The 72,089-nt window shown below is 43.0% G+C and overlaps 2 protein-coding genes across 2 annotated transcripts in view; both read right to left on the bottom strand.

The window, feature by feature from the left end:
• The window catches only part of LOC108788942 (neuroblast differentiation-associated protein AHNAK-like), a 38,581-nt gene extending 34,292 nt beyond the window's left edge, over positions 1-4,289 (bottom strand). The window contains exon 1 of the mRNA XM_018558846.1: positions 4,185-4,289. Within this exon, the coding sequence (XP_018414348.1) occupies positions 4,185-4,289 (105 nt within the window). The remainder of the gene's footprint in view (positions 1-4,184) is intronic.
• A 14,576-nt stretch (positions 4,290-18,865) lies between these two features.
• On the bottom strand, positions 18,866-67,178 carry SLC30A6 (solute carrier family 30 member 6). Its single transcript, XM_018558845.1, has 14 exons — positions 67,109-67,178; positions 64,510-64,640; positions 62,835-62,919; positions 62,549-62,591; positions 62,066-62,131; positions 59,852-59,932; positions 53,631-53,666; positions 52,167-52,261; positions 41,299-41,347; positions 39,333-39,452; positions 32,366-32,468; positions 20,976-21,023; positions 19,714-19,782; positions 18,866-19,403 (listed from the first exon to the last, which is right to left on the bottom strand). Exons 1-14 carry the CDS (start codon positions 67,176-67,178, stop codon positions 18,897-18,899), a joined length of 1,503 nt encoding a protein of 500 aa, XP_018414347.1. The 3' UTR covers positions 18,866-18,896.
• Positions 67,179-72,089: the final 4,911 nt, after the last annotated feature.

Below are 72,089 nucleotides of genomic sequence, written 5' to 3'. Positions count from 1 at the left end.
TTTACAAAGTCTAGAGCTGCCTCTGAAGAGGTGGTCAGGGACTGCGGAACCTGTTACAGGAGCTAATCAGGGATCACAAGCATGTGATAGGAGTTGTTGGAGACCACATGATTCAGGAAACCAGTACTAGAGGAGGTTATTCACTTAGCTGCCAAAGGCAGCCTAGTGAGGAACCGAACAGAAGTGAACAGACCCGAACGCTGTTCGGCTATTCACTCTAGCTCAGTACGGCTGATTCCATTGTACATCGGATGCCTTCAGGCTGCCTTGGGTCAACCAAACATGCTCTGTTCGGGCTGAGCCAAAGTGCAGAAGGAGTTCGACTCAGCCGAACCAACATCTGGATTGGCTGAAACGAGGCTTCGGCAGCTCACTCGCTGCTGTTCGCTCCTATTCTCATAGGAGCTGAACGGCAGTAAGTGAATAGCCAAATGCTGCCAAGCGGCATTCAGCTCCGCTGTTCTGCTCAGTACCTCTGAGGTAGTGAGCAGGATAGAAAAAATCTAAATGTAAAGAAACCCCAAAAGAAGCTGATGAAGCAGAGATCTCCCGCCGCATAATGAAGCATCTGACAGATGCCGCCAAAATATAAACAATCGGGCGGAGCTAGCTGCGCTAGGGGGGAGGCTGAGGAGTCTCTGGCCTAGAAAAGTGGAAGGCATGCGGGGACCCACTGAACACGGGGTCACGACCCACCATTTGAGAATAAAGGCTCTAGACAAAGCTTCCAAATGGCATAAGTTCCCTATATATAGGGGTTGTTTCGAAAGGAGATGGATATAGTAGCAAGAGAAGTTGCCAAGAAGTCAAATCAGGACAATGTGACACAACTGACTTTGATAGCAGGAAAAGGTATCATTGGTCTGAGAAATGCAGAAAACAAAATATGCCCGACTGAGCCAGATGGCACAAGGACAGTAGAGAAAAGCCCTGTTGGAAGTCAGGTGTTCCTAGGACAGGTGACAAGGGTCCTGGGATCAAGGAAACAGTGGGTCAAACCATCACCTTGTGTGCCATAATGCAAGTGTGCCCAATGAGTGAGTGGGTTTTGATGGCAGGAGGGAAGGGGCAGGTGGCAAACCAGCAAAAGAAAGGGAAGTGACCTCCTTTTCCAGATTTATCCATTGCTTATTAAGGGGTGGGGAGAGCACCACTCTAGCACTGCCTAATCCTCGCCCTACTCTGAGCCAATTTAAAGCGCAGGAAAAGGGATCGAAGATCACTCAAGAACCTCTAAGGTAATGTGATGGCTAAGGCTTGAAGGAGATAAGTAAAAAGTGGCAGTACATTCATTTTGATGATATTGATCCTCCCAAACCAGGAGAATGCACTACCATGCCATTTCTCTAGATCTGTTTTAAAGTGTGTAGCATTGGCTTAAAGTTCAGGTCGAACAACTGGGAGAGATCAGAGGAAATGTTAGTCCCCAAATATCTGATGTGGGAGTCAGGCCACTTGAAAGGGAAAGAGTTTTGAAGATGCTGGGATAAAGCAGAAGGGAGTGAGACTCCCATTGCGGTGGATTTAGAATAGCTAACTTTCCAAATTCCCAGAGAGTTGTCAAAAGGGAAGGTAGAGAAAGGTCCAGCTTGGAGAGAAATAACAGAAGATTGTCTGCATATGCTACCACCTTCTGCGGACCAAGGCGATTGGGAGGGCTGTGAATATCTTAAAAGGGAGTGTTTTAAAGTTCATCAGTAGTGTTTCTCAAAGGGATCATTAGCAATCAGAGCAGGTTTTACTTGATAAACTGTTCCCCCAAATAGCTAAACTGTTAAACTACTACAATGCTGGAATCCCCACACTCAGAGAAGGATAAGAAAAAAAGCAAGGGATATTTAAATTAGTGTGACTTTGCTGTGCAGACTTTGAAATAGGACAATCAGGATCTTCCATTTTTAGAATGGGCACACATTTTCAAGTTTTAATAATAACTATGTGCGCACAGATAATACATTTTATTCTCCTAAAATGTAAACTCTGAAGCTCTGGAGAACACATCTACAATACAAGATTAAATATGTTCCCCAGCATTAAAGGGAGTTGAAATGTCTGTTGGTATTTATAGACATGTCTAACCAGATTGCTGACACAGTGGGTGTTACTACATACTTTCTAGTTTCATAGAAACTATTATGACATAAAATGACAAGGATCTCTATAGACAAAAATTAAAATAAATAATTATGTTTAGAACAGCTAACATTATATAACATAGGTATGATTAGGAAGATGTTTTGGGGTATTAAACAGGGAACAGCTTCTACTGCATAAAAGAACATTATAATGAGTATGATTAGAACTTAAAGGAGAACTATGGGGTCAGTGTTTTTCCCCATAGTTCTCCTTAGGGTAACGGGAGGACACAAACTAGCGTCCTCCCGTTACCCTAAGCTCAGTATACCGCGAGCTACAGCTCGCGGTATACTGAGACGCCGCACCTGGAGCGGATCCCGACGTAGATGACGGGATCCGCCCAGCTGTGTGAGTGACAGCTGGCTCTGCCTATCTAGAAGCAGAGCCAGCTGTACCCGCCCCCTCCCCTGTCCGTTCTGCCAGTCAGCGCTGGCAGATCGGAGAGGGGAATCCAGCCCCTCCCCGTCACGGCAGAGAGCCGTGACAGGATCGAGAGGTGAGGGAACCCGGTATGTGTTTCCTCACCTCCCGATCTACTGAGCCGACCTGTGACAGTCTCATTGTCACAGGTCGGCTTAGAACTGTGAGGTGAGTGGAAATCACTAATCTCATAGTTCTCCTTTAAAGAAGCTTTGTGAAATGTTGGAACTTTATGGCAAATTAAACACTTTAACAACAGCTGCTCTTGAATATTTAATGAATTCTGCTGTTTTGCTGATACTCGCTCCATAGCTCTAAGTGCCAACAATCATCCCACGTTCAAAGGCTGTTAAATCACGTTGTTTACCCATATCTTCAGAAAAAAATCACTTCTACTGTCGTGGTAAACAACCTGCTTCCCTATTTATAATGGTCTGGCCCTCTAGCAAAATTATAGCTAATTTGCCTACAAACATCAGGTGGTCATAATAATCTGGCCACTCAGTGTATATTCCTCATGTCATCTGTGATTTGAAGGCAGAAGAGAAAATATAATATTACTAGTCATTAAATGAAAAAAAACAGTCATAAACAATATGTAATATTTAGGCAATAGCTGTCATGGTGTGGCCATAAAAATATAATATTTTTTGGACTCTTGCCATAAGGCATCCCAAAAAGTAATTTAACTTATTTTACTGAATGCTGTCTAGAAGCTAACACACAATTTGCATAAACTTGTTAGGTAAAATGTGTTAATTTGATCAAATGTGGGTTTGTTTGTGCTTTCCCAGCAGGGAACAATTCAGCAATGTATACCCTTCCTGGAGGTTGCAGACAAAGTGTCTCCAGGTTGGGTTTATCACCAGATTGACAAAAGTGTCACCTCACCTTGTGTGTATTTCAATCTTCAGAGTGCTTAAAAAAGGTCATATTGCATAACTCCTGACCCATACATCATATGATTGTAGAACCTCCAAGGAAGGAACGGTGGCACAAAGGTGAACCGCTTAATACCAAACATGAGGGTTTTATCTTACAGTATGGAGGAGTTCTTTATGGTATATCTGGCTCTGTTAGCCATAGAGTGCTGGAGTTTGGACTCCATGTATAGCAGAACAATAGCTGGAACCAGAACCATCACTTTCTGATCCATAATTCATAACTAGAAACAGTTATGAGGGCTGAATGATTGTGTCTGTGGGTGTGTGTGTGGGAAGAAGTGGGTACACCAAGGTTCTAGCTGAGAGGATCGCTTGGGGAATCTTAGTGGGCCTAAGGAAACCATTTAGGCTGTCACACAACCATTAGAGTACACTAGATCGTATGCGAGATTTGCATCTGCGTGTGTGCAGCCAGCTTGAGTTGGGTGAGTCTCCCTCCAGTGGTAGTGCAAGAGACTGTGAGTGGAGGTACTAACTCTGGAGGTAATTGTGCCTGGTTTAGCTAACCTGTACCTGCTAGTGAGAGCAGTGTATGTGGTCTGCAAAGCCTGTGTGCCAGTCTGCTTGAGCGCAGAGTGTACGGGCTAGGAGTGTCCGGGAGAAGGTTCCCCACAGGTCTGTAAGTTGTGGTGGTGGCAACTTAGATAGTACATTTGTGTGTGTGTTTGTGTGCTACGGCCTTACTGTCACGTCTGCGGGCTGGGAGACGTTCAGGGGGTTCTTGCGATGATCTGCTAGTGTGCTGGAAGATCTCCGAGGATGAGTGAAGGACGGCGATTGCCCATGCATTGTCTGGCCTTGCCCGCGTCCCTGTACACCATCGGCGCCCCTCCCCGGTAGCCGTCCGTGACAATAGCTAAAAAATGGCATAGAATTAGCAGAGATGATTTAGTGGCAGATGGGAGAACACTGGGAAAGTAAGAGCAGGCAAAAATGATGTGCGTTAGGAAGACATGTATTATGTTCAGACTCTCAGAAAAGTCCAGCATGTCAGGTCACTTATTTGATATCTGAATATTCAATTGGTAACCCTGTGCTTCTCTATTCGTCACTATTCCCTGGGTTGATGATACTTAATTAACTGGTCTCTGTCCTTCATAACTGTCTCACAAACTGCCATGCCTTCTCCTCTAACCTCTCTCCCTCCACCAATATACCTGATAAATGAAGCACTTACTGACCACCACCGACCCCATATACACTACCTGTCCAAGAAAATTCACCACCTGGATTTAGCCAAGCAAATAATAGCTTTCCATTGCAAAGGTTTTTCCATCAATGGATTTGTTCTTCTGACAGCACGGCATATTCCAAGATGACAATGCCAGGATTCATCTGGTTCAAATTGTGAAAGAATGATACAGGGAGCATGAGAAATCATTTTTACACATGGGTTGACACCACAGAGTCCCAACCTTAAACCCATTGAAAATCTTTGGCATGTGCTGGAGAAGACTTTATGCAGTGGTCTGACTCTCCCATCATCACTACAAGATCTTGGTGAAAAACTTTGGACTTTGGATGGAAATAAATATTGTGACATTGCATAAGCATATCGAAACGATGCCACAGCGAATATGTGCTGTATAAAAACACTGACCCCATAGTTCTCCTTTAAAGGTGGTCCAATGAAATATTAGAGTGTGTGACTTTTTTTGGACAAGTAGTGTATGTTTTTCACTGCATTCTTGTACTGAGTTAGCTTCTTTTGCACTCTATCCAGATCTCCTTTTTGGTGCGTAGGGCTGTGCATTCATAACCTTGTCCACACAGTTGATGTCACACTATCACATTTTAGCTGAACATTGCAGTTCTCGCTCCAGGGCTTTTGCTCACACCTAATCCTCAGTAGTGCCGTCACGGATGTTAAACAAATGTTTTTAAAAATGATCAACTAAGGTAATGTGTTTTTAAAACCACACTGATGAAAATAATGAAAATATGAAAAAAAAATCACTCTAGATTGGTGTTTACTTAATAATGGTATTGTGCAATCTTTTTAGTATTAAAGATGAACATTTAAGGCCCCTTTCAAACCTGAGCATTTTGTAGCTTGAATGCATCACAACACTTAACTGGAGGAATCCCATTGTTTTCAATGGCCCCTGCTCACATCTGAGCATTCTGTCTCTGGTCGAAAAAACACCTGTAGCTCGAAAACGTGGGAGTGCCTTAAAAACGCACAAAGGCATGTAATGCACATTTTTTTTGCCTAATATCTATCTCTGCATTGGCAAAAAAAAAGTTGAAGCATGAAATGCTTGGAAAAAAAACCCTTTAACCAGTTGCCGTCCGCCCGTAGAAAAAAAAAAACGGACGGACGGCTGACTCGCATCAGCGGGTTGCCGTCTCCAGACGGCATTTTTTTCCTGCTCGTGCGCGCCCCCTAGTGCGTGTGCACGGGCAGGATAGACCTGCTAGTTTTTGCAGCCGTTAAAAGCTGTTTCACATACAACCGATCAGCGGCTCTATAGCCGCCGATCGGTTTTATGGCGTGATTTTTTTCCTTAAAATATTAAAAAATTAAAACCCCAGTGGTGATTAAATACCACCAAAAGAAAGCTCTATCAGTCCCCAAAAAAGGGTATAAAATTAATTTCAGTACAGTGTTGCATGACAGAATAAATGTCAGTCAAAGTACCGCAGCGCTGAATACTGAAAAATGGCCTGGATGGGAAGGGGGTTTAACAATGGTTAATAATGCCTGAAAAAATACCCAAAGATGCTCAGCTCAGGTGTGAATGGGGTTTAAAAGCTCTTCAGTTTGTTTGGGTAAGCTTTGCAAATGACAGAGAAAAGCTGATTGGTTACTATAGACAACTGCCCCAGATTTAGTCTTCTTAAATTTTGATAAATTCCCCTTACTTTAGAAAGGGACAGCTGTGTGCCAACTTATCCCCTTCGTGGCGGGAGACGTACACTGTACGTCCCGTCACAAAGTGCCTATATGACTGTACACTGTACGTGATGAGTTATTTAAGGCTCTGTAATGCCGATAACCGCTGATTCTCAGCGGTTACCAGTCATTAATGAATGCCTTAGTATTGAGGCATTCATTAATTAAAAAGTTAAGCTTTTGTAAAAGCTTCTTTCTTTCATTAATGAAAGAATGAAGCCGTTACATGCAAATACGGGATTGCTAAATTGCAATCCTGTATTTGACAGCTGAAAAAAGCAGAGAGGTAGCAGAGTTCATCACCGCTCTGCTAATCCTTTTGACAGCTCGATAGCCCGATGTTTATGATACAATGCATCTCTTTGCCTGAAATGTATCACTTCTGATCGTCTAGGCACGATCAAAGACCTTTAGTGAGATCTGAATCTGACATGCTGTCAGGATCAGTCTCTAGGGTTATTATTAGCTGTTCCTAAGTTTGGATCAGCCTAATAGCCCAAAATTAAAAAAAGTTAATTTATCAAGCAGTCATAGTGACTGCATGATATAAACTGACAAAAAATAAAACAAACATTTTTTTCACTTTATTTTTTTTTACAGTTTGTAAAAAAAAAAAGTGTAAAACAAAATTAGGTAAATAAAAATGATATATAAATATATTTTTATACTATAATTATTATAAAACATTTCTAAAAAAATTATAATAATCAAAACATGTGAAAAAAGTGTTTCTTCTAGTTTTTTTCCTCATTTTGTTTTTATATTTTATTGAAACTAAGTGAGGCGTTAGGGCTATATAATTATATCAAACATGTGTACCTATCTGTCCTCTAAAAAAAACAATATATAATATGTGTGGGTACATTTAGTAAGAAAGTATATTACTGCTGTGGAAGAATCACACAGCAAAAATTTAAAAAACTAGCTCAGTCATAAAGGGGTTAATTAAAAGTTTATGTTCACATGTTCCACCTTTTCCTAATAGAATCAACAGTACTACCCACCCTTGTATAATTATTCCAATAATCAGGGAGTGTATGTAAATTGATTAATGTAGTATAATAAGCTTTTACTGCACAAGGCTTCTCTGAAACAGGAAGGCTTCATGCTCTTTGGACATGTCAGTACCGACATATGGGTTTCCCAGCTCCACTGCTCATGCCCAACTAACAGGTTATGTTTTTTTTCACCTGCAATTCCAGGTGACAGCGCAGGTGTGCTCACATGTAACTTTAAAAAAAATCAACATATTTTATTTAATTTTTCCAAAAGTTTAGTCTTACAAGCATTGCAAAAAAGGTATGAAAAACCAGGTTACAACATACAAACGGTCCTATTGTCCAGGACCAACTTATAGTAAAGCCTTAACCACTATGTGCTGGTCGCCCCCTAAAAGGACTACAGTGTTCTGCTTATGGTATTCAAAGTCGTATATATGCTTTTAGCTGATCAACGTATTTTCCCAAATCCCCAGGTCATTAGAGAGCTGTGCAGTAAGGTACCATGCGGTATGCTCAAGATGTCTCATTAGTTGAGCAATATCTCGAGCACTGAACATCTTACTAAAAAAGTCCTTCCATCTACGGAAGAAGAATTTTGTCCTCAGGTCAGCCTCGAATCTTTCCCTATGAAATAGAACTTTTAGTTCTCCCACAACCTCCATAACGGTTGGACAATTTGTATTGTTCCACTGTCGCATTATGCATTGTATTGCAGCAATAAGGCAAATATAAACCCATTCCACACCTCTACGCTTACGAGGGCCAGGTCCGCCCTCCAATGAATTGGAAACACTAAACAAGAAGAGAAGAGGGTCCAGTGGAGGTGTCCAAGCTACAATGTCCTGTATTAGTACCGAAATTTGGTGCCAAAAAGTGTGTATGGCTGGACAAGTTCAGTAGCAATGAGCCAATGTAGGGAGCAACAAGCCACATTTCGGGACGTTGAAGTTAGCTGTTGTGGAGACGAATCCTTCGAGAAGAAGTATGGCACATACAGTGAGGAAAATAATTATTTGATCCCCTGCAGATTTTGTAAGAAAGGTCTATCATAGGTGTATTTTAGACAGACAGACGCTGATCTGTCTCTGCATGCAAGTGGCCAGAGCCAACCGTGAGATGACGGCTGGCTCCGCCAAGCTGTCAGTAGCAGGTTGTCGGCCAGCCGTTCCAGCTTCGGCTTTCACCTCGGCTCAGTTGAGCCGAAGCATATGCCTTCGGCTCGACTGAGCCGCTCGGCCAACTTCGGGAGCTGTACGGGCTCAAGTGAATAGCCCGTACAGCAGCCCTTCAGTTCTACTCAACCGAAGGGGTCCTGGGGCCGAAGCTAGCCGAAGGATCAGCCGAAGCTATGGCTAGATCCTTCGGCAGCTTTGTGAATAACCCCCATAGTACTATGTGTCCTCAGTTATGAATGAACAGGCTGTGATTTACATCACAGCCTGTTCATTCATGAATTTCTGAATGGGGAGTAGCACTCCCTATGGAGGCTTCTCCCCATTCATAAACTGCTTGATAGTAAATATTTTACTATCAGCAGTTTCTGAATGGAATGGGAAGCCTCTGTACTGAGTGCTTCCCATTCATTGAGTGCTGAGGCTGCAGAAAAATACATTGAGGATTTGGTGTCCTCAATTTCTTTTTCTATTTCAAAAGGGAAATGTCAGGGGTCTGTTTAGACCCCAGAGATTTCACCGTAGCCCCCCCAACAGTAAAAAAAATAAATACAAAATTATTAAAAAATAAATAAAAAATGTTAAAAAAATTAAAATAAAAAAATGTAAAACAAAATAAAATTATTTAAAAAAAATAAAAAATGTGTAAAAAAAAAAAAATAATAAAAAAAAGCACAACCCCTCCCTCCCCCCACATAACACACACATATTGTGGTGCACACCATGCACATGCGCTGCAGTGCGTTGTTAGAACGCATCGCAGTGCATGATCTTTTTTATTTATTTTTTTTCTTTAAAAAAAAACATTAAATTAACTGTGGCAGCGCATGGCAAAGCTTTGTGACTCATTGCCATGCGTTGTGATACCTTGTGTTGCAATTAAATATACACCTGTATCATTTTATCACAACACAAACACCAAAACAATTTTTTACATAAGTCGATTATTTACAGTTTTGCATACCTTCATTTTTTTACCTTTTCGCAAAAAGGCGCAATTACAAATTTGCTAATATTTGTTATTTATTAACTCAATACAGTTTTATCTTTTAGATTTAGTCAAAAAATATTTTTTTTTGTGCACGGATACTGATTTTGGTGTGTTTTAACAATTGAATTGTGTATTTTTATCGGTTTAATATTAATTTGAGAAACATTTGTGCAATTATCACAGGGCCTACAAATTTAGTATCACCATCTTTTTATTCTACCGGGCCTGCGCTTTCAGAAAATATATGGTTTGGGGGGTCATTTACAAATGCTAGCAACGCAGCAGTTGAAAATCAAATCAATAGGAAAAAAAAATGGCTTGGCCAGCTGATTTGAAAAATGTTCCGGAGGGCTTGGCAGCGAAAGGGTTAAGGGGTTCGAGGATCTGAACTATGAAACAAGGTTGTTAAAATTAAATATGTTCTCTTTGGAGGTTAGGAGATAAAGGGCGGACATGATTTTCATGTATAAACTATTCAATTGCGACAGCAACCTTAGTAACAAACTGTTTATGGTTAGCTCTGTAACAAAGACCAGAGGGCACAACCAAAAATTGGTGGAATTTTTTTTTCAACATACAGGGTACAAGGGGTTCTTCGCAGTTAGAGCGGTTAAGGTCTGGAACTCGCTGCCGCAGGAAGTGATCTCAGCTAAGAGTGTTGAATCATTCAAGAGACTCCTGGACGAGTTCCTTGGAGACCATAATATACAGGGGTACAGGTACTGCTAAGAGAAAAATCACACATGGACTCGTATACACGCACACACCTGCTCATAAATGCATACACGCAATAGGTTGGACTTGATCGACTTATGACTTTATTCAACCTCAAATACTATGTAACTATGGATCAAAACATTATTTTCCTCACTGTATGCCTGATGCACTATTTTGAATTGAGTCTCCCTCCAAGACTCATTGATAATTAGTCTCCTGATTGTGTTGTATCCTTGTATTAAATTAGATCCTCCTCAGAGAAGACTCCTGCCCAAGATTGGAGATTGGAAGCATGTAAAGAAGGCACAAAACACTATTGTATCTTGGGATAAATGGTAGAAATTGAGAATAACTGTTGGCGCTATATAAATCCTGTATAATAATAATAATAATATTTTTTTGTGGTCATCAAAACATCCGCAAAAGGAAGTACTGAAAAATGTTGTCGGGTTAGGAGACATTTGTTTCCATGTTTTTGTAATTTGAAGGAAGTGTAGAAAATGAGCACTGGGTATACAGAAGTTGGAACACACAGCCTTAAATGAGAGAGGAGTCACCATGTCTTCCTCAAACAGAGGTTTCCAAAGCCGCAATCTGTTTCTATGTTATAAAGCAAAAGCTGGGTAGTCCATACTTTGTGTAAACATAGGATGGCCAAGGATGGGACAATATGGGGAGATATGTGGTGATAACTTTAACGTTACTCGGGTTTCCCTCCAAGCCAGGGCCGTGTCCTTAACCCCTTCACAACCAACGATGTACAGTGTACGTTGCTGGCATCGGGGCGTCCCGGCGGGACTCTGTTTAAACTTGTAAAGCCGACTGTCGGCTTTACAGTAGAAGTGATTATTGTGGCTCAGCGGCCCCCAGATTGCTTCTGCGGGCCGGTGAAGGGGTTCCACCCCCATCGTGTTTCCTGGGCTCTGTTGCCACTCCTACGGGCCTGGCTTGTTTGGTGTCAGCGGGAAGCTGGGGAGGAGATGGACGAACCTCTGTTCGTCGATCCCCTCCCCGTTCTGTGGGACCGGGAGCGATGCAGATTGCATCACTTCCGGTCCCATAGCTGTCAGTGCTGGGCTCCTGAAGCCCAGCTATCAGCTATTGAAGTGTGATCTGCACTTTAATAGCTTAGAGTGTAAAGGTGGCACTGGGGGTCTTTTGGGCCCCCAGCATCACCTTAAAGAGTACCTGTCACCATCATCTGCTATCACATGGGGGGCTTGTAGGCGATGTATGTGATAGCAATTAAAGTAAAGTAAAAAAATAACAGTTTTTAAAATTAACATGAAATAAAATAAATGTAAAAATAATGTAATTTTTTTTTCAAAGTTCCACGCGAGTCTTCACGTAAACACGTGTCGGGTGCGCCTACGTATGAAAACGACGAACACGCGACACATGTTGGGCATGCCGGAGTGAAAGCAATAATTCTAGGGCCAGTATTTTTGGGTATCTCTAAACTGATGACCTGTGGGGGCTTTTAAAGTGTCGTCTATGGACTTTTTGGGGTACTGAAGTTTGTTGCCGTTTCACGGACGCACACAATTTTAACCTGGGCATGTTGGGTATCTATTTACACGTTGTAATCTCATCTTTTATATTTTATTTTAAAAATTGTATTTTATTGTGTTTTGGGGCATTTACGTGCATTTTCCACAAACTTTTGGGGTTTAATAAGGGGTTGCGCTAATATCGTGCAATATACAAATTTGCAACTGCCATCATTTTATTCTATAGAGTCTTGGCTTTCAGAAAATATATAATGTTTGGGGAGTTTTAATTAATTTTCAGAGATAAAATGTGGAATATAATATAGGTGCAAAAAAGTAAGAAAAAAGGCCTCAGTCATGAAGGGGTCAATCAACAAATTAAGTCTCAAATGTATCGGAGAAGAAGACAGAAGAGAGTTTGCTATGCAGGACTGCTTTCAGATCCCACGGGTGTACCAAGGTAGTTTCCAGCAAGGTGTTTGAGAATCTGGAGGTGTCCAGTAGCCAATCAAATGCATGGTGAAGTAAGCAAGCAATGTTATATAACCGTACATTAGGAAAGCGAGCCCCAACCTCGCTCTTTGGAAGCCATCATTTCTTGAGAGATCCTGTGGCGTTTAGTGTTCCAAATAAACAGAACCATCGCTCTACTTAAACGTTGAGTATCATTATGCTTCAAGAGATAGGTATTTTTTGTAACGGGTACAACAATTTTGCAAAGGTAATCATTTTTATAAGGTGTATTCTTCCGTAGAGCGACAGCGGTAGGTTTCGCCACAGTTTGAGTTCCCTCACTAATTTATCAAACAATGGAGACATGTTCAAGCTATACAAGGATGAAGGGGATTTACCCACCTTGATTCCGAGGTATGTAATGCTCTGTGGTGCCGCCGCAAATAAGTAGTTGGAGTGCCGTGAATAATTAGGTACGTGAAAGAGCGGCAATATCTCACTTTAATCAAAATTAATTAGTAGACCTGTAAAAGTGTGAAAATTTGAAAAGATTTTCAGATATTGAAGGAATCAATAGATGGTCGTGTAGTGAATAGCAATATGTCATCCACAAACAATGCCACCATAAATTCTTGCCCCCCACCCCCTATTCTGATACCCTGCAACAGTGGTGTTTGTAACAGAAATCTCGCCAATCCAATGCGAGATTAAATAGCAATGGGGATAGGGGGCAACCATGCCTGGTTCCCTTCTGTAACAAAATAGGTGCTGACAAGCTCCTCGAGTCTAAATCCTTTCTATAGGTGACGTGTACATACATTGAAGAAAAGAAAGGGACCCTACCCCGAAACCCAAAAGGTAGACATCACTAAAAACAGCCAATCCAAGTTAACATTATCAAATGCTTTTTCCGCATCCAAAGTAATGATGGCATAGTCAGTGGAAGGGAAGGATTTGGCTGCTTCCAATATATAATATTGGCATATAATGGCATTCGTTACCACTGGTGCCTTACTTATTTGAATGGACACTGGTGCATGGTCGGAGATAGCAATGGTATGGATCTCAAAGTTTTAGATATCCAACTAGCTAGGGCACTAAAGTGAGCCGTCGCAGGGGAGTTTTGCATGTAGATGTTACTAAGTGCAAATTCAGTATTAGAGCAACAGAAGGATACGGTCAACATCTGGCCTTCACCATCCGCATCTGTTTTTAGCACCTGACAATCAAGGGGTCGATTAAGTAGTATAATATCTCCCGCCCTGCGGCCCTGAGAGGGAAATCCTAGCACTTTACCTACCCATAATTTATGTAGGCGAATAAAGTCTGCTTCCTTCAAGTGAGTTTCTTGCAGCAAAGCAACATCAGCGCCAAGTCGTTGTAAATGTCTAAGCACCATGTTGCATTTCTGCGGGGATCGGAGTCCCTTAACTTTCCATGAAACTATTTTCATAGTCAGAGGGCATCAAAGAGTATATAGAAAGATAACAATATAATAAAATAGAGAAATAGATTCGTAAAGCAAAAATTAGAACTCACTAAGTCGCATGTTAATGAAAGTCGACCATTAGCTGTCAACGTAGGCAAAGAGCATGGCATGCGAATGGCACCGCGGAACAGCACCACCAGGGGATCCTGAGCAGAGAAAACAAGAAAGGGGCAACCAGCAATATCTATAAAAAAAAAAAAAACAACCCACATTACTAACAACAATCAAACAAATAAAAACAATATTGTGTGGACTTCACTTTTTTCCTATGTGACCCATCGGGAAAGTGTCTTACCCGCCCGTCCTGGCTGGTATGCAAGACCCAAAAAGCACCAGAAAAGCATGTTATGATATTGGCGTCACCTTCACGTATGCAGGGGCGCAATGGGCCCTGCATACAGGACCCGCCTCAGAAAGGGTTTCTGAGAGCAAGCCATGGTAAAAAATAAAAGAACACACAAAAAAAACCCAGTACTAAACAGGAGCTTTAGCCAAACAGCAGTATCACAAAGCCCAAGGCCGGTTGCAGCCATGTTGGCAACAAAGGATTCTGCTTCCACAGGATCTTGAAAAGAGCACTTGCGACCCGACAGCGTTTCCAAATGCATTGTCACCGGATATGCCAAGGTAAAACGGATCTGTTGCTTAGACAGCGTGGTGCATAACGCAAGGCTTTACGCTTGTGAGCAACTTCCGCAGAGTAGTCAGCAATAAGTAGCAAATTATTACCAGCTATGGTCAAAGACCTCAATGCACGATATCTTTGGAGTATGTAAGATTTCTCTGCATAATTCAGATAGCGGACAATCACAGGTCCCGGTGCGTTTCTGTCAGGCTGCATAGGCCCCAAGCGGTGTGCTCGTTCCACTACACAGGCAGTATAAATTCCCAGGGCAGCCGGTATGTCTGATGAACAAATGTCCCCCAGAGATGGAGGTTTAATAGTCTCGGGTAGACCGATGATTCTTAATTTGTTCCTCCTTGAGCGGTTCTCAAAATTGTCAATTTTGTCCAGTAAGATTTGGGACTTAGACTGGAATGAAGAGAGCTGGGATTGTCTCAATAAGATCGTCTTCCAATATAGAAATGCGAGACTCTGCCTCTATCAAAGTGCGGGCCTGAGCAGATAAGTCAGAACGGATCTGGGAAAGGCCCTGTTGCATAGCCGCTGCCACAGCCTCCGTTATGGTCAGCTTCAATTAGTAGCAACAGCCTCCGCCATCTTCTCAGAAGAGTTGGCCGTGTCCCTACCTTCAATCAAAGGGCTTGGTAGGGGCTCCTCCTTCCCTGTCAGGAGCCAATTCTTCTCCATTAGGGCGTCATGTGCAGAGCGAGTGAGACCGGGGCTTCCGCGTCGCTGCCAAAAATCGATCCATGGCTGCTCCCTGTCGATCCCCGTGGATAAGAGCTATAGGTATGCTTTCTAGCAGGTTTTTATTAGCTGTAGGTGGTCGGTCGGGCAGGAGCACGGTCTCCCGTCTCCCTGCAGCTTCTCACATGGGCACCGGAACCCGGAAGGCCACGCATAAATTTTAAAGGAACCCAGAATGTTTCATAAGATATGTGCACTCCTAATTCCTGACCCTCACAGCAAAAATGTACTAAAAAACATACTTTAGCCATGCAGAAAGTGGAGTAAATGGTAGAGTTTACATTGCCTGGTCTACCTAGGGCTCACACAATGCCTCTCTCCTTTAGCTATCTCAACAGGCTGTGCATTCCCCAGGGCCTGGCCATATTGAATGACTGTCTCCGTCCTTAGCTTTACACATGCAACTTATGAAAAGATTATTCTCTTGGGTCAGTCCAAGCACATGCACAAAATTGTTATATTACAGGTGATGCCTGCCTTAACATGCACATGAACTTTAATGGCATCCCAGTCTTAGTCCGTAGGGTTCAATATTGAGTTGGCCCACCCTTTGCAGCTATAACAGCTTCAACTCTTCTGACAAGGCTGTTCACAAGGTTTAGGGGTGTGTCTATGGGAATGTTTGACCATTCTTCCAGAAGGGCATTTGTGAGGTCAGGTACTGATGTTGGAGGAGAAGGCCTGGCTCACAGTCTCCGCTCTAATTCATCCCAAAGGTGTTCTATCGGGTTGAGGTGCAGGCCAGTCACGTTCCTCCACCCCAAACTCGCTCATCCATGTCTTTATGGACCTTGCTTTGTGCAATGGTGCGCAGTCATGTTGGAACAGGAAGGACCCATCCCCAAACTGTTCCCACAAAGTCGGGAGCATGAAATTGTCCAAAATGTCTTGGTTTGCTGATGCCTTAAGAGTTTCTTTCACTGGAACTAAGGGGCCAAGCCCACTCCCTGAAAAACAACCCCACACCATAATCCTCCCTCCACCAAACTTTACAGTTGGCACAATGCAGTCAGGCAAGTACTGTTCTCCTGGCAACCGCCAAACCCAGACACGTCCATCGGATTGCCAGACCGAGAAGAGTGATCCGTCACTCCAGAGAACACATTTCCACTTCGCTAGAGTCCAGTGGCGGCGTGCTTTACACACCACTGCATCCGACGCTTTGCATTGCACTTGGTGATGTAAGGCTTGGATGCGGCTGCACGGCCATGGAAACCCATTCCATGAAGCTCGCTACGCACTGTTGTTGTGCCAATCTGAAGGCCACATGAAGTTTGGAGGTCTGTAGCTATTGACTCTGCAGACAGTTGGTGACTTCTGCGCACTGTGCGTTTCAGCATACCCTGACCCCGCTGTCATTTCACGTGGTCTACCACTTCGTGGCTGAGTTGCTGTTGTTCCCATTTGCTTTCACTTTGTTATAATACCACTAACACTTGGCCATGGAATATTTAGTAGCAAAGAATTTTCACAGATGGACTTATTGCACAGGTGGCAACCTATCACGGTACCACGCTTGAATTCACTCAGCTCCTGAGAGCGACCCATTCTTTCACAAATGTTTGTAGAAGCAGTCTGCATGCCTAGGTGCTTGATTTTATACACCTGTGGCCATGGAGGTGATTGGAACACCTTAATCCAATGATTTGGAGGGGTGTCCTAATACTTCTGGCAATATAGTATATCTGTAGAATTCAGATGGAGGAGCCATACAGGGCACTGTAAACTTCAACACTACAGGTAAAAACAAAATTTACAATGCAGCATGATATCCTAAACATCACCTCTTGATTAGAATTAGCAAAAAATATTTACTTCGTGTTTTATAGCATCATGATTCTGTTTCAACAGGACTGCGCATGGAATATGCCTCTCCTAGTTTTGAGGTACGAGCTGTGCATGTAGATTATGATCATGTGCAGTGTTCTCACAATGCAACTCCCTAGATGTATTGCACACCCCCACTATTTTTCTGGCTCACTCTTACTTAAGTAGCCTGTGGGTGACGCTGGCATGAATGGATAGCTTTCACATAGCATGTAAGCTTTTATATGCAGCTGCTGGATCCACAGACATGTAGAAATGTTGACTTTATTGTGAATGTGCCGACGAGGTGGCTACATCCCCACATAGGACCATGTAGAACCAGCGTAGCCACCCTCATAAAGAAAGTGTGATTTGAAGAATTTTTATATATTTTTTGTCATACACATTTCCTAATTGCAAATTTAGAGGTAGTTAGATGACCATTTATCAAAGCAAGCAATATTATATTTAATTTTCTGAATTGGGCTTAATGATACTTTAAGCTTTGTCCCTGTTTTAACAGTTTTGCTGTGGAGAGAATCCAGGGTGGGACTGTGAACACACAGTCTTCGTTAGACAATGACACCCACTGACAGCATCACAAACCACTTTAAATAGATGGGGAAAATGACAAAGAAAAACCTGCCACGTCTTTATTAAAAAACAAGATTTTAATGCCATCCACCTCAGCTCTTTGTAACATTTTAAAGCATATGCCCGGGCAAAATAAGGTGAAATAAACATTCAGCACATCCCTGCAATACATCAACACTTTGCAATGGTTTATCCCTTTGTCTGTTGATATGCCAGAAAAGCCAGTGTACGCCTAACTCCCTGATTTGAGCTGCTACCTCTGCTGTACTGAAATCTCAAGCCGTGAATTTTCCTCTGCTGGACTACAGAACACCTTCTCCTTATACTACTGCAATAAGGAGATGGGAAGGTGTTGCAGTGTTCAACAAAGGATAACTGGGCCAGGCTGACCACACTGATTGGTTTTTAGTGCAAAAGCATTGGAACTGTGTTGTCAGATCAAACAGGAAGCAGAACACGTGAAGACAGAAAGCGCCAGGGACAACCACTCCTCTGAAGGGTTAACAAATGTACCTGCTACAGGTTGCTGCCCCACTTCAGCCGGGGAGACTGTGATATCTAAGAAAAGCACAAACATCCCTAGTGCAGATACATTTTATTCATGTAGAGGCAAACAATAGGAATAGTACTCACAAGAGTAGATGAACATGAGCCTTAGACAATAAACCAGGATGAGGCAAGTGGGAGCTGCACAGACATTCCTGTGTGCCAGTGAGAAATGCCTAAGTTGACGCGTTTCCGGGGTCATCAGAGCATCTGTGGGCGGGGAGCACTAAAGACCATTCAGGTCCTCCACTGTCCACACTCCCACTAGGTGATGACGAACTATTGGTGTTCGGTCCGATTGACTGTCTTTCATAATTTTTTCTATGGAGAGGAGGGGGAGGTTAGGTTTTGACGAAGGGGACGTGACCCCTGAAACGCGTCAACGTAGGCATTTCTCGCTGGAACACAGGAACGTCTGTGCAGCTCCACTTGCCGCATCCTGGTTTATTGTCTAAGGCTCATGTTCATCTACTCTTGTGAGTACTATTCCTATTGTTTGCCTCTACTTGAATAAAATGTATCTGCACTAGGGAAGGCGCCCCGTTTGTGCTTTTCTTTTAGATCAAGCAGGAAGTTTGAATGTCTGGCAAATCAACAGGTATTTTTATGCATCTTTTTAAAGTAATAAAACATGGAAACATTTTCATATATTTCAGAGATGTACTGAATGTGTTGCTCAGATATGCGCTTTAAGGAAAAGAGAATATTCACAATTGAGAAAATATCATAAGGAATGTATCAGTGGTATACAGGCACAAGATCATTTTAGGTTCTGATAGCAAAGAGATTCCTTGCAACATGGTATAGATAGTTTTTTTTACAAAACAAAGACCAAAAAATAGGTGAGAAACTCTCAAACACAACTGCAGTCATTGTTTGAACTGAGATGTCTGTGATGGAGTGTATGTTCCATATCTGTTGGCAACATTAGTAAAACCAGTTCGCAAACCCTGTGTGCTGCCAAGACCAGGCACCCCAAATCCTTGGTTAAATGTACCACCATATGAAGAAGATCCATAAAGTCCGAGGCCATATGGCTTTGTTTGTGTATTTGAAAGAATGACAGGGTTGATGTTTTTGCCTGGTGTATTGAAGGCAAACTCTGGAGGTGGACTGCTCGGTTTGGATGGTGTGGAGGTCATTGGGCTTAATTCATCGCTGGATGTCTTCAAAGATGGCATCTGAATAATGTGATGATCAGGGATGTTCAACATATTGGGTGGCATTGCACCAGAAGACAATACTGGCCTTGCCCATTCATCCTTAAAGATCTGCACAGTCAGAGTTGAAATCAAAGTGCTGAGTCGGTTTGTGACATGAGCGAGTACCATCTGCTCATTGGCATCCCTCCTAATCCTGACGTGGACTGACCCTGCCTGAAAGGTACAAGAGGTAAAAGAGGTTAATAGTTACTGTACTGTTAAAGGGTATTCTTGAATTATTCCTAGCCCATCAGCACCGACCCCTATTACGTTTGATACCTCCCTTCATTAGCTGAATTGCTGCATTCAATCTAGTGATAGAGTTTGTTATGTTGTATTATCAATTTTTGCAACAGCTGTATAAGTGTGACCAATTTTGTCCTAAGTTGTCAGTCGAGTGTTGCATTCCTAATTTTTTACAAAAGCTAAGAAAATCATTTTCCATAACAAAGTCCTGCAAATATCCAAACTATCATATACATACCATGCTATCAAAACCAAGAGTCCAAAAATGCTCATTACGGACTTCCAAAACCCCATCCAGAGTTGAGACCTGTTCAACAGGAAAGTTAACAAAATCAAAGTAAAATCATTAGCCAGTTTCAGACCTTAGGCATATGAATACACCCCGAAAAAAAATAATTATATAAAGGACTTCTAAATTCGACGGGTCCCAGGGCCACAGACAAGGACTACAGTTAAAACTAGGGATGCACCGATACCAATACTAGTATCGGTACTGAGTATTTGGTCGAGTAATTGTACTCGCCCAAATACTCTGACACTTACCTCCGATACCGGAACTCCCGGTCAAAGGGACATCTCCCCCTGACCAGCAGTGCCCAGGGAGCAAGGAGCCGGCTTCCCTTCCACTCAGGGAGCTGGGTGGTGGGTTATGACCCGCCTCCCTGATTGGCTAGGAAGCCGGCTTCACTAGTTGCTATGCAGCCTGGCCTCCTAACCAATCGGAAAGCCAGCCGGCACGTAATTACCCACCTCCTGGCTTCCTGATTGGTCATGAAGTTAGGATGCCTAAGAACAAGTGAAGCCGCCTTCCTAGCCAATCAGGAAGCCGGGAGGTGGGTCATGACATGCCGCCTGGCTTCCTGATTGGCTAGGAAGCCAGCTTTACTTGTTGGTTGGCAGCCTGGCTTCCTAACCCAGCAGGAAGCTGGGTGGCACGTCATGACTCGCATCCCGGCTTCCTGATTGGTTAGGAAACCGGCTTCACTTGTTTCTAGGCAGCATGGATTCCTGACCAATCAGGAAGCTGGGAGGCGGATCATGATGTGCCACCCGGCTTCCGTATTGGCTAGGAAGCCAGCTTCACTTGAGTAAGCTGGACGTCACTTCATGACTCGCCGCCTGGTTTACTGATTGGTCAGGAAGCCAGGCAGCCTCTGCAGCCAGTGTTCTTTCGCTAGAACACCGGCTTCACAGGCAATCAGGAAGCCGGGCAGCGGGTCATGATCTGGCACTTTAACACTTAATAGACTATGTTCCTATTTCCTTACTTAGGGCAACATTAATTTAATGTATAAATGGTTGAAATGTAGATACAGTTTATATATATTTTAGATTGTAAGCCCTCGTGGGCAGGGCCCTCCTTACCATTTTGTCTTGAATTGTATTGTAATGTCTTCCTTATATTGTAAAGTTGTAAAGTGCTGTGCAAACTGTTGGCGCTATATAAATCCTGTATAATAATAATATTATATGGTTTTCCCGCAATTTGAGTTTACATACCTCTCGGAGCAGCTTGTCTAGCTGGCCAATCACATGAGGAGGTGTAGTCTTTAGAAGAAAAAAAGACAACAGGAATTACATGTCAATGCACATAAATGTTTTTACATCCTCTGGTTTTCTCATTAAGGGCTTATTCAGACCTATGCACTGTATATGACCTCAAAGCACAGTACTGTCCTGGCCAACGCACCACAAAGCATATGCTTACGTTATTGTGAATTGCATCGTAAAATAAGTGTCATAGGTGTTTTAATATTCATTGCTGTGCGTTGGTAGCCCATTCACACCACAACGCACTGCATAAGTGTGAATCTGCCCCAATAGTTTGACGCACTTACAACACATCAAATCAAGTATTCACTGTGACAATAATGAGGTCTGATGACCCCTAAACGGAGTTGGGGGGTTAGGGATGTCGTATTAAACATAGTGCCAACCTAAGTTTCCTCAAAATTCACAAGTTGGTAACGGAAAGGGTTGGATTTCAATTTAAAGTCTGTGGTGGGCAGTCAAAGAAGGTGTCAGTAAAAACCTCCAACTTTCAGCATTACTTATTATTTCATTGCTCCTACGGTAATGGAATTACATTAATAAAATGGTTACACTGATGTATGGAACGATGACAATCAGTCAGACATCAGACAAACCTATATTACAAGGTCCAGACAACTAATGGGAAATATTAGACCTCCTAAGTGAGGTGTGCATAAGATCCATATCATATTTGGTTGTCAAATTGTAAAACCTTGTCAGATGGAAATATAGATGTATTTAGAAATATTGGCAGTAATGATGCCTGCTGGAAAATAAAATTATCTCTTGTCCCCTTCAGCACCCTTTGATTTGTGTAGTTGGATATGTGACACCCTCCTAATGTCCAACAAAAATCTGATGCAACTGGCACGTTCAGTTATCGTTTGAGATTGATACTACTAAAGAATCTTAGAGAGTCACATTTCTGAGAACCAGTGACTCTGATATATCAGCTTGGCCTTACTGTGCACATGAATTGCATGAAACCAAAGAACAGGCAAAATTTGCTTAAGTGTTTTTCAGTTTTAATTCCTTTTGTTTTACTTTGGCTTTTTGTAAATATTTTCTTGCACTGTATTTATTTTTTTATTTTTTTTATTAAAACGATATATAAAAATAGTTGCATTGAATGCTCTAATCAGAATTTCTGCCTCTTTGAAGAAAGCTACCATATTGTACACTCTGTTACATTCCTGTATGGGAGTGGCAGTGAATGATACGGACATTTCTTTTAAATAATCAGTCGCAAAACTGCAGATGCTGCGAACAGCGAGAGTTTCATTAATACATGTGGCAGTGGCTACTGTGTGTGTATGTATAATGTTAAATGCTCAGTTAACCTGCTCTAGTGATGATCACTTTCAATCTAGTGATGCTTAGATTGTTGTCTCAGAGCTGGAAAATTGCTTTGCATTGTGGAATCTGGGAGCGTAAGGCCCAATTTACACCTATATGTTTAGGTGTGATTAGGAATTCCTGTGTCATTCTAGGCAGCAGGAATCCCTTATATCTGTTTATAAGTTGCAGCTGTCACCTGTTCAAGAAAATGATTGGAGGACAGTAGCTGCATTTAAATGCTGGCACACCGCATGGATTACATACAATGCAGCATTCAAATCAGGGATTCCTGCTGCAGGGAAACAAAAGTTTGTGACACAGGAATCCCTAATCAAGCTTAAACATAGGTGTGAATGGGGCCTTCTACTCACACAGCAATAGCATTTGCATGGTGAACCATGACCTTTTAAACAATTTTTTAATGGATATGTGAAATAAATCCACTTAATGGAATCCATTTGTGCTTGTGTATTTAAAAAAAAGTGTCTCTGTGTTTTGGCTTAATTATATAATTACATGGAGCAACCAGTTTTGCTCATTACATAAACAGGCTCCGCTTCCTGCTTAGCAGTGCTGCATAATGATTGTGCCTTGCTGATCCTATTATTTTACTGCATGTCTACCAGTCTTTATGATTGAAATCAATAGACTTTCTGCAGTGTCTAATGAAGTAAAAAATCTTAGCCAAAGCCAAAGACCATGTGATGTGATGCTTTGCTTATGCTTTGGGTCACATGAGGAAGGTTGGGGTAATGTTTTTATTGTTCATGGAAAGAACTATATTCTTTACGACAACTCTTTCAAAGAATTCTACATGGAGGAAGGGAGAGAATAATGACTAGAATTAAAGAGGGGCAGGAATCCCAATCCCTTCAAGAGGGTGAGGAGAATCACAACACCCATTTAAAAGAGTAATTTAGCTACAAAGGCATAAGGATCAGAAAGGTGAGGAGGAGACCTTTCAGTTCATGCGCAAAGGTGTGTCAGGGATCTCAGGGAAACAGCCAAGACTGCCTGGTCATCAGCAAATCATGAAAAGGAGCGCTGTAATGGGCAAAAGGCTTTTTCCCAATAGGAACCAGGAGGAGAATCTACGTGCTGACACCTAGAATAATTAGCCTTGACAGGAGCAAGAAGAGGGTTATGTCCCTCAAAGATTTCCAGAGTTAACACTCATTCACGCTGGGAGATGTGGAATTCCTGCGGCAGAAACTTACAGATGCCCCATTTAGATGAGGCTGCTCTACCCATTCAAGTTAATGACCAGATGACAGCAGCCGCATCTTTAAACAGCAGTCAGCATATAATTGTACTTGATACAATTACATGCTGTTTGGTAAAGATCACTGCCCCTGGGTGCATCTATCCTGTATCCAGTGACTGTGATCTATTTCTAACCACATGGAATCATATCACATACACTTACATGCGGCCTGCCGCTTACAGATGCGGCCGCTGTCACTTGGCCATTAACTTGAATGGGTACAGAGGCCACATCTAAACAGGCAATCTGGGATTCTTGCATCAGGAATCCGTAGGTTCCTGCCGCAGGAATCCCAAATCGCCCAGTGTAAATGAAGCCTGCGCATACTGTTGACGCAATATAAATCATGTATAATAATAATAATGAGGAAACTGACTATTTGGTAAAGGGATTTAGGGCATTCCATGATAGTGAGACTAATAAAATCACCTGGCACAAAGGTAGACATATCCATGAGTGCTGGGGGTAAGGGTGTAATCCTGAGTATTTAGAAGAGTCAGGCTCTCATAGGACAATAGGGGCCCAGGCCCAGAGGAAAGTGGTAGCAGGTTAGATACCTTGCTCAGAGACCATAACATACAGGGGTACAGGTACTGTTGCTAGATCACACAGAGCCTCATTACACACGCACACAAAGGTTGAACTTGATGGACATGTGTCTTTATTCAACCTCAAATACTATTATGTAACTATGTATCTCAAGGTGTGCAAAACAAAAAACTCTAACATGTAAAACTAGATAGGCAAGTTTTATGTGAAAGGTTGAGCAGATGAACCAGAGGATTTGGGCTTTAAGATTTGTAGTTTGAGTGGGGGGGGGCGGGGGGGGGTAGACTGTGATCATCTACGAGGTACTACTATAAAGGTAGTAGTAGAAGAATAGGCATCTTCTGTCCCCATCCCAAGCTATTCTGTGTTAAGGCAGATAAACATCCCTAGAAGCATCAGGAAAAGCTGTGTCAGAACCAAAGAGGAACATACTCTTAAAAAGGGTGAGTAGATCAAATGTTCCTTTTGCATATCCTCTGAAGTCCAGGCATGAAGTCATAGTGCCCTATGCATCTGAACACATAAAACACCCATGCAAGACACCATCTTAGAGAAACCATGGCAGCTGAAATGCAGGGCTCCAGAAAATTGATGCAAAAGCTCCTGGGCGTGAGGGCTTAACCTCAGGATAGAATGTTCTCGTTGTAGAGTCAATCCATAATGAAATTGATTCACAAATCTGAGTCACACCCAATAAGGGATGAACAGATATACTAGATGACTCAGACTGAGACCTATGTAAGGGAATTTAATAATGAAATCCCCAAAAGGTAAAAACATCTACCGGTTTAAAAGTATGTTTCTAGATGTGAATGACTGAAACGTCTACAATGGCTGTCAATCAATTCCCTTTCAAAGGGAAATGGATTCTTCACACTGACAGGATGAAGCCATGACTCTACAGGTCACTCCCAGTCCTCATAGAAGAATAATTTACATACTGGGTGTATGAGGAAGGTCTTAGGAATAACAACTCTAAAAAGACCCTATGCCTGGAACAACAGGACAGTCCTCAATTTGCAGATCAGAATGCACTGTATAAAGGTATCAAGGACTCCTTGTAAGGAAGGTTCTGAGTCTGCATCAATAGGGTCCTTAGTCACACTGCAAGGTGAATATATTATCAGTCTTGTAGACAGATGAAAGTCTTAGCTTTCCACTGTGCAGCTACATATGACTCCAATGAGGACAACCCTATAGCAATAGGGATCTCTGGATCCAAATTGCGGGCATTGCACCATTCTGGGACTGAGGTCACCTGTTGCAGCAGAACTATCCTCTGCATGCCTATTAAGTGGCCTGTTGCATGGTGCAGCAGAAGACAACTAGGTCTGAGAGGCAAGACCTTGCTTACACACAAACTTTAGCAGCTGATGCTGAGGTGCAGTATAACCCAAGTGTTTAAGAATTACTATTGTCCTGTGTCCCTCAATAAACGATAAACTGAACACTTTTACATACATTTATAATATTTGTTTCATATCAATACAAGTTATTGTATTAAATATAGAGATTTGTACAATAGCCACTATATGCTGCTCCCAATAACTTGCAATTACTAATGTCTAACTTACTGACATGAGATATCAATCGCAAAGGGAATGCATTGTTTCAATGAGTTAGCAAAGTCAAACTTGCTGTGTTAGAAGAACCAGTAAAGCCCAACACTGCAAACCAGGAAGCAGAGCATGTGCATGTAATGAGCAAATATGGCTGTGCATATAATTACAAATGTACAAATTATAAATAGAAACAAGCATCTATTTTACTTGTTTATCTTACATTTTACATGTTAAAAAAAAAAAAAAACCTCTCATATACGGACACACACACACACACTACTTTTATTTCAACTCTCTTACAAAAAATCTATTTGATGTAAAATAGAATCATAAGACCACTAGACAAAATCAAATGATTACAAAAACAAAATATTCCCACCCTGGAGTCCCCAAGCCATTTCATTAAGTATTTAAAATGTAAGTCTGCCACTGAATCAGAAAATATCTATTGAAAATAAATGATTTTCAGTATTTAACAACAGAAAGTCAGGTCATATCTAATAATCTCAGTCTCACAATGACTGACCTTATTGATCGAATATATCTGGTATATACCTTGAGATGTAATACTCATATGATCAGTGCAGAAGTAAAACAGCGTTTGATACCATTATTTAATATTTATCTCTTAATCTTTAAATTACAAAGCAAATGCAACGTTTGTGGTTGGTACTGGGATCCTGTCAATTCTATTGCAACATAACAGATTTACATTCCATTACCTATGCTCCATTTACACCCATGAATAATAATCACATGTGCAGTCTCTTAAAACACACTGCCTGTAGAATTGGGAAACACTCATGTATCATATAAATATTTAGGTGTCTTATAAGTGAGAGTAAACCAAACCTTTCAAACACTTGTTGCTAGCATGCTAAGCAACAGAGAGGCTAAAGCAGTGACAAGTAAGGCTTGTTTTCTGACTCCTTTCCGCCCCCCCCCCCCTCACCACCACCTCAAAAATGTGGTCAAACGATAGTGGAATGCAAGAATGTGCTTTCAATCCAATCAGTATGTCAGGGCACATACTTTCTAAGAATGTCACATAGCTAGGCCATCTTCTATAAATATTTGATTTGTTCATTGCTGGTCCTAAAGCTATAATGCAGTTAACATAGAGAAATAAGCCTTGGAGTACACACAGAAAACCCAGCTTCCATTGCTACCTTACTGCTAGTAATTTGGTGTTCTGGCTGGACCATCATCTGTGACTGACTGAAAATGTGGCAAGTAGCCTGAACATGCCCACTGTACTCTTCTAGGGCCACCTTGGGCGCAGATGCGGGGGGGGGGCGCAGCCAGCAGGGAGAAGTGGGGCCTCTCCCCTGGATCCCCACTGCTCTCCCCCATCTGTATGCAGCGGGGATCTGAGGAGAAGTGAAGGACTTCAGCCGGCGGGGATAGGGGGGTGCTGCCACAGCAGCATGGCTGAGCGGTGAGGAGAGAGAGTGCCGCTCGGCCACGGATCGGACAGCATGGCCGAGCTGCGACAGCGGCTCACTCTTCCGCATCCCCCCAGTGGCTTCAGCGCTTCCTTCACTTCTCGGATCCCCGCTGCCTCTGCCCGGAGGAAAAGCAGCAGGCTGAGCCCCCCCTCTGTGTGTGGCCAAGCGGCGGAGGATCGGTAAATATCAGTGATATATACAGATCCTCTGTGTGCAGAGCAAACGCTGGAGCGATCAGCTGATCACTCCAGTGTTTGTAAATAACTGAGTACTATATGTCCCCAGTTATGAATGAACAGGATGTGCTTTACATCACTTTCTGCTCATTCGTTTCTGAATGGGGAGTAGCACTCTGTACAGAGGCTTCTCCCCATTCAGAAACTGCTTGATAGTAAATAGGGGATATATCATGGTCTGTACTACTGCTTAAGACTGTTAGGAGCAAGACACAAACTTAAGTTTGCTATACACTGTGCGAATTTCCAATTCGCAGAGTGGGCTACCCTGTCGGCACCCTTCTGCCCAGCATCCTTCGATCAGAGAATGAAAGGAGCCAGATGCAAAACAGGAAAACAGTGACGGCAGCCAGTCAGCTGCTGCCACTGTTTGTATCCTGACAGCGGCTGGTGTGCCGCTGTCAGAATACTCAAAGGACTCAGCCGGGAGATTCATCCATCCACACTATTTAGTGTGAATGGAGGAATATGTTATATTTAACTGTTAATATAACAGTGGTATGGTCAGCTTTAGGGGTAACCTGTCTTCTTATTCACTTCCTGTACAAGAACTTCAGGTACTGAAGCTAAAGTCTTGGCTTTGTCCTAACATATGCAGGTGTTCCCTTGTAAATATAAATGTTGACTTTTTTTTTTTACAACTTGTAAACTTTACAACTTGTGCCAAAACTATTTTTTTAAACTTTTTTTTCTTTGCATTATTATTGAATTTTGTTTAACAATGCCAAAGATGGGCTACAGCATACATACAGTACATATAATGTGTGTGTTAAGCATGTCTCAGGAAACCCCGATCGCTCTGTGAGGGGATACATTCTGTTCTTCAGCACAGTGGAATCTGGTGACTTGCTGCAGTGAGAGTATGGGATGACAATGTTTCTCACTAGGTAAGATATTCTGGAATATTTTTGTCATTATAACTTTATTTTTTCAAACTAGTAATGTACAGTCAATAATACTCATGAAATGACCCACAATTTTAAGTGATCAAATGTTCCTACAGTGAGAGATATACTGAATAGACAAGCTTAATACTCTGTCCTCAAAATAAATATATTTCTGTAAAATTGTGTGGTAAATGGTATATATAGTACAAAAACATTTATTTCCTGGCTTATTTCATGCCAGCATACCTTAAGGTCAGCTACACCCCTGACAATCCAGGACAACCACTGAGTAGTAATAAAAGAGACCCAAACGCCACCCTTTAGTGTGCTTTTTTATGTCCTTGATCTGGACAGTCTCTAGGTTAAATGTCTGCCCCAGTTCACTCTGTGTTTGGGAACCACCTCCTCCTTTCTTTCCACTCTTGGACTTCCAGCTACTTTCCACACTGGTTGCATCACTTTTCTCCAGTGCATCAGGTGCCAGGAAAAGGGCACAGGGCTTCATGGTGTGGCCTCAGGACAGCCTTCTGGTTTCTGCACTTTTATAACTGGTGGTGGCAGAGGAGCAAGGTGGCCATATGTTTCAGTTTGGGGAGGCTCTGCCACTGCTATCCTCCTTGCCTACTTCTAGCAAGTGCTACTTCTCCTGTGGCATTGTTTTTTTAATGGGCTTTCCTGGGTATGAGACATACTTGCTTATGCTGCACTCTCCTCCTGCAGCCAGGGGCGGACTGACCATAAGGGCACTCAGGCACTGCCCGAGAACCCACGGCCAGGAGGGGCCCCTTGGCCAAGGTCACTGACAGGGGGGTAAAAGCAGTCTCCTGTACTGGATCGGGCCCCATGAGGCCGTTGTTTAACAACCGGAGGGGGGAAGGCCGCCGGCCAGGCAACTTCCTTTGTTTTCGGCACATGCTGATCCGCCCCGAAGGCTCCGCTCACCTCACGCAGAGTGCGTCAGGGCAGATCTCTGCCACCTGGCAGTCGGACGGAGAAGCAGCAATGTGTGTCCGTTCCTGGACAGAACACTGGCAGCAAACTCAGGGGGATGGAGGACGTGCAGCAGAACCGTGCAGAGACTGGGTTTAAGAACCGCAGATTCAGCGCTGGGTGACCATGTGCTGGCAGAGGCCATGACTGTGAGCCAGCTATTGCTTCTCCTCTTGCTGGTCTAAGTAGTTGGGCTGCTGGGGCTGTGTCACACCTGTTATTATTATTTTTGTTATTATTATTGCAGAGTCCTGAGTTTATTGCATGCATTATTGCATTGAACTATATAAATATAGTGTGTGTATACACACACACACTGTATATATATATATATATAGTATTTCCACTTTTGCTTCATATATATACACACACATACACACACTCACACACACACACACACACTATATTGCCAAAAGTATTGGGACACCTGACTTTACATGCACATGAGCTGTAATGACATCCCGGTCTTAGTCCGTAGGGTTAATTATTGAGTTGGCCCACCCTTTGCCGCTATAACAGCTTCAACTCTTCTGGGAAGGCTGTCTACAAGGTTTAGGAGTGTGTCTATGAGAATCTTTGACCATTCTTCCAGAAGTGCATTTGTGAAGTCAGGTACTGATTTTGGATGAGAAGGCCTGGCTCGCAGTCTCCGCTCTAATTCATCCCAAAGGTGTTCTATCGGGTTGAGGTCAGGACTCAGGCTAGTCAAGTTCCTCCACCCCAAACTCGCTCATCCATGTCTTTATGGATCTTGCTTTGTGCACTGGTGCTCAGTCATGTTGGAACAGGAAGGGGCCATCCCGAAACTGTTCCCACAAAGTTGGGAGCATGAAATTGTGCAAAATGTCTTGGTATGCTGATGCCTTAAGAGTTCCCGTCACTGGAACTAAGGGGCCAAGCCCAACACTTGAAAAACAACCCCACACCATAATCCCCCCTCCACCAAACTTTACAATTGGCACAATGCAGTCAGGCAAGTACCGTTCTCCTGGCAACTGCCAAACCCAGACACGTCCATCGGATTGCCAGACAGAGAAGCGTGATTCGTCACTACAGAGAACACATCTCCACTTCTCTAGAGTCCAGTGGCGGCGTGCTTTACACCACTGCATCCGACGCTTTGCATTGCACTTGGTGATGTAAGGCTTGGATGCAGCTGCTTGGCCATGGAAACCCATTCCATGAAGCTCTCTGCGCACTGTTGTTGTGCCAGTCTGAAGACCACACGAAGTATGGAGGTCTGTAGCTATTGACTCTGCAGACAGTTGACGACTTCTGCGCACTGTGCGCTTCAGCATGCGCTGACCCCGCTCTGTCATTTTACGTGGCATACCATTGAGTTGCTGTTGTTCCCAGTTGCTTCCACTTTGTTATAATACCACTAACAGGTGACCGTGGAATATTTAGTAGCAAGGAAATTTCACGGATGGACTTTTTGCACAGGTGGCAACCTATCACGGTGCCACGCTTGAATTCACTGGGCTCCTGAGAGCGAACCATTCTTTCATAGACCTCGCTTTTTTTGGTTTTGCCCCGAGCAACCGTAACTCTGGTTATGCCACTGCCGTCAAGTCAGCAGGGGGGGGCCCGAACCCAGCACGGGCTACCTGTAGTGAAGGAAGATGGTCCCGACTACTTGCCATGGTAACAAGTTGATTGGCAGGCTCCTGCCCTCCTTCCCTACAGGGACTGGGGTTTCTCTGCATGGAAGGAGAGGTTATTACTTTGGCAAGTGGGTGGGACCATCTGCTGAGCAGACCTATCAGGGTCCCATGTGCTCACCTGTGCTGTGTTGATTAACTGCTGGAAGGACCGGTGACTTTCAGCACATTTGGCTCCGTCCCCTGCAGCACCCACAGTCCATGATATCAGGAGCGGGAGTCCTACCATGGGGTAAACTGCAGGGAGTGAGCAGCTTAGAAGGGACTAGCAGTGTAAGATGGTGGTCAGCAGTGCAATATGAGGGATGTAGATGGTGTGGAAGTTACCAGTGTTGGAAGAGGGTGGCAGTCATCAAATTCTCTGCCAACACTTCTACACTCCTAACTTCTGTACCCTCTGCAGCTATCTTCCTACAGTGTTCACCTCTGCCAAGCAGTGTAGGAAGGGGGGGTGGAGATGCGAGAAGCATTAGAAAAGGGATGCGGGAGGTGCAGAGGTGGGCAGTATAGGAAGAGGGATGCAGGGGGTGCAGAGGGAAGCAGTGTAGAAAGAGAATTGCAGAGGTGCAGTGTAGGAAGAGGGATGCAAGAATGTATACGTGGGTGGGGCTAGTATATGGGTCGAGCACAATGGGGGCCCCATAATCTTTTATTGCCAGTCCGCCCCTGCCTGCATTTGCAGAATTTGGGCCTATTATTACTACTGAGAGGTTATCCTGGAGGGGTACGGGGGCAGAGCTGATTCCAGGGGATGATGAGATGTCAGAGAGCCATGAAAGAAACATTTTGGTAAGTATGTGATAATGATAGTTTTCCCTAATATATGCTATAACACGAGTAAGCCTGCATTTGTCACTTGTGTTAATGGGTATACCTTGCACTTTTTAAGGCAAAGGGTCGACATTCCGGATATTCATTAGAACTTTTTTTTATGTTTATGTACTTTGTAGGTTGTTAATTGATCATTTAAAAACGATTTCATTATTTTTAAAACAACTACACTTTACAGCCTAAAACTTTTGCACAGTACTGTATGTAGTACTGTACTTCAAGATGCCTCCCTATTCATGCGCTCTAATAGACATCTATAACAAAACAGTTAGCCTTTGACTGGACGCCTCCTCACTGGATTTGCTTTCTGCACTTAATCTGTAAAATGTGTACTATTACTCAAACTGTACTGCTCTTAAACTCTAATGCAATATTATACTGTGTAAGAGTAAAACAATCTAAATCCAGACAGAAGATTTGATGTGTCTATGGAAAAGGCAATGCAAGTGTATCAATAACAATTTGTTTTGGGAATTTTACCTGTCTGGACAGCCGTTTAAAAGTTCCCAGAATGACATAACTCAGGGAATGTGTACTGTAGAACGCAATAACATTTTCTGGATGTAATACCAACAAAATCCAATGACTTACTTGGAGCAGAACTTTGCCACTGTAAACACTCATTGGATACATTGTACCAAAAGTCATCACAGCAATTGCAACAGCTGATGCAGTATCCATGGCAAAATAGTTGCTGTAGATATAAAATAAAATAATTATACTGCCCTGCACATGCTCTCACATGTATTAGCAAAAGATCAGAAATTAATTGGGCAGAACACACATACATACTATATATGCACCGGAATATAATTTTTTTCCAGACTTTTAATTCTACACAGACATAGTTTTTCTGTTCTGGTTAAGGGCACCCAATATGCATTCTATGCCCTGGCACTTGTTCTGTCCTTGAAAGCAAACAAGGAGACCACAGGAGGAAGTACAGGTATAGCACTATGGGGCTGCAGGTGGTTAAATATTGAAGGGTCCACAAAAGGAACAGTCACTGTTTTGTTAACACTGGAAATGGCTGGGTCCATGCATTTATTGAGATGTCCACTTCTTAATAAAATACATTTTTTTGCACACGTTAAAATGCTCATTTTAGGCCTGAAGATTACTTAAAACTCCCAAAGCATTTCATATTTTCTGAAAGCAGAGACCCTGTAGAATGAAATGGTGGCAGTTGCAATTTTTATGTCACAAGTTATTAGCACAACTATTCGCACAACCCATATGTTCAGTAAAAAATACATTTAAGTTCTACTACACTTAAACATAATATAATAACCAAAGTCAAGTAAATAGATCCCACACATGTCAAGCCTCATATTTGCGTGTGTTCGTGAAATGGCCAAAGACTATGCTAACTAAAATTGTCCATTTTTCATTTGTACCTTTACAGCTCATCAATTCCGAGTTAACTGTGATAATGCCCCTGTATGTGGTGGTTGGGGCATTTAAAACATTTATTTATTCTTATTAAACTTTAATTTGTAAAACTTTTTTCTTCAACTTAACTGACAAGACCCCTATGTGATAGCATAGTGGAAGTGATAGGTTCTCTATTAGACCCCTAATGTCACCTCTGCACTCTATTGAGCCACATATTGTGCTATATTAACTTCTTCTCTGGCCACAGAGGCCAGGAAATGACAGCTCTGAACCCGGAGGTGATCAGCTTCCTCTGCCCTTCCAGCTGATACTTGCCATGGATGCCCCAGACTATCAGGAAGGAAGGGTGAAGCAGCTGCTGGCATAGCAGAGACAGACTTAGCAGAGACAGATTCTGGAGTAGAAGGCATAGTAAGTGCACTTGCGGCCCTTGCATTTGAGGCAGCTATCATGGCAGTAATTTTATTTATAAAACCTGACATAGCTGCAGAAAATTCCTCCCTGGATAATATCGATGGAGCCAGGCATGATGGAACTAGAAAAGACTCAGAGGAGCATGTGTAGTTAAGCAAGTGACAATGCTTCAGGCTGTCTTTGAAACCCCCAACGAAACAGTTATTTACAAACCAGTTGCATAAGAAGGGGAAGTTATATGGCCAACTGTTATGTAACACTAGCAAGTAGAGGAAGAGGAAAGCTTGTGTCCTTGCGAGGAATATTGTGGCAGTAAGACTACCTTATTCTGCTGGCAGAAGAGGCAGAGAGCATGTACGTGACACAGCTGTGTGAAGCACAGCACTAAAGGCTTCCAGGCACATATGACAGATCCCAATGTGGCACTGTGTCACAGAGTGTGCGACACATATAATGTGACACAGCACATTTTCTCCACATTTTCTCCAATCGTTATCCCACAGAGGGGAATCGGCAGGAGACACAGTCACACACACTAGGCTCCAAAATATAGGGAAAATCCCTAAACCCTTACAGCAGTAGTGGTCTGGAGAGCACCCTGTGTCAACAAACATAGCAACAAGTACTGGAGAGTGCCGATGCAGGACCCAGTGAAATGTCACATTTAAGTGAGCATACTCGCAAGAGAGTCTTCAGGGACAGGATTACGTCAGTGAGTGTATCACGGTACACTGGGTGTCTGCACAGCACCACAAGCAGTGCCTTTTGACCTAATGTTATATTATAAGCAGGCCCTTCGACTTCGGCATCACAGGGCCCAGGTACTGCCTCCAAGGGGTCGCACAGGATCAGCTGATCCAGAAGCTACAATATGAGTCCTCATAGCTCGACAGTTAATGAAAATTCTTGATTGAAGAGAAAAATATCTTGATGCAAATGTAAAATTGTCAGATGAAATAAGTTTGTTTTTCTCTAAGGAGAAAAAAAAGATGTCTATTCTACTAGGACAATAGTATAAACTGGACATTGAAAAGGAAATCGCGACTTAAGACCCTGAAGCCAACAATCACTCAAGGAGACATTCAGAGCAGCCGATTTAGAGAAATTCATTTTGAAATCCGAAAGGCCACCATAGCTTGAGATCCAAGTAAATAAGTTGGGGAGCGACACTTCTGGATTCCTAGGATAGAAAAGTAAATCGTCGGCATATGCCGCAATTTTATGATTTCCAGTCGGTGTCTGCATCCCAGATATATCAGGAAAGTCCAGGATCGTATGTATAAAAGGTTCTAATAGGGGAGACAAAGGACATCCCTGAAGTGTGCAATTACTGATGGGGTGAGAATCAAATACATCATCATTCACCTTGACCCTAGCTGTTGGGGTGGAGTAGAGAGCATTAATCCAACCTAGCATCATGTCTCTTAGCCCAATATGTAATTAAGTCTCGCGAAGGAACATCCAGTCAACCCTGTTGAATGCTTTCTCAGTGTCAGTCGACAGTGGGAGGGACTGGATAGCCTGCAGGGTTAATTGTAAACCTAATTGTATTGTCCCTTGCTTCCCTGGAAGGGACAAAGCCGACCGACCTGTTTGAGGCCCACCAGATCAGGGAAGATTGTCAATAACCTATTAGATAGTATTTTGGCAAAAATCTTCAGGTCCACGTTCAACAGAGATATGGGCCAGTAACTTGCAGAGCTCCAGGGACCCTTACCTTCCTTGGAAAGTACAGTATTTAAAGCCTTAAGAGAATCCACCAGCATCAGATTACCTTCCTGAATTGTGTTGAAAGTTGCAACAAAATGACCCACTAGTTGATCCTTAAATCTGGAATACTAAGCTAAGGTATACTGGTCAGGGCCAGGTACCTTACCAGGTTTCATAGATTTTAAAAACTGTAATTTGTCAGAGGAAATAGGACATTCCAGGGATTCTTAGTGGGAGGACCTGAGGAGGATAAATACTGACGAATTGCTGACATTCAGGGTTCCGTAAGTCAGCCCCTTCGCCAATACAGGTAGATTATAAAAATAAATATAATATGTTTTGAATTGTTTATAGATGTCCATGGACGTGGAGAGTAGGCAGCCTGAATGAGAAACAATCTGTGAAACAAAAGATTTAGATCTGGCCTGTTTCAAGGCATTAGCCAGAATTCTAGTAGGTTTGTTGCCAAATTCGCCTTCATTTCCTCAACTGTGCTTTAACCCTATCCATCATTAAGGAATTCAATTTCATCCTAAGATTGGTTAGCTTGGCCCAGGAGGCATCATCTGAGTTAGCCTTATGGCAGAGTTCAAACGCTCCAATCTTCTCAGTGATAAACTGGATTTTTTCCGATGGGCACAAGACTTAATGAGAATTCCACTGATAAAACATTTGTGGGATTTCCACAAAGTTAATGGATTCTGACCTAGAGCGGCATTGAGTGAAAAGATCTGGTCTGAAGATACCACACTGTCCTGCAGTAGGGATTCGTTTAGTCTCCAGAGGGAGGATCTATGGACATGAGCGCCCAATTCCAAAGAGAGGTGGATCGGAGCATGATCCGACATGGAAATAATTCTAATGGAAATGTCCACTACCCGAGAGAGGACCGCCCTGGGAGTGGAAAGTAGTCGATTCTGGAATACGAGTGGTGAACTGATGAATAGTACTTATAATCCCTCTTCCTTGGGAACCGCAGGTGCCAAACATCCGTGAGTTGAAGCGGGAGAAATGCCTGTCATCTACGCCTGGAGTGAGTTAAATGCGAGTTGCCCTTAGAAGAGTCCAATTGTGGTTCCAGACCAAAATTTAAATCACCTCCAAAAATAAGCAACCCTTCAGTGAATCCGGCTAACCTGGATAGGCAATCCTCAAAGAGAACGATCTGACCCACATTAGGGGCGTAAACATTCGCTAGAGTGACTAGTTGGCAATGCAATTCCCCCTCCAGAAACAGCGATTGACCCTCAGAGTCCAAAAGGAGATCAATTAGCTTCCAAAAGAAAAAGAAAGGGAATGAGGAGAGGAAAAAAAAAAGTGAGGACAAAGCCTCTGTGAGAACTACCCTGAAAGCAGAAAAAAAAAGTTCCTGGGTAGTCAAGGCCTAGTGGGGGGTGAATCTCATAAGAACACGGAGACATTTAATAGCCCCGTGCAAAGACTAATAAACAAAGTGCATTAGGTTATGTCCCGCAGCCATGAGACGCTGGCGGTATTAAAGCGGAGAAACCCGATCTGAGGTATATAAGCCGGGGGCAGGTGACGGACAGATCGGGCACTTCGGATCCTGACTGAGATCTGCACTGAGCCACTGACGGGAGGAGAGCAGGGAGCAGTTGTGAGGCTGAAATACATGTGGGCATTTAATAAGGACATTATGGCTACAGAAACAGGGGACAGCTGTCAGACAAAAGAAGAGGACGGATGTGAGCTGCAAGGAGTTGGTGGGAAACAATAGTATGCTGAGATAATTTATTGGGCATAGTGACTGCCTATGAAACCTGGATTTCCGTCTTAAAGTGCATAGTGAGAAATGTCTGTTTGCTGGGATACTTTATCTCAGATCTGTGATAGCCTATGAAGCCTGGGCTCTCCTCCAAAAATTTTGTGCTATAAGATGATTGATGTGAACAGTAAGGAGTCGGGGATGATGAGAAGTATCTGTTTGCTGAGAAATATTCCTAAGCTTTGTGATTGCATATGAAGCCTGGACTCCTCTTCTAAGGAGTAAGTAGATATATGCAAAACGATAAAAAAAATAAAAACATTTTTTTCAAAGAGTTAATACTTACCTGTGTCTCCGCTGCGCACTCCCGTCCGAACATCTGAAAATTTCTCAGGCGGCCGCAAAGGATCTTGGGGCGGGCGCATGCGCAGTTCAGATGTTCGGCCGGGAGACAAGGAGAGACACAAGGTAAGTCTATGGAGCAGCGTGCACCCGCACGGACTCCGTGGGACATCAGAGAAGAGGACAGTGGAGTCGGCGCTGGATTGGAGACCCGCACCAGCGCTGCAGCTAAAAACTACAGGAAAGAAGAAGATAGTCAGATTAAGAGGCATCATTTGCGGTAAGTCCTTACATTAGCACTGTGGGGGGGGGGGGACTTTTGCCCTTAAAGTTACATTAAAGGATACATTTTTTCACCCTCCCCCCCATGTTAATGTCAGCACTTACCTTAAATGGTGTCTCTTAATCCGATCTTCCTCTTCTTTCCCCATGTTTTCACCTGTCCCTCCAGCGGTGCGGCGGCTCTCCAATCCAGCGCTGACTCCTCCCTGCTAGCAGGCACTTCTGATCCAATGGTGTCTGCATGCGGGTGCATGCGTCCATAGACTTACCTTGCGTCTCTGCTCGTCTCCCAGCCGAGAATCCGAACTGCGCCCGCCCCAAGATGCTTGCGGCCGCCGGAGCAGTTTCGTTTTCTCGGACGGGAGCGCAAAGCCAAAACAAGGTAAGTGTTAAGCGCTGTTAAAGCGTTTTTTTTTTACTTTTTGCCTATATCTACTGCTTAATAGCAGTAGATATAGGCAAAAAATCGAGGGGGTTTAGAACCACTTTAATGTCACTTTTAAGTGTAAAAAAAAAAATTGGTCATAAAATTTACACAAAAAACCCCCCACAAAAAAAAAAGTCTAAAGTCCCCACCCCCACGTAGCAGCACAAAAATGCGATAGGTGAGCCTACACCCAAAAACCTCGATTGCGCCCATTATACCGCACTTGTTACATATCATCGCGAACGTCAGAGTGTGAGCAATATTTTTAGGGCCATTAAAGGAGAACTATGAGGTGAGTGCTTTTCACTCACCTCATAGTTCTAGCCGACCTGTGACAATGAGACTGTCACAGGTCGGCTCAGTAGATCGGGAGGTGAGCGGACATATACCGGCGTTCACTCACCTCTCGATTCTGTCACAGCTCTCTGCCGTGACAGGGGAGGGGCTGGATTCCCCCCTCCCCGCTACGATCTGCCAGCACTGACTGGCGGAACGGACAGGGGGAGGGGGCGGGTACAGCTGGCTCTGCCTCTAGATAGGCATAGCCAGCTGTCACTCACGCAGCTGGGTGGATCTCGGCATCAATGTCGGGATCCGCTCCGGTGTCTCAGTATACCGCGAGCTGTAGCTCGCGGTATACTGAGCTTAGGGTAAGGGAGGACGCTAGTTTGTGTCCTCCCGTTACCCTAAAGAGAACTATGGGGAAAAGCCCTGACCCCATAGTTCTCCTTTAATCACTGTTAACACTAAACTGATGAGCGGTAAAATCTTTTAAAGCATCACCTATGGTCAATTTTGGATATGGTCGTTTTTTGCGATTTCACAGCTCGAGATGTGTGGTGTCCATTTACCTGACGTGACTGTGGTACCGCAATGCCCTGCGTTCCAGGGCAGTGCGATTTCAAAAAATTTGCAAATTAAACTTTGTCTGTAACGCTGCACTTGTGTATTTTATATATTTTATTATTTTTATCCGATTAATCGAAGTTAATGATCAGCTAACTGATTATGAAAATAAGCCCTAAACAGAATGCTTTTGAATTTATGAGGAAACCAAAGCATCCAAAAGGAAACCCACAGACAAGAGGAAAACACACAAACTCCACGCAGATAACAATCTGGATATATCTGTCCTGAACAACAGTTATGATTTTAAGGCTGCAAGCCCTGACTGATCCAAGTAATATTTGTTAAACATGGAAAGATAAATACGATCATAAAATATAAAACACAAATAGTTTAGAAAAAAAGCCTTTACTTACTTAATTTCAATCAATATGTAAGTAATGCAGAGTGCTAATGCTCCAGCAATGTAAATTAACACAAAAGGATTCATCCGAGGTAGGAATATACTACTCAGCCCCGGGATAATACCACATAAACTGCAAAATAGAAAAACAAATCGTGTGATATGTATGAGAATATTCCAATCAATAAGACACCAAACACACCTAATGGATATTACAGGGTTCAGTGCTGGTTTTAAAACACATTAGATCCGCTAATCGAGATGTACATAATATGTTTGGTCTCTAATTGTCATTTTATTCTGCTCAAGAATATGTTGGCTGTCAGATTGTGAAACCTTGTCTGATATAAATATATAGATGCATTAGGAAATATAGATGCATTAGGAATGCTTGGCATTAGGGCTGTGGCCTTGACTGAGCATAATAAAATATTCCCGCACACCTACTGACAGACCATTTATTTGGATGTTATTAGATCTGCAACATCTCCATGGCCAACAAAATGGTGTTGAATCTAGCAACTGCACTTCTCGTTTCACATTAAAACTAAAGGATACTGAAAGAGTGAGGTTTCTAAAGGTGGCCATACACCTTACGATTATCGTACGATAATCGTATGCGATCGACTTCTCGTACGTCAATCGTAACGTGTGAATGTAGTGCCCGACCGATAGTACTGTACAATCGTACGGCTTTTGCCATTTGGGCATGTTTGAAAACTTTGGTCGATCGTACGATGTTCGCATGGTTGCTGGCGTTTCCGTCCGTCAAAAGTCGTGCGATTAAAACTGCTCACGCGCAAACGAAAATAAGTGCGGTTGATTACCGCAATTCGTCCAGGTGTTTTTTTTAAACTACCGCTGATTGAACCTTGCGATAATCGGGGCAGGATGGGGCCGTAGTACGACAATCGTACGACGGACCGATCATCGGATGAAAAGTTTCGTCCGATAATCGTAAGGTGTATGGGCACCTTCAGAGCCAGTGACTCTGATACAATACATTGAATTTACTCTTAAAGCAAATTAGACTCGACCAGGAGAAATTAACTTTTTCACTTTTAATCCCTTTTATTTTACTGTTGCTCATGTCTGTTTTGTAATATATTTTCTTGCACCTTTTTTCTTTCTTTTCATTAAAACAATATTTAGACATCATTAAGCTGAATCTCTAAATAGAAATGAAAGATCTCTGACTCCGTAAGCAGCCAGCCTTGCTGTAAACTTTTTTACATTCCTGTCTGGGTATGGCAGCAACTGATATAGACATTTTCTTTAATGGCCAGGATTGCAACAGCAGATGCTTTGAACGGAGTTTATTTCTGGTAAAACACATGGTGACAGCTACTGACTGTGTGTGTAAAGGGTAACAGCATAGTTAACCTGCCCCAGTGATGATCTCATTCAGCCTGCAGGTGCTATGATTGTTTTCCCAATCAGGTAAATCTCTGCACAGGGTAAAGGTGCCCATACACTCTACAACCCTCGCAAGACTTTTGTCTTGCGAGGGTTGTAAAGTAATTTAAAAAACGTACGATCTCCCCATCTTGGACAGGCAGATTGTACTTGCGATCATCTCACGCCCGCCCCCGAGGGACGGGCTTCCGATGACTGCAATGCTGAACGGGCAGTGTGCGCGTACGCACACCGGCCCGTTCGGCAGTCATTCTCGATCATGTTAAAAACCAGCCGAAAATCGTACGATTCTCGGCTGGTTTTCCAACATGCTCGAAATACAAAAGTCATGCGACCGTACATTAGAAACGGTCGCACGCCTTCCATACACTGCACGATTCTCGTTACGATCGCAGGATTTCCCGCGATTCACATACGAGAATCGTGCAGTGTATGGGCACCTTAAGATCAGAGTTTAATCATCACACCCATGTGTAACCACTCAGGCAGCATTAAAACCTTATGTACATTATGGCATCAAGAGGATTTTATAGACAGTTTAGCAGATATAATACATGATATACCTCCGACTTAGATCTGCTACATGTTCCTGAAGCCAACTTGTGCTTGCAGCTGTGGGATTAATGAGAGGAAAAAAAACAGGATAAAGTTCCAATGCATACTAAGGAAGTATTCAGATCTGTGTGTTGCAGTAGCATGCGGTAGTCCATTTGCATTTTAGAGCACCACAATGCACAGGTATGAACCATCTGTGTGTTCTGGTCCACTGTGTGCTGAACGATACAGCATATCATTTAAAATATGAGCTGCAGTGCTTTTGCATTCCATTCAAAATGATGCACTGCAACAGTCTCAAGGCCCCTTTATGCTGGTGCGATGCGTTAATCCCACAGTTCTGTGCGATTAACCGTACCACACAATACACCTACCATGTGTTAACAGTGCGGCAGGTGCATTGCGTTGAAAGCGTGATCAAGCCACAACGTGCAGTACCACAATACCATGCATTGCAGTGTGGTGCAATTAAAAAAAGTAATACTGACTTTTTATGAGGGGGTGAGTAGAGATATGGACGGAGGTAAGCCGGTGGATGTGGTATATCTGGATTTCTCAAAGGCTTTTGATACGGTACCACACAAACGCTTGCTACACAAGCTGAGGGCTATGGGCATAGATGAGGTGGTGTGTACGTGGATAGAGAACTGGCTACGGGAACGTGTCCAGAGGGTATCTGTAAATGGCACCTTTTCAGACTGGGCTAGTGTAATGAGCGGTGTGCCTCAGGGTTCTGTGCTGGGTCCCATATTGTTCAACTTATTTATTAATGACATCGGGGAGGGTGTTAAGAGCGATATTTCCGTGTTTGCGGATGACACCAAAATAGGGAGGGTAATAGACACGGACTTAGACACTATAACATTACAGGAGGACCTGGATAAAATAGGGGAGTGGGCATTAATGTGGCAGATGAGGTTTAATGTCGATAAATGCAAAGTAATGCACTTTGGAATTAAAAATAAACAAATGGGTTATACAATTATGGGTATGCCGCTGGGGAAGTCAGAAATGGAGAAGGATTTGGGGGTCATTGTAGACCACAAACTGAAAGGTAGTTTGCAGTGCCAGGCTGCTGTAAACAAAGCTAGCAGGGTCTTGTCCTGTATTAAAAAGGGGATGTATTGCAGGGACAAGTCTATAATTTTGCCACTTTATAGATCATTGGTTCGACCTCATCTGGAGTACGCGGTCCAGTTCTGGTCACCAGTACTAAGAAAAGATGTCCTTGAGTTGGAAAAAGTCCAGCGAAGGGCAACCAAACTAATTGGGGGTATGGAGGACCAGAGCTACGAGACGAGGCTACTAAATTTAAACATGTTCACATTAGAGGTGAGGAGATTAAGGGGGGATATGATTTCCATGTACAAAATGTTTAATGGTGGTAGCAACATTAGCGATAAACTGTTTAAAATTAACTCCGTTACAAAAACTAGAGGCCATCACCTAAAATTGGTGGAAAAAAAATTCCAGCACAAGGGGCGAAGGGGGTTCTTCACAGTAAGATCAGTTAGGGTCTGGAACTCACTGCCACAGGCGGTGATTTCAGCAAATAATGTGGAATTGTTCAAGAAACTTTTGGACGATTTCTTAAGGGACCGTAATATACAGGGGTACAGGTACTCCTAGAATGAGATCCTAATAGGGTGGACTTGATGGACTAATGTCTTTATTCAACCTCAAATACTATATACTGGTAACATGGTAAAAAAGAGCAAGTAATATAATGGTAGTGCAAAGACTAATCTTAGAAAACTTAGTGAAACTTAGCAAACTTGCAAATGTCCGATTGAGAAGGAAGTACTCCTAGAAGTAGAATAAGTAAAAGGGAGAGAGGCAACAAGAGGAAGAAGAGACTAGGAAAATAAAAAACTGGGGTCTGTAATCCCGGTCGAGGGCCACAGGTCATAGGATTTCAAACTTTTATGTCTTCATCCCAACTAATTCTCTTTGCACCAAAATTCACCCTACATGTTTTACTGCATTGTACGGCATCATCAAGAATTACATGCTGAAAGAAGATCTCCAGGGAAAAGTTTTATTAACCTTTGCATTGGGGCTTTCCCAACACTGCAAGGGTTACCTGCTCGTTTGTGTCTAGGTCCTAAAAAAAAAAATTGTGCAAAGTGTTAAAAGCACACTATATCATCGCCACTGGCATGTGCCGACTTAGGCCTTATAAAGTCTCAGTTCATTTCTTGCCTTCAGGTGTGGGTTGATGATGCTATCACATACATCTTCGTCATGACGCATATGAATGTGATGGTGTCACTTTGTACGCAAACGTGTCCATGCAGTTAGCAGCACCAAATCTACTGCGGACAATAGATAAATCATTTATTGTCAACCTTGTGATCACAGTTGTCCAGTGGTCCAATTTTTTTTAAAGGAGAACTATGGGGCAATAGTTCTCCTAAGGGTCACGGGAGGACACAAACTAGCGTCCTCCCGTGATCCAATCTAGGAGGCAGAGCCAGCTTTATCCGGCCCCTCCCCCATCCGTTCCACCAGTCAGCGCTGGAGGATCGGGGAGGGATCCCTGCAGGGAGCCGTGAGTGACAGTCACGGCTCTCTGCAGGGACATGATCGAGAAGTGAGCGAGCGACGGTATGTGTTCGCTCACTTCCCGATCTATTGAGCCAACGTGTGACAGTTTCATTGTCACACGTCGGCTCAAACTATGAGGTTGAGTTAAAATCACTCACCTCATAGTTCTCCTTTAAAGATGCTTCTCTTTAAGTTTTACATACAACGGCAACAAAACAGAAGACAGGAATCAAACATTCCTAACAATGGTTACAGTCTCAGTACACTAGAATAGTATGGTAAACTATGACAACATCTCTAGTACAGGTAATAGAAATCAACAAAGGAGACAAGAACATATCAACACTATGTCCTGTGACAACTTAGGGAAGATTAATGGTTGTAGCAATAGAAAACAACCATGGACCCCAAATACGTTCAAAGAGCTGTGGATTGCCCTGTTGTGCATAAGTAATTTTATAAAGAGGCAGGGGTTAACTATACACCTGCAGCAACCCAGAGAAGGCACCTCAGGGCTACTCCATACCAGAAGAATTGATTTCTTGGCATAAAACAGGAAAATACAGATAAGTAGAAAATAAGTCAAAGCAACTGGACTTGCTGTATTGCCTTGACTTATTTTTTACAGATATACCATGACCTAGATGAATGAGAACCTTCACAGACATAATACGGATAAGGGTCTAAGCTCCAGAATCTAGTGCCAGCTCTCCAAACGGCCCTAAAAGGCAAAGGGTGGGATTATATATATTAGGGAGGCGCACATACGTCTCCAAAAAGGAGGTAACGTCAGACCAGAAGGTACCTTTAAGTGGGCAAGACCAAAAAATGTGAAAGAAATCCGCCTTCTGACCACATCGTTTAAAGCACTGCGGAGATGGGAGGAGACCCAGGCTACACAAAAAAGATGGGGTACACTAGACCTGGTAGAAAAACTTCATTTACAAAATTCTATCCCTGGTAGCTATCACAGAGGACATATATGTGTCTTCAAAATAGGGCTGCAACAACAAAAAATTATTTAATCAATAATAATCGATTGAGAATAATGGATTAATGACAATAGTTGTCAACGATTCTCATTATTGATTAGATAGTTAGATCCCCTAGCCCTCTCCACCATGCTGGAATGAGGGCACAGCAAGCAGTGGGCGGGTGCAATAGCCAGCCTGGTATTGGCTATTGCAATCTGAAATGGCCAATTGCAAGCTGGCTATTGCACCAGCCCACTAACTGCTGTATTTATATTCAGCTGCCGTCTGCGGAATCTTGCCACTGGCAGCTGTCATTCCCTGGCTGAAGCTATTCAAGCACCATGTACTTACAATACGATTATTTTTTAAAAAAAGTAAATTTTCAGTGTCGGCCTGCCAAATTCTGCTGCAGGAAGTGCGTTGCAGTGCCATTCATTTCAATGGCACTCCAAACGCGCCTCCTACCCACAGTGTGATCGCCCGCACTGGAACGCACAGTGGCGCAATATCGTGCGCTCCAGTGCAGTGCGATTGCAAAGATTTGTGCATGCAGTTTTATTCTGAAGTAAACTTTATGTTTGTGACACTGTATTTTATTTTAAATTAAGGATGGTATTTAATTCTTGTTTTATCTGATTAATCAATTAATCTAAAAAATAAAATTGGCCAACTAATCGATTATGAAAATAATCATTAGTTGCAAGGATACGTAGTGTCATAGAAATAAGAGTAGTACCCAATTGAGAACCGGAAATCCCCCTATACAGGACATTCTGCAAAGATTCAAAAGAGGTAAGTATGGCGGTTTTAATTGCTGTGTAGGAATTTCCTACATTAGTGAGCAGCCAATCATGTATAACCACTAACTGGGCTGCCAGATAGTACAAGTGAAAATTGGGAAAGGCTAAACCCAACAGAGAACGAGGATACTGCAACACCTCCAGAGCCACTCTAGGACTACAACACTGCCATAAAAAAGAAATGGATATAAAATTAATTTTACGGAAATACTTTTGTGGGATGAAGCATGGGGAGTTAGCCAAGCTATATAAAAGTTTTGGAAAGAAAATCATTTTGATAATATTGACCATTCCCATAAAGGTCCAAAGTTAAATCCGTCCATTGTTAGTCTTCAACTGAAGAGAGTCGATCACTGGGACTAAATTGTTTGCAATATTGGAGAAAAGTGGGAGCTGAACCCTGACACCCAAATATTTAAATTCATGGGCTACTTTTAATTTGGGTGTGGGATGGACATGAGCAGCCATATTCGGATCTAAAAGAAAAATAATAGATTTGTCACATTAAACTTTAAATCCAGTGGTAGTAACCAAATTCCTCCAGCAATTGAAGAAGTTGAGCCAGGGAGCGATTAGGGTCAGATAGGTAAATCTGACCCTAATCGCTCCCTGTTTGGTTCCCCTAGAGTCTAGGGGTCAGCAACCTTAAACACTCAAAGAGCCATTTGGACCAGTTTCCCACAGAAAAGAAAACACTGGGAGCCACAAAACCCTTTTGACATCTAAATGAAGATAACACTGCATATATTGTTTTTTTACCTTTATGCTATGTATATAGGTATATGTGGGCTTAGTAACGCACTGGACTCTGGCCTTAGTAACGCACTGGACTCTGGGCTTACCTGAGACCCCGCAGAGCCCACCTGAGAGTAACCCTGCAGAGCACACCATAGATCCTGCCCAGCCCATCTGAGACGCTCTATGGTGGGGTCTGCAGGGCCTCAGGTGGGCTGGTCGCCGGGGTCCCTTTCCCTGTACCTCCACCCCCTTCTGTCACCTCTGCCATGCCGCCCCTGGTACAGCTGATACTCATGTAAGAGGCCCCCCAGGCTGCCCAAACCCCTCACATGGGTACCAGCCATACCCCCCTGATGGCGGTGTTCTATCAAAGTTTGTGACTACGTTACAATGTGTGACCGGTGACGTGGTCACACATTTCAATGTAATCCCGCCCAGTTTTTTGGCGGTGGAATGTGTGTCCGCCAATAGGTCAAGCATTCCAACGCTTTCTCAGCTGTTCTCTTGCAGATCAGCATCGCAAATCGTATGTCACATTCCACCCCACTCACAAAGTCGGATAGAAGTGACATTTCAGGACCGATCAGCTGTTTGCAGCGCAGATCAGTTCTCCTGCACATATGTTTTGCAATGCTGATCTGCCCTGGAAAAGCCAGCATCCCAGCCAGACGGTGTGCACTGCAGGGGACGGGGCATGTGACACACAGTTCTCCTCTCCTGCCGCCTGTTACTAGGGAGGCGGCCGGGAGAGGAGGTGAGTCACAGGACCTGCCCCCTTACTGAGAAGCCCTCCCCCCCACAGCCTCAGGCCCCGGCAGTAGTTCCGCCCCTGGACAGGGAGCCGCAGCAGATGGATGAAAGAGCCACATGTGGCTCCGGAGCCGCAGGTTGCTGACTCCTGCCCTAGACATACAAAAAGGAGGAGAAATATCCTTTTTGACTCTTATTCTAGCCACTGGGAAATTGCAAAGAATCTTAACCCATTGGATCACGCGAGCACCAAAGCCAAAAAGATGTAAATATCTGCAACAAATACAGCCATTCCACACTATAGAATGCCTTAAGGGAGACTAGAGTCCTACCTTCTACAATGGGCTGGGAGAACTGAAAATTAGTAAATATGCTACGTATATTCATCTTGGTGGAGCGGCCCGGCATAAAACCCGACTGATCACTATTGATAAGGGACGATCATATACTTGTTAATATGCACAACCAGGATTTTAGCCAAAATTAATCCATTAATCAGGGAGATAGGGCGATAGGAATCGCATTTAGTAGGGTTCTTACCTGGTTTCAAAATCAGAACTATGAGGGATTCACGCATAGAGGGCGGGAGGATCCCCATATCAAATGCCTCATTATAAACAACTAATGAATGCAGGCTCAATTCCTCGCCATAGGTAGCATACCATTCTATCGGAAACCCATTTAAGCCCGTTGTTTTCTTACTCGGAAACTGGGAGAGAGCAGCCTCAATCTCATCCTCGGTAGGTGCCAAGCCCAACTCATCCCTCGCCTCAAAAGTCAAACAAGGCAGGGAAACCTGGGATAATCTCGAGATCTAAAGTAGTGTAGGTGGCTCTAGAGGTGTAGAGGTCCTCAAAGAAGGACAAAAAAGCCCCCATGATATCTTGTGAAGTAGTGAAGGTTTGTCCTGTAGAGGAAACAATGCGGGGAATGGAGGTGGGGTTATACTCTGGTCTCGTAAAATAGGCCATGAGTTTGCACGCTTATTGCCAAATTCAAACACTTTCTGTTCCGCATAAAACATCCTCTTTTTTGTACCTTCTAGGAGATAGAGCTCAAACACACTCTTTTTTACCATCCAATCTCTATAAGTAGTAGTAAAAGGGTCAGAAACATAGGCAGCCTCAGCCAAACTCACAGCCTGCTCAAATGCTTCCCACTTAAGGGATGAGGAAGATACGGCGGAATTGTCATTCCAGTAATAAGTAATAGCTTGTGAGCAGGCCTCTGAGTCCGACAACCAGGCAGAATTCATCCTCCACACGGGTGGAAAAGGAATTGCCACAGGAGAGTTCAACTAGCAAGGAGGCATGGTCTGAAATTCCTCATGGAAGGTAACGGATATCACGTAGCCAAGGAAGTACAGCAGGTGTTCCAAATGCCAAATCAATTCTAGAAAGATTCATATGTGTAGTGGAATGACAGGAATAAACTCTAAAAGGTGCCCATACACCTTACGATTATCGGACGAAACTTTTCGTCCAATGATCGAACCGTCGTACGATTTTCATACGACGGCCCCATCTTGCCCCGATTATCGCAAGGTCCAATTAGCGGTAGTTAAGAAAAACACCTGGACGACTTGCGGTAATTGACCGCAATTGTTTTTCGTTTGCACATGCACAGTGTTAATCGTACGACTTTTGACGGACGGAAACGCCACCAACCATGCGAACATCGTACGATCTAGCAAAGTTTTCAAACATGCTTGACCGTCAAAAGTCGTACAGTACTATCGGTCGGGCTCTCTATTCACACATTACGATTGTCGTACGAAAAGTCGATCGCATACGATTGTCGTAAGGTGTATGGGCACCTTAAGAGTCTGGATACTTCTTCACTATCCACGCGATGAGTAGCAGGAGAGGAGGATGAGGAGCAGCCAGGTGCCAAAATTAAGCAGGAGTGAGCGGCCAGGATAGCTGTGTGGATGATGAAGGACCAAAGCTGCAGAGATCAGTGTCCGTCTATGCCAGAAGTCAGGCCATGCCCCCAGTTGCCCCAATTTTTGTGAACTCAAAACCTTTTTTGTTAGTTGATCTCTGTGTTCCCATTAGGGAGATTTGCCTAGTCCTGGTGACTATTAGATAGAAAAAAAACTGCGCTAGGAATCAAATAACACTCAAAGAGCAGCTGTGCTTAATAGGTGAGTACACCCAAAATAGGAAAAAATAAAATAGCACTGCGCTTCAAACTCATAAATATTCCAAAAATGTGAGAAAAATTGTATGAATTGTGAAATTGTCACAAAGTGATAAACAATTTTGTGTCATATACAACACCTGTGGGAGTTGTACATCACTTGTGAGATTTAATACAGGATTTTCTATATGTACACACTTTATGAGATGTACTAGCACATTTTGTTTGTTTGTTTCTTATGGTTTATAGTGTCGAGACCAGGGGCCAGCAACCTGCGGCTCCGGAGCCGCATGTGGCTCTTTCATCCCTCTGCTGCGGCTCCCTGTCCAGGGGCGGAACTACCTCTGGGGCCCAGTGAGGTCCGGGACTGGGCAGCCCCCGGGTGGAATATGCGGCAGTGCAGGGTCCCGGGGCCCCACACTGCCGACAGGCTTCTCAGTAAGGGGGCGGGGGTGACTCACCTCCTCTCCTGGCCGTGTCCCTAGTAACAGGTGAAGTGTGTCACATGCCCCGCCCCGCCCCCTGCAGTGCACACTGTCTAGCTGGGATGCTGGCTGTGAGGCTTGGCGAGTCCGAATGAGCGGGGGGAGTGCGTTACTTTTTTTATAAATTCTTTTATTTTCGTAACATAACATGTTATGTCATGTTATGTCATTTACATACAGTAGAAGGGGAAAGTACATACACAAATCATATACAGACAAGTGAAAAAATAGCATGAAAAAAAAACCAAAACCCAATTATAGGCATTCGGCAAGATTACTAACATCCCATGGTTACACAATAAGCTTGATACGTAAACATTGAGCTGTGAGCAGAACTTCCCCAGATTCTGGAGTCCAATACCCCTATCATCTCGGGGGAAAGCTCCAACTATGAAATGGTCCGTAGATGGCTGAGTTATCAGATCGTCCATCCAGCGAATCATAAGTAACCGTTACCTTGAGGAAGGTGTAAAATACCTAAGGGATGGCTAGATACTCGAATGCGAAAGGAGAGGAAAAAAAAAAGGAGGGGGTAAAGGGAGGGGAGGAGATAAGGCAAGGCAGAGCCTGGATAGAGTCAGAGAGGTAGAGGGGTCAGGGGAGGGATACCAGAGAGTTGGCATCACTCAAGAAGCCATATATGCCCGATATTCATCCGTGGTCGTATATTCGAGCCAGTAGTGCCAGGTAGCATTGAATCTAGAGGAAGCATCTTTGATGTGACTGGTAAGATCTTCCATATACCTTATGTCATTAATTTTGGTGAACCATAGCTTTACCGAGGGTGGAGCCTCCTGTTTCCACAGCAGAGGTATACATGCTCGTGCTGCGTTGAGCAGATGGACCATTATTGACCGCCTATATCCCTTGAGCGTATACTGATTATGATGCAGTAGAAAAAAGGCTGGGTCATCCGGAATCGGACGGTCAGTGAACTTTTGGGATATAAGTCGCACCTGGGACCAAAACTGCGCCAGTTTCGTGCAGGACCAATGTCTGCCCTTGGCTCACCGCAGCGCCAGCAGACATACAGCAGGGCTGGATACATAAGGTGTAGTCTACTAGGAGTCCTGTACCATCTCGTCAGGATCTTATATCCTGATTCTTGGAGCTTATTGCAAATGGATGCCTTCAGGGACAGCTTCATTATCTTGCTCCTTTCTGGGGTTGTAAATTGTGTCCCTGGCTCCATTTCCCATCTCTCTATAAAGTGTAGCGGCTCGGTCAGGTCAGCGGATAGCAAAGTTTGGTAGCAAAAGGATAAGGATTTTGCTAGGGGGCCCTGGTCTATATAGGCTTGTTCGAGTGGAGTCAGTGGGCGGGTGAACGCTGTCGGGTTTGGGATGGATGCGAGGTAGTGGGAGAGTTGAAGGTGTCGCCATAGACCCAGGCTACTCAGAACCGGGTCGGGAGTGCGTTACTAAGCCCAGAGTCCAGCGCGTTACTAAGCCCAGAGTTCAGTGCGTTACTAAGCCCAGAGTCCAGTGCGTTACTAAGCCCAGAGTCCAGTGCGTTACTAAGCCCAAAGCCCAGAATCCAGTGAGTTACTAAGCCCAGAGTCCAGTGCGTTACTAAGCCCAGAGTCCAGTGCTTACTAAGCCCAGAGTCCAGTGCGTTACTAAGCCCAGAGTCCAGTGCGTTACTAAGCCCTCATATAACAACTCAAACAACTATACATAGCAAAAAGGTAAAAGACGATACTAAGCCCAGAATCCAGTGAGTTACTAAGCCCAGAATCCAGTGAGTTACTAAGCCCAGAGTTCAGTGCGTTACTAAGCCCAGAGTCCAGTGCGTTACTAAGCCCAGAGCGTTACTAAGCCCAGAGTCCAGTGCGTTACTAAGCCCAGAGTGCAGTGCGTTACTAAGCCCTCATATAACAACTCAAACAACTATACATAGCAAAAAGGTAAAAGACGATATATGACGTGTTTTCCTTCATTTTAGATGTCAGAAGGGTTTTGTGGCTCCCGGTGTTTTCTTTTCTGTGGGAAACGGGTCCAAATGGCTCTTTGAGTGTTTAAGGTTGCTGACCCCTGGTCTAGACCCTTAGACCTAGAGCTTTTTCTTACTATCATCAGCAGAGGCATTGTGCAACACAGGTGTTGTGTATGACACAAAATTGTTTATCACTTTGTGACAATTTCACATTTCATACTATTTTTCTCACATTTTAGGAATATTTTTGAGTTTGAAGCGCAGTGCTATATTCTTTTTTCCTAGTCCTGGTGACTGTTCTCACTGAAAGTGAAAGAAAATACCTAATTGTGGGTGGTCATCAGAAGAGGAATAGAAATGAGAAATCTTCCGATGGGGACAATAGTTCTGGTGACCCTGCTGACCACCAGGGATTTCCTAGTGACTGTTATCTAAAGTGCAGTTATACGGTCAGGAAACATCAGAAGTTTGTTTTAAAATCAAAATATACTGAGAGTAAACTTACCTTCTGAAACATAACAAAATGGTTTATTTCTAACAGAAAGCATGGTGAACAGATTGAAAAATAGAGCCACAAAAGTCCCCACCAGAAGACGGCCACTAGAAGAAAATCAGAATCATCATTAAATGTAATTTGCAAACATTTAGCACTTACAAAGTATTGGTTCTGGGTTGTGTTTTGTACCATGCATGATACTATGGACAAAAGTAAAAATGTATAGTAATAGTAAAAGATAGACACGTTAAATCATACAAGACTTACATTCACTCTACTCTGTGTTTGGATCACCACACACATATTTTACATTACATTTTATAGGGGTGCAGTTAGACTTTACACATTACTATACCGGGGGGAAATTACCAAAACACTTGCACTGACAAACAGTGCAGAATATGGCACTATTTCATTTGGTAAAGGAAACCTGCACGAAGAGAGTATGGAAGCTGCCATTCCTGACCTTCCCTTTCAGTAAAGCATTCTGATCGCCTGTCTATCATTGTTTTCTAATGGCTTTAGTACTTTTTAAATCACTGACCTGAGACAAGAATACAGATTAATAGTGCCAATATGTTGCGCTCGGTCTTGTGTATAAACTAATGCTCCCTATATTTTAGGAGTGAATATCAACATCATATCGCTACAACATTGGCAAATCTAAGAGTAAAAATATAATAAAATATATTATATTGTGTTAAATCCTGTGTAGCGATCTGTTAAATCTTGTGTGCTGTAAATACTGTGTAACAACATCAATTCCTCTATTAATTGTGCATAGTTAAATGTTTGTGTGTGAATCCTTACACCACTTACTTAATAAACATTTTCATGAGTATTGAAAAATGTTTCAGCAGTAAAAGCTTTTAAAGCGTCTGGGTATTGCATTTTTTTGCGGTTTCACGGATGCACGCAATTGTAAGGCTCGACATGTTTGGTATCTATTTCCCCGGCGTGACCCTGTCTTTTATATGTTACCAAAAAATTGGGTATTATTTTCTGTTTCTGTGCACTAAATTTAAGTTTAGTGTATTTTATCCTAAAAATACTAGTTTGATAAACATTTGAGCAAATACCGTGTGACATAAAAAAATTGCAACTAACATTTTTTTTATTCTACAGGGCCTCTGCTTTCAGAAAATATATAATTGTTTGGGGGTCTAAAGCTGTTTTCTAGCCAAACGTTCTGATTTTATCATGTGTGTGCAAATAGTAATACCTTTCTCTGGCCAGGAAGTGGTTAATATACATGCCTCTTAATAGCTGAAATGTGCATAATTTTTCGCTTCAAATATGAGCCCATTTTGTCAAATTTGTTTCAAATGTATGCAAACATACAGGGGAAATAACTTACTGGTTTGTACTAGATATGTGCCTTATTTACACTGCAGAAATGCCTCATTGTAAGCGTCTGCTTTTATAGACAAACCTAACAGGTAAGACAGAAAATGAAATACATAAAATACTTACGTGTGTATCTCTGGCTGTTCCAGAAATCTTTCAGCACTAAAAATAAGATAAGATATTACAGCAAACATGAATCACGTCTATTTCGGTTTATTTTTGTTTAGCTTTATTAAAACAATATGCCGCCAGAAAAGATTTTTCCAATTGTGAAAATGCAACAAATCTGTAATCCCCCATTGGGTATTCACAAATCTCCGGAACCAATTGGGGCATTCGCCCTTTTTAAAAAAAATGATTTTTAAGTTATTTCTTTTTTTAATAGTTTTGGATAGAGTAGGGAGGAGTTAAAAGCACTGACAGGTTTTACTTTTGCTGTCTGTGTCCCTTTGCAAAAATCTTCCTTTACTCCCTGTCTTGAAACATGACAGGAAGTGAGAAAGAATCTCTCCAAAAAAAGAAAAATCACCTTGTCACTGGAACTGGTGTCCCCAATTGAATATTTCTCCCCTATTCTTGTCCTGGTGACATCTGGTTCGATTTTCTCTCACTTTCAGTTGTGGTGACAATGGTCAGCATGACAAATAGAGAGGGTGAATCTAACCAAGAAGTACACAGACAGCAATTAAATAAAAACCTGTCAGGGGTTCTAGCCCTTCCCTGCTTTAATAAAAAAATAATAAGCGTTTTGTCTTTGGATACACTTTAATTTCCTCATGTTGTTCTGCAAAAGTTGGCAGGATCTTCTTACCTGTTACTGTCATAACCGTTCCCAGAAAACTCTGTGCTTCATAGTTCTGGCCTACGTCTGGCTCTGCTGGTCACAGCAGTGCTCTGTCCAGTTTGATTTCAGCCAATAACACCTGGAGCTTGGCTGAAAAACTAGGTCTTGCTTTTTACTGGTATGCTTAAAAAAAAAAAAAAAAGGATTTTTGTACTTGCCGTAAAAACTTTTTCTAGGACTCTATTGGAGGGTCAGATGACGTCTTTCAACCTTCAGGTTATACTGCTGCCTACAAACAAAAAACCTATAGACGCGTCCAGGATAACCCCTTCTACTACTAGCATGCCTCAGAATGGTGTGACCTGTGTCTCTCAGCATTTTAAAGTGAGTATAAAGATCCTATTTTCTCTCGCGCTTTGAGGGTCTTTCGCTTTTGAGAAATCCAAAAGCAGTTCAATTAAGGAGTGGGCAACAAAGCAAACAAACATACATAGGCCTGTGAAAAAAGACAGAGAACTAGACACTGCTTGCAGAGCCATCTGAAGGACCTTATGCCACAAGCTGGCATCAGGCGAGCTGAAAACATTCACCTAGTAGAAAATGTGCGCACAGAAGACCAGGTGGGAGCCTTGAAAATCTGGGAAATGGTTGCTTGATGCCAAAAAACCCAAGAAGCACTCAAAGATCTAGAAGAGTGTACCCTAGTAAAAAGGGGTGGAACCCGATCCTCAAAACCCCAAAATTTGGTTGATGGTCTGCCTGCACCACCTATAGATAGTAGAGAGAGAAACCGGAGGACCTGTATGGGTCCATCCAGGATTACAAAAAGGGAATCAGTCTTTCTAAAGGAAACAGTGGCTGACTCTTACAGCAAGAACCACATCCAGACAATTGTGAGAGAAATATCCTTTGGGTGAACTGGACAGAGGGACAGGAGAAATTTGTCATGGCTGAGGTGAAAGGCATAAACTACCTCAGGCAAACAGGAAGTTCGGGGCCTCAACACTATCCCTTCCCTTTGCAAAACCAGCAACCAGAAGGGGGTTCTTAGCAGAATAAGGCCTCTAGTTCAGTCACTTGACTCACATAGGCAATGGACTACCACCTTGTGGGTGAAAGTAGAGAGAGGAATATCTATAATGGGTACAAATGATGGTTTCTGAAGCACAGAGAGAACAAGTTTCAGATCCCACAGAGTAACAAGGGAATGAACAGGGTGAGCTACATTGGAAAATGGGCAGAAACTCGGTCATTCATAGTGCTGAGAGCCAAACGCTGGTCCGTCCCTACCAGGCCAGGGACAACCTGGTTCACAATGCCAAATGAAGTGGTCTGTCCAGAGACTTAACTGACTTGTCCCCGTGATCAATGGAGTACCTATGGTAAGCACTGAAAATACGCCATCTGGCACACCCAGACACACACACTAGAGCTGCTAGCTTGCATGCTCAGATACACTTAAACACTAAAGCTGTTGGATCTGTAAGGTTGCTGCAGATTAAGGAATTACAGCACAATGTACAGAAGTGGTGGTGTGGAATAGAACAACAGCATGGCATATGGAATGAGGTGGTGTGGACATTTGAAACTTTTGAAGTGGATTGGAAACTCACCACTATGGACATTTCATCTCTTTACACATGCATCCCTAATAAAGCAGGTCTTAGGGCCACAGAGCATTTTCTCTAACGCAGAGATGTACATGATGTTCCCACTGCTTTCATTCTGAGTTGCTTGGAATTCGTACTTGAGAACAATGTGTTCACATTTGAAGAAATGGTGTTTAAACAGATTCGGGGTATTGCCATAGGCAGCTCAGCAGCACCCTCTTTTGCAAACTTGTTTGTGGGTTCATTGAAGAATGTCATGTGTACATATCGCTCTTTTATGCACAACATGTGAAGTTACGGTTGATTCATAGATGATATCTTTGTCATATGGGATGGCTGTACTCATGCGTTCAATGAATTTGTATCATACTTAAACGGATGGCATCGGATTCTCTTCTCTGTTCCATATTCCAGAATATACTTGTTCCTTTCTTCATGGGCTGAGAACTTACCATAGAAAAACAATGTGCTCTGTTGTAAAAGAAATGCTTCTCTATAGCACCATCCTGTGGCTGATTTTAAGAAGGCAGGTAAGGAAGTCAATACATTTTATGGCTGTGGGCTGGAACAGTGATAGTTTGACTGACAATTACTCGTTTATGCAGCAATGTACCTAAATTAAATTTCGTAGCTCTTTTTGAGACAGTTAGAGCTTTTTTTTGGTGGTATTTAACCACTTAACAATGTATAAAGTGCAGCAGTCAGACTGCATGGGTCAGGATTATGTAATGCACAGAACAGCTTGCAGATTTCAGTGGTCCAGAGTCAATGCCCATTATGGTGATAATCAGTGGTGAGTGTCTATTTAAATGTTAGTAGTCAGTGGTGTGTGGTACATTAAATGTTGGTGATCAGTAGTCAGTAGTGATGTTTACCCCTATAATATTGGTTGTTAGAGTGCTCCCTTTATGGTTTATATGCCCACTCTGTACCCTCTTGCTAAGTGGTGATGTGTCTGCCTCCCCCTTGCTGCACAATGTACTACCTTTTGCTGGTGGTCAGTTTGAAGTTTTACTTACAGGATATTAGGATAACTGCTCAGAGAAGAGGAATGCAGAAGAACATAAAAAATCTGCAGCAGAGGAGGAAGAGGCAGGTTCTCAAATGTTAACAGTAGTATTGTTCACGTTTGTGATCCCTGTGATCGGCCATTGCAGCAATAACAAGGCACACCGCCATTCGAATCAGCTCTGCATCTTTTGTCTGTAATCTGAGCCACCTAATGACAACTTGATCAGACATTTTGGAGTGACGTGACGTTTGTGAGGTTTATAAATGTCACTCCAGAAGTAGGGATGTTCAGATACCAAGTACCATACTTGGGTCAAGTGCAAGCACTGATACTTTTCCAACTCCAAAACTACACTAGACAAAAACTCAAACGTTAGGAGGAATCTGTCATTTTTAAGGAGCAATGGCTACGGGCTCCTGGGATTTGTACATACCCTTTTTTAATGTATGATATTATAGATAGATAGATATTTTAGGGATGCATCAATAAAAAAAATTCCAGGCCATGTACAAGTACCGATACTTGTCCAAGTACTCACCGATACCAATTACTGATACATTTTTGTTTAGTGTCATGTGACAGTTTTTAAAAAACAATATAGACTTATGATTTCCACAGTGGTGGAGTGCCAGGGCCCAGTTGCAGCTGCAAGAGCTGTGACCCTTGTAGTTTTTGTGAAAATGCCAAATATTGGCACTGGTATCTGAACAAGTATCTGAACATGTCTATCCAGAAGTAGTAGAAGTCCACCTACCCACAGTTTTCTTTACAATATACTGGTGGGGAGGTGGTTAAAGATAGGTGCACTCTCCACAGGTATGTTTCTCGCTTAAGATGGCACACTGCCGGATCCAAAGCGGGGGTAGACCAGTTCTATAACAATGTCTTCCTAAATGGGTACAATGCTTATACCTGCTTGGTGAGAGCAAACAGCTTGTCAGGGTGTTTCCAATTTCCATAGGGAAAATGTTGGAATAGTGGATGCAATGGGAAAGCCTTTGCAGCCGTACAGACTCTAAAAGACCCAAGACTGAAACCAACACTGGTAGAAGCAATACACTGATCCTCTATAGTTTCAGAGTGGTTCACACAGCATCGACAAGAACATAAACAATGTTTTAATTTGGGAGTAATGGCAGTGGACTGCGACTCCTCAGGGGTATGCTTTTTAGTTAGAGACTGGAGCAACTCTGAATAAGAGTCTCAACACCATTACAAGGCCCAGAGCTACTCTGAACGGCTCTGCCCCAGAGTTGTTAGCTCAGTGTGAGTTGGGGGCACCTGTTGCAGTGGAACCCTCCCTCCACCGTAGGGAGATACTTCTGCAAAGCTGTGTGGCTGTAAAGAGAGCGTTGGGCATATAAGCGATGTGCCAACCAGTGAATTACATCAGTGTTCAGTCCCACGGGCATTTTAAAGACACCCAGCAACTTATGTAATGGAGGTAGCTCCCGGTGCTTGGCCCGACAGTCTTACTCACAAAGTGAGTCTTCAGAGACTCGGCCCGACTGTCCTACTCACAAAGTTTGTCTTCAGAGACAGGCCAGTGGCTCTGGACCTGGAAAGTGCTCCGCTGCTAACGTTTTTAGAACAGAGTCTGAAATGTGCCCTATGCAGGACCCAGTACCTGAATTTAACTTCCAACTATACCTCCAATGTCCTGTCTTGTGGGATCCAGACATGGCATTCCAAAAGCCAGGTTGAGGATGGCCGCAGTGTATAGCCCGAATGGAAGAGAGAAGAGACTAACCACTGTAGAGCAATGTAAAGAATAGTCTTGATTTAAGAAGAAAAGTCTTAAAAAGCAAGAAAAAAAAAAGGTGCTAGCAATAATAGGTTAGTCTTCCACACAGCAGAGCTAAAGTTATGTTCGTCCTCCTAGGACACTAGTAAAAACAGGCATGCTAGTAGTAGGAGGGGCTATCTTGGACTGGCCTTCAGTTTTTTGTCTGCCAGTGTCAAATCGTGCTGTAGGCGGCAGTATACTCAAAAGGTGAAAAACTTCCTATGGCCCACAAAGGACGAGAAAGTAAAGCACATTGGGCTCTGTTTGGGGGAGGTAAACCATAGCAATGAGGCTTTTATTGTATAGATTGATTTCTGTGTGGATTCTTTGTCAATTCATATAGAAAAATCAACTAGAATTGAGTCACATGCCAATGCCGGAGCACTTTTGTGCTACTGGATTCTCCATAGGAAAATATGGAGAATGGACTACAAGCAGTTGACAGTAGGCTGAAAATTCTGGCTGATTACCATTTGGTTTAAAAGTTAAGCTCAGGTTTTCATAGCTGTGCTGTAGGTCAAAATATCCTCATAGGGTCTATAGGAGCATTAAAGAAAAAGTAAGGCCTGCCCTTCCCACCAAAAGGCAAAATGTAAAGTTCATTTGGCTTAATGATTTTGCTTAAATCATTATAGCCCAACTCCAGTCAAAATTATTTTAGTTTTTAATAGAGTGAATGGAATACAGCCTGTTTTTTACGTTTCCCCTGAATTCCTACATCTCCTGCCATCTTTGGTTTTGTGCAGTGGCCCCTCCTTAACTACAGGACATATTACAGACAGTGCACAGCACCAGAAGTTTGCTGGATGTGAAGATTCTGCCAAAGGATTTTTGAATTTGTTTACAGGTGACATAACTACAATATTTTAATACATCAAACCATTAAATGAAAAAAACAGATTACACCAAGGCTAAATATTTGGATTTTTTGCTTTGCAGCTCTGAGGTCCTGGGGCTAATTACAATTAGAAACACTATATGCAAGGAATTTGTTGTGCGTTTGTATGACTGCTAGGGACACTAGCTCATGACCTCCTTCAAGGAAGGGACTAACACGAATCATTAAGTTAGCTGTAAAGTGCCATCAGCATTATGTAATAGGAAATATATTTGTTCTGTTTTAGCTGAAAAATACTTTTTTTTAAATCACCTTACCTTTCTTTTAATATAAATAGTGCACCCAACTGGGCCAAAACTGTAGAGGCAAAAACTGCAAGCACTTCAAATCGTTCAAACCTATAAATTAATAAGAACATAATGTAATGAGCTGTAAGGCGTATTTTCACAGAAATAATGAACGTAACATTTACCAGAAATTCATTTTTATGTGACTTGCACATTTTCTTGCTTGGCATTCCAAATTCTGATGTGAGCCCACTTGTGGTCATCTGAATATTAGGATATATATATATATATATATCTATCAATCATTCCCTTTGGTACAGTTAACCTTTAATTAGGGCAGCCCACCAAGTTAAATACATGTTCTCTCCTTCCCAGATATTTACTGTGAAGCCCTATGTTACCACACATCCTTTTCACAGATATCATCCCTCAGGGTGATCCTTTTTCTGTGTGTACCACCATGGTCCCATTCACTCATGAGAGAAAAAACTGTACTCAAGACAGCCTCCAGTGGATTAAAGCTCTTTCAGAGGAATGAATGGGGCTGCAGCAAGCATGCACAGGTAGTAGTGGACCCAGTGGGGAGCTTTTCAGCTGGAAGGATGTAGGATCCCAGGTGGGGACACACAGTGAATATCACTGGAACTGGGAGAAAGGTAACTATTTATGCAGGTGGGCTTCACTCAGGTGGTGGACCGTTAAATAAAGAAGTATTCCAGAATCCTGCTGCACTCATTACCGGGTATCCCTGTCAGCGTGGGTGCTCGAAGTGACCGCGGATGGCGCCGCCAATACTGAAACTTGTTAAAGATGTCACCAGCACACCATATTGAAGTGAAGAACACATCTGTTTATTGACGCTTCATGTCAAACAAACAACGTTTTGGGGCCACACAGGGTCCCCTTCAGCAGACTTGAAATGACTTCAATTCAATATGGTGTTCTGGTAACATCTTTAACAAGTTTAATTAAAGAACTCCTAGGCAGACATGTTATTAAACCACGAAATGGGGCTACCCAGAAGTGCTGTTTGAGGTTAACTGCTCGTTTTTGCTTAAGATAAAAAAATGTATACTCACCCAATCCTCCAAGTCAGCCGGCTCTTAAACCCAGGACAGCCATCAGACATTTTGGGGTCCCTTACACAGCTTTAGGCCTCCAGAACAGTATATGAACTGGACTCTGGGCTTAGTAACCCGCTGGACTCTGGGCTTAGTAACCCGCTGGACTCTGGGCTTAGTAACCCGCTGGACTCTGGGCTTAGTAACCCGCTGGACACAAGTGAGACCCAACACATACTAGAGACCCCACACAGCCCACCTGAGAGTGACCCTGCAGAGCACACCATAGATGCTGCACAGCCCATCTGAGACTCAATATGGTGGGCTCTGCAGGGGTCTCAGGTGAGCTGGATATCTTGCTCTCCTTTGCAGTGGTCTAGGAATCCTCAAACCATCACATCCAATAGTGTATAGGACATGGGGGTGCCGAAGAATATACCATTGCTACAGTGGCGAAAGAGAGAGGTTGGAGGAACAGCTGACGGTCTGATAGCCACAACAGGAAGAGAAAGGATTTCCAACGAGATGGAAATCCATGGGGGTCAGCAGTGTCCCCATTGGAAGATTTACCATCTTTTCGTGTTCTAATAAAAACCCAAATTTTGAATTTTCTTTCACTTTCAGTAATAATTGCCAGGACAAAAAGAGAGGGTGAATCAGACAGACAGCAATAAACACCTGATAAGTATTCTAATCCCTTTCCATTCTATCCAAGTGTAAAAAAACAGTGTTGGCTTCAGTTGCACTTAAAATGCTGTCTGTGTTCCCTTTGTGAAGACTTACCTCCCCTTCCTTTTCTGTCTGACATCCCTCACCTGGATAGGAAGCAGGGGCAATTCACTCCAATAGGAACAAAGACAGCAATATAAACTTGATAAACGTTCAACCCCTTCTGCACACTAATAGCAGACATGTTAAATAGATTACCACTCACTTCCTGTTCTACCGCCCATCAAATACTCCAAGTCAGCGCAAATGTCCCCAAAAGCAAAAAATGCTTTTGCTGCAGTTGGAGTTGGGCTTTAAAGTGGAACACCAAAAAACAATTCTAGCTTTCTCCTCATATGTGACCCTGTTCCAAATTAATCCAAAACAAAAAAAGATAAGCTAGAATTACACTTTAAACAAAGCTGACACTGAGCATTTAACATGAATAAAATAAATAAAAAAAAAAAATACATACCCAAAAGAATATGTGTGACTGTGTTTTTTCATCATTACCCAATAGCTTATAAAACAGGTTATTAAACTGGGAAAAAACAAAAAATCTGGATTAGTATTTAAGGGTACTAAAGTTCGTCCTAAAGAACATTGGAAGAATAAACGCATAATATAGGAAAACAGAGTCTCAGTAAGAAAATTGAAGTTGCTTGTTGGAAAACGTTTTGAATTAACAGTGACGGCAGCCAATCAGCTGCCATCACTGTTCGGATATTCTAACAGCAGCATATCTGCCCTTGTCAGGTTGAGAGCATGGTTGGACACTTAATTATTTATATTTACTATAAGGACAGCATCTTGACAAAAGAATGGGAAGGTCACATGCCCTCCCATGTACCGGGTGTGTTTCCAAGGGCACGAACAGACTGATCTGTGTTACTTTGCGTTGTATTAAGTTAGAAAATCAGAGTAAATGAGAGTGATGAGTAAAAACTAAAGATTTTACCTGAAGAGATCAAAGATTGTCAAATAGGTATAAGCAGTAAGGGCTGGAAGAAAAAAAAAAGATACAGATTACAGTATATTGTAAAATTTGTAAGATGAAAAACAAAAATAAAAAATAGGCACCATCTGTAGGTTCAAAGCAAAAGACAACTACTTATTACTATCCTTTAAAATGTTGGAAAAGTTGACAAAGAAAACATTTGGCTAGACAAACATTCTAAGATGAGAAAAAAAATAACTGCTTAAATAATATCCTTGAGAAAATATAAATGTGTGTAAAGACATACCCATACTGTTTGTAGAACTGCACCATGTGAGTAAGAATCCTGTGCAAACCACATTTATGGCACCGAACAGCAAAATCTTCCATGACTAAAGCAGAAACCATACCTCTTGTTAAATAATGTGGCACAAAATGTCAAACGTTATATGATGTACTAAAATACATTTTAGATATACAATTAACATAACATTACATTGAATTAACCCTTTCGCTGCCAAGCCGTCCGGAACATTTTGCTCCTCAGCTGGCCACACCATTTTTGCAATGTTTCCCATTGATTTGATTTTCAACTGCTGCGTTACTAGCGTTTGTAAAAGACCCCCCAAACCATATATTTTCTGAAAGCGCAGGCCCGGTAGAATAAAAAGATGGTGCTACTACATTTTGAAGGCCTGCGATAATTGCGCAAATGTTTATCAAATTAATATTAAACCGATAAAAATACACAATTCAATTGATAAAGCACACTAAAATCAGTATCCGTGCACAAAAAAAAACATTTTCTGACTACATCTAAAAGATAAAACTGTATTGAGTTAATCAATAACAAATATTTGCAAATTTGAAATTGGGCCTTTTTGCGAAAAGGTAAAAAAATGAAGGATCTGCACTGTACTGAAAGCCGCGCATTCCTTGTGACAGCCGATGCTTGAGTCAGTGAGAGGCAGCCACGGAGCCTCCGTGCTGCTTTAATGACAGCCCAGCCTGCACGGCATCAGAGGGGCCCGGGGACCACCAAAATGTTCTTGGTTGGTGACCGCTGGTATAGCTGGTTATTATACTGCCATCAAGTGGGCATTTTGGTTATTGCACCATTGCAAGCCTTCTTTCCAGCCAATCAGCATGGAGCCGACTTCCTGGGCAATCAGTAATGTTCTCCCGCCCGGGAAGCCGGCTCCATCCCAGCGGAAGTACCGAAAGCAAAATATCGGTACTTGTACCCGATACCGAAAAAAAGGGGATCGGTGCATCCCTAATATTTACTATTGGTTTGCAGCATGTAAAGCTGTGATCAGAAGTGCCAAAGTGCCTCTGACCTGTACACAATATAACAATGTCATATTTTCAGAACACAGGTTACCTGAAAATGTAATTGTACTGGCACCTTAAAGTGACACTAAACTCAGGAGTTAAATCTTAAAATGCATTCAAGTACCTTAACTATTAACAAAAATGTAGATTATTTGTCCATCACTCAGCTGTTAATCCTCAAATCATCTCTCAATTCGTGCTGACAGTGTCCTTCCTTCTTGAGTTTGGCTTCTTTTGTTCCCCATGGTCCCTGTGTGTTTTGTAAAATAGCCACGGCTCCAAGCTCGCTCTCTTGATGGACTACAATCTTAATACAAATTAGTAACCAACTCGTGAGATTGTAGTCCATCACAGGAGTGAGCTTGGAGCAGTGGCTACTTTACAACACACACAGGGACTATGGGGAACAAAAGTAGCCAAGTAGCCACCCTCCAGAAGGAAGGACAGTGTCAGCATGAATTCAGAGATGATTTGAGGATTTAAGCGATACATAAATAAGCTACATTTTTGTTAATAGTTAAGGTACTTGAAGGCATTTTAAGATTTAACTCCTGAGTTTAGTGTCACTTTAATAGTACTGTGCAAGTTTGCATACATTTAATCCCCAGGGCCTGGCCAGCAGTATAAATATTACAGTACATACTTACTCTGCGGTCTGCAGTCACTAGACGAAACTCCTGCGTTAATTTGCCAAGCAGGGAGCGCTGCGTCTTTCGGAAAAGGTGTATGGTCCCCTTTGGTAAACAAGATAAACATATATCATTATGAAAAGTATGAGCTGATGGTCAATGCGGTAATTAAAATAACTTGGACTACAATCTCACATTTAGTTTTATTAATTTGTACTAAGATTGTAGTCCATTGGAGCGGCGGCTATTTTACAACACACACAGGGACCATGGGAAACAAAAGTAGCCACCCTTCAGAAGGAAGGACTGTCAGCATGAATTCAGAGATGATTTGAGGATCGACAGCCGAGTGATTCTCAAATAACCTACATTTTTGTTAGATATAGACAATAAAGACAAGCAAGATTGTTTGGTGAGATATGCAAGGTCAGACAAAATATCATCACAAAAAAAAATTACAATTCAACAAAATGCTTAATATTTAATCAGTCTGGGTCAATTTTTTTTAAGTTGCTACAGTGGAGTCTTTCAAAGTCTCTGCTACATCCACAGCCCTACCCAACTCTGACAGAAGGGCAATATGGCTGAAGTTTTGGGGTGAAAAAGTCACTTCCAAACCTAAATTATGTGGAATTCTGTTTGAGGGTAAATTACTGTTTTGGTTTAGAACTAGATACTGTCTTGTCTCGATCAGCTGAAAAAGGCAAGAGATTTCCTGAGACAAAAAATGAAGGAAAATACTTTTTTCCAAGGTACACAGGAGCAATCTCCGCAGAAGTCTAACAGCAGGACTCCAATAAAAAGTTTGGGTGCAGCTCCTACATGAGGGGTATCAGCAATTCTTACCCTTCCCTCTGCAAACTTTTTTTCTGACCCACCAGCCAAGAGACAGGGTAAAAGAAAAAAGCACTTTTGAGTTGCATTTAGTTTTTTCGGCAGCAGAAAGCAATAGTACCTGTACTGACGAGTCAGTTGTTTCAAAGCTAATATTCACATGTTTTCGTCATCCAGAATTGGTCTGGAAAATACAGTAAAATGTTAGATCTGAAGCTCTTAAACAATTTTCATGGTGCCTCCATGGCAGCATACATTTGATAGCTCCGCCCTTATCCCTGCCCACAGGACTATATATATTTTAAATCAATAAAAAGATAGAGCGAGAGACCCCCCTGTATTCATTTTTTTGTCCTCACATCTCTTGACCTAGACCAGTGTGATATTGTCCCTACCTCTGTGTTGTAAGTCGACGCAGTCCCATCTGGGTTCAAGCCTCTCCCAGGTGCAGTCCCAGTTCCCCGACTGCTAAATGCGTCACTGGGACTTGGAGCCCCTTATGGCAGTCTTGGGGGCCCGTTTCTCATTCCTATGCATCCTAATCAGGATGGTCAGGCAATGCGGTGGTGGACATATTGTGGATTCACAGAGCCAGTTAGTCTGTAATCCTTCGACTGTTTCTTGTCTACGTTGTCTGACTCTCTCTCTCTCTGCTTCCTTCCACTTGGTCCATCTACTCTCCCTGGTTTCCTGTTGTTTTTTGCCCCTCCCAATGTCTGTGTGGGGTCCCCTGCAACCTCAGTGATCTTCCCTGCAGCGTCCGGTTAGGGCTGCTTCCTAGGCGCGGAGGCTCTCCCTCTGCGGTTACGCCGGTGGCCGGGCTCCATTTTGGATGAGGGCAGATGCCCTGTTCGAAACCTGGCAGGGTGGGGGAGGATCCTTGAGCTCAATCAGGACGGATTGATGGCCTGATAAATGGAGGAGGCTGTCAGCATGGCATCTTCTCTGCATGGAGCTGTATTTCGTTCTGTGCCATCACATGCCGATCCCTAGTATTTGAGGCGAGTACGTGCTCAGATGGGTGACCTATTTTTTTTCTTATGGCTGTCTCTATTCACATTTCTCTCTGTGCTCCCTCTGATCCTTGTTGCAGTATCTACCTGGTGTTTCTGTTTCTCCTTCACCATGAGCCATTAACGCTTATTCAAGATCTGCCAACCGCTTTAAGGTAGGGGACCAACGTTTGGGTACGTTTGTTTTTTTGTTTTTAAAGAGTGCATTCGCTGATGGACACTGTTTATCTTTTTTTTTGTCCCCTCAGCCCGTCCTGCTCTCCCACTGCCAAGTGGCGCAAATCGCACTGCAGCAGCGCACACTCAGGCCAGTCTGCAGACTTGCACTACCCAAGAGAAAGAGCACCTACCCCAAAGAAAAGGTCTTCAAAAAGGCATCACCTTTCTCCATCACCAGAGGGTTCACGCAGACCTAGCAAGTATATGTGCTAGGCATGCGGGGTTGTTCCCTTGCTAGACAAATTGGTGTGTTCAAGCTGCCTGGGCAACATATCATTGGACAGCAGAATGAATCATTGCCAAAGTTTAAAGCCACAGCCTCCCAACTCCTTTTTTGTCACAACCGCACTTATCACAAGCTTCTACATTTCCGGGTCAACCAGCTCCGGCTATCCCTCCAGTGGAGGGGTCAAGCTCACTGGGCGAGCAGCAGGCAGAGGAAGACTCTGATTCTTTGCTAGATGAGGAATTGGATCCTTCCGGATTTAATTTTGCCCTGGTCCAGCCATACATCAGGGCAGTGAAGCAGGCAATCAATTGGGAGGACACACCAGATCCTCCGACGAAGCATAGGCAATTCTTCCCATTTCTGAGGAAACAGGTGTCCTCTTTTCCACTCATGGAACAAATCCAGGAACTTATTTCCGATGAATGGAAAAAAGTAGAGCGAAGATGTTTAGGTAACCGTCTACAAAAGTTGTACCTGCTAGAGGTGGTTTCATTGGATGCCCCCCCCCCCTGACAGTGGATGCAGCAATTATGCATTTGGTGAAGAATGTCACCCTCCCCATGGAAGACGCTGCTTCATTCAAGGACATACTTGACAGAAGAATTGACCAAGATCTCAAAAAAATCCTATCAGATGGCGGGGGCAGCATGGTCAGCGGGGTCAGGTGGCCCTCACCTCCGTGTCCGAGGCTCTCTCATGTTGGATTGAGAATTTGGAAGCAGCCATAAAAAAAAGGACGTCCCTAAGGATGACATTAGCAAAGACTTGGACGAATTCAAGCCGACGACGGACCTGCTATAGACGTTATTAGATGTTCTGCTCGGTCTATGTTGTATTCCGTCACTGCAAAACAAGCTCTTTGGCTAAATCCCTGAATCGCGGACCTGTCCTCCAAACAGGCGTGGTGCAAGATACCTTATAATGGGAAATCCCTGTTTGGAGAAAAACTGGAATGACTGGCGGGAAGTTGGGTTTAATTTCGCAAGGCTAGACACCAGAAGGGATTTTTTTCAAGACAAAAGAGGTTTAACACTTCGAGACCCTTTTCGCCAAGGAAGGGAATAAAAATAAATAAATAAGGGAGGATGGAGAGGCACCCAGGCTTCTTTCATGCGACAGGAGAGACAAAAGCCTGTGCTGACTCCTCCCAATTCCGCTAAGCCCTTGTGACGGATTGCACGCCAAATCGGGCGCAGTGGGGGCCAGACTACATCAGTTTGCGTACGTTTGGGCAAAATTGTGCGGAGATCCATGGGTAGTGTCAACGGTCAACCATGGATATTTCTGGACCTTCAAGTCGAGACCACCACAAGATTCGTTCTCGCCCACAAGGATTTCGGCCTCATCTCATATGAAGGAGGTGCTCTTATACTATCTCAATTCCCTGCTACAACAGGGCGCTCTGCGTCCAGTTCCTCACTCAGAAATGTTCAAGGGTTTTTTTTCCCCTGCCTTTTCTTGTGTGGAAAAAGACTGGCGATTGGAGGCCGGTGATGGATTTAAAATGGCTGAACATTCATATTCACTTGCAAAGATTCAAGATGGAATCCCTTCAGACCATTATACAAACTATTCGCCCGGGTGACTGGATGCTGTCAGTAGACCTGAAGGACACGTATCTTCATATTCTCATTCTTCCCTCATTTAAAAAATACTTCAGGTTTGCAATCAGCGTCCTACATCTGCAGTTTGCGAGTCTGCCATTCGGCCTATCCACCTCTCCCAGGACATTCACGTGGGTACTGATTGCCATCCTTGCTCCTCTTCGGGAACAAGGCTTATGTGTCCACCATTAGTTGGACGATGTTTTGCCACTGTCCAACAACAAACATGAGCTGTTACGGCACAGAGAGATCCTCCTGTCCACTCTGGCCAAGTTTGGTTGGCTGGTCAGTTTCCAAAAGAGCCAACCTGTACCCTCCCAAACAAATTACCTATTTGGGAGCAAACTTCGATACCAACGGCAGTTCTGTCTCGCTACCTCCCCTGAAAGCGGAGTCCTTAAGGTCCAAGATAAAGAAGGCGATCGTCTCCACCTCTATGAGCACCTCCCAATGTTTGAGCCTTCTTGGCTCCATGACCTCATGCATTCCAATGGTTCCCTGGGCACATTTCATTAGCAGTATCTCAGGTTCGTAGTCCAGACAGCTAACAGACTTCAACACTTACAATTCCAAGCATTGCCATTCGGTCTTTCAGCACTGTCCAAAATATTTACGAAAGTATTGGCTAAGCCAATGTCCCATCTTTATCTGCAGGGCATACAAATGCTTCTTTTTCTGGATGATATCCTTTTTTTTGCTTGACTTGAGACAGTCTCTTGTTAGATCTTCACAAAGTGCTAAAGAACCTACAGACCTTGGGATGGAGGATAAATTGGGAAAAAATCAATTCTCATTCTTTTGCAGTCCAGATCTCAAGAGTATTTTTCTGGCTCAGGGGAAAATAAATATCATAGCCATGGTCATACTAGTGAGAGAACCTTTTCTGGTGTCACTCAATTCAAGCAGTTACTTGGGTGCAAGATTTTCTGTTGCCAAAATGGGACCACAGCCCAAACTCTTTAGATTTCCTAGCCAGTCTCTCCCAGGAAGTCTATCTAGATTTACCTGGGGCTGGAAATAAAAAAAACTGTTGGTTGGGTGGCGCTGGAACAGTCTCAGCTCATAAGAATAGCTACAAATGACAGTCCCTGGGGCTGGAGTGCCCATTCTGCCTGTCCTCAGGTTCAGGGACTTTGGAAAAACAGAATGATAGCCTCAGCCAACTAGTGGGTACTACCAAAAGGGAAGTGTTGCTATCCTTGCAACACCTTGCAACATCACACCCAGTGTGGATCCCTTCGCATCCAGGAAGAACAGGAAAGCAAAAAAAAAATATGTTCACTGACCCTAAAAAGGAGGAATCCTTGGGAATAGATGCCCTTTCCCATCTGTGGCTCTATAATCTAGCCAATTCCCATCTCCCTCTTCTGCCATCAATTGTCCAGAAGGTATGCAGTTCACAGAACTCTGATTCTCATAGCCCTCTGGTGGCCCAAAAGGGCCTGTTTCACCAGCCTGCAGAATCTATCCCTGGGGCCACCCTGACCTCTTCTGGAGCGACAGGATCTTATAACTCAGGGACCAGTCTTCTACCCCAATCATCAATTTTTTTCACTAGAGGGCCTGAATCTTAAGATAAATATCCTAAGTGTAAGGGGTTCTTCAAACAGAGTAATCCGTACCTTACTCAAACTCCAGAAAAATGCATGCAAGCCAGAAAAGCAAGCATACTGCCCAGGACATACCTGCACATATGGAATTCTTATAGGACAGGGTCAACTTGGCTGTCCTTAAGAGCATTAAAGGTGTAGATTTCCACATTTACTATATTCTTAGAAACTAAACTTGCAATAGACTTTCTGATTATATTATTCTTTTCTGCACAAGAAAGATGCACATCAATGGCACTGAAGGTAGTGGCTGCATGGATTTTTGCATATTTTGCTTGCATATTAAAAAGCCAAACATCTGCTGTTAAAGCCTTTGCAGGATTCTTCCCTGAAATTTACCATTCTACACAATATGATAGTCCTTGAGCCAGACCCAATGTATCTTCCGAAAGTGGCCTCAAGTTTTCATAGCTTCTTAGGGCTTGTTCACACCAAATGCAGACCAGATCTGCATGTGTTTCTGCACACGCAGTGCAGTGTGTTTTGCCACGTTTTTGCCTCGTTCAGGGACGTTTTTGCAACAACAACAAAAATGTTTTTGTTTAGTTTTTTGTTTAAAATGGGCTTTCAGTGCCTTTGTGTGTTTGCATGCGTTTTTTATGCATTCACAAGCGTTCCAGAGCAGGTAAAATACAGGGCTGCAACAACTAATCGACATAATCGATTATTGAAAAAGTTGTCAACTTTTTCAATCATCGATTAATCGGCTTCCAATTAGTTGGCCCTGTTCACAGCTCCACACACGCTGCGCGCCGCACCTCCTCCCCACCTCATGCTCGCTGCTGCCAGACCGGCCCGCATCCACGATCCACACGCTGCACCTTCTCACTGCCCGCCCACATCCACGATCGGCACAGGGACCCGGGGAGAAGTAAGGAGGAGCAGGTGTGGTGGGATGACAGCCGCCGATAGACAGGACCGATCTCAGAAGCAAGTTGCTGGAAGACTGCTCAGGTAAGCCTGCACTTTCCCCCACATGGTGCTCTATAATGTATTGCTGGGATTTGTATTCCTCTATAGCTGATGGTACATTGTGCTGTATATTATACCATCAGCTATAGAGGACTACAAATACCAGCAATACATCATACACTGTATGTATAATGTATTGCTGGGATTTGTTGTATTTCAATATAGCTGGTGGTTTTCTGCATTGCGCTGTATAGAGGACTACAAATCCCAGCAATAATACATTATACAGCGCAATGCGGAATACCACCAGCTATGGAGGACTACAAAACCCAGCAATAATACATTATACAGTGGTGCAATGCCGAATACCACTAGTTATAGAGGACTAGAAAACCCAGCAATAGTATACCAGGACTAGAATACCACCAGCTATAATGTACAATTGCTGGGTTTTGTAGTCCTCTATAGCCGGTGCCATTCTGCATTCATTGCTGTATAATTTTATACTTTTCATTTCACTATGTTGTACACCACACTTTTTTTTTTTTGTTACTTTCACCGCTCCAACCTTGCTCCTGTGATGGACTGCAATCTCAATACAAACTAGTAGTCCCATCACTAGAGCCATTTAAAATTTTTTATTTTATCCGATTAATCGAACTCAATAATCGGCTAACTAATCGATTTTGAAAATAATCGTTAGCTGCAGCTCTAGTAAAATAGCGCTTGCTGCAGTTTTTTTTACATGTTCTGGAACTGAACGCTGTGGTGTGAACTAGAGCCCAAAATACCATTGGAATACATTGGACGCAGTTTTGATCCAGTCTGTAACTGCTCTGCTCCTGGAACACGCTTGGTGTGAACTAGCCCTAAGACATAGCAGTACCATCCTTTTGCAACTACCCTAGAAATGCCAAGGAGGAAGAATTCCATTCTCTGTATGCACGCAGATGCCTACTTCACTATCTGGAAATGATGAGGGAATTCAGGAGGTCTAGTCATCTTTTAGTAGTCTTCAGTGACCATAAGAGCGGTCTCCAAGCCTCTAAAAGTGCAGTGGCTAGATAGATCCCAAAGACTATTTCATACATACATAAAAAGAAAGGGCTTCAAACTCTAGAGGCTTTGGGGACCCATTCAACATGATCAATAAGAACCTCCTGGGCAGAGAAAGCAG

This window comes from Nanorana parkeri, unplaced genomic scaffold (genome assembly GCF_000935625.1).
Source record: "Nanorana parkeri isolate BGI_ZX_2015 unplaced genomic scaffold, ASM93562v1 scaffold363, whole genome shotgun sequence".
NCBI classification, from domain to species: domain Eukaryota; kingdom Metazoa; phylum Chordata; class Amphibia; order Anura; family Dicroglossidae; genus Nanorana; species Nanorana parkeri.
The sequence above is the reverse complement of the archived record's forward strand: the minus strand, read 5'-3'. Positions and strand labels throughout refer to the sequence as shown.

What these genes read in the sequence shown, in the direction of transcription:
- SLC30A6 (XM_018558845.1), bottom strand. Translation starts at nt 67,178, where the DNA reads ATGAGTGGAAAAGAGGACACCTGTTTCCTCAGAAATGGGAAGAATTGC. An exon ending in CTATTTATATTAAAAGAAAG is followed by an intron (nt 53,667 to 59,851) that starts GTAAGGTGATTT and finishes TCTTATTTTTAG; the next exon opens with TGCTGAAAGATTTCTGGAAC. An exon ending in CTCTTGGTTTTGATAGCATG is followed by an intron (nt 19,404 to 19,713) that starts GTATGTATATGA and finishes TGTACCTTTCAG; the next exon opens with GCAGGGTCAGTCCACGTCAG.